The 61,333-nt window shown below is 53.8% G+C and overlaps 2 protein-coding genes across 2 annotated transcripts in view; one reads left to right on the top strand and one right to left on the bottom strand.

Annotated features, from left to right (window-relative positions):
* The window catches only part of PI16 (peptidase inhibitor 16), a 17,195-nt gene extending 14,820 nt beyond the window's left edge, over window positions 1-2,375 (top strand). Inside the window, exons 4-6 of the mRNA XM_038749165.1 lie at window positions 61-149; window positions 485-991; window positions 1,278-2,375. Coding sequence (XP_038605093.1) covers window positions 61-149; window positions 485-991; window positions 1,278-1,411 — 730 coding nt within the window. The 3' untranslated portion in view covers window positions 1,412-2,375. The remainder of the gene's footprint in view (window positions 1-60; window positions 150-484; window positions 992-1,277) is intronic.
* Window positions 2,376-41,715: 39,340 nt separating this feature from the next.
* MTCH1 (mitochondrial carrier 1) lies at window positions 41,716-60,541 on the bottom strand. The gene is made up of 12 exons (XM_038748755.1): window positions 60,401-60,541; window positions 56,683-56,767; window positions 49,875-49,981; window positions 49,185-49,262; window positions 48,404-48,461; window positions 48,105-48,156; window positions 47,285-47,344; window positions 45,833-45,926; window positions 45,103-45,150; window positions 44,606-44,673; window positions 43,932-44,007; window positions 41,716-43,334 (listed from the first exon to the last, which is right to left on the bottom strand). Exons 1-12 carry the CDS (start codon window positions 60,539-60,541, stop codon window positions 43,263-43,265), a joined length of 939 nt encoding a protein of 312 aa, XP_038604683.1. The 3' UTR covers window positions 41,716-43,262.
* Between the last annotated feature and the right edge of the window lie 792 nt (window positions 60,542-61,333).

The following is a 61,333-nucleotide window of genomic DNA, read 5'->3' on the forward strand; positions in this document are numbered from 1 at the left end:
GCCCGTGCCGTGCCCACCCCCGCCAACCTTCCCATACCCATTCTCTCCCCTCCATCCCAGGGGCAACGTGAAGGGCCGGAAGCCATACAAGGAGGGTCCGCAGTGTTCCCGGTGCCCGGACGGTTACCGGTGTCAGAACGGCCTCTGTGGTCAGTCGCTGGGGAGGGATGGCCCCAAAGACAGTGATCCAGGCTGGGCAGGGTGGTCGGGGATGGATGGGCCCTGGGCAGACTGGATTCCCGCTTCCTTTGTGGGACGGAGGCCGATCCCTCAGAGGCCGCCCCCTTCCCTGAGCCTGGCCAGTAGTTGGGGCGGGGGCCGACGTGTCCCACACCTGGGGTCCCCCGGGACCGGGAAGATGGGGTAACCCTAGCGATGAAGAGCCCCATGCCTGGCCCCCTGAGCACCTCCTGGGGGTCCCAGCCCCTCCATAGATGGAGGGGGGGGGGCTAACCACCCTCCTCTGCCCTCTGTTTCCCCTCAGAACCAGCTGTAGGCCCTGCAACAACCACAGTACTTTCCCCAGCCCAGGGGGCCCCGACCTCCCCAGCCTCCGGAGCCCCAGGACAGGACCACTCCCTCCAGCCAAGCTCCGACCCCGGCCCAGAGCTGCGGTCCGAAATGGAGGCCGAGGGCCGCAGCTCCCCTTCCGGGAGCCCGGAGTCACCCCTGTTCCAGAAAAGAGAGTCCACCACGCTGGTCCCTGAGACTGCCCCGGAGAAAGAGGCCACCCCACCGGAGCCCCAGGGAAGGGCCCGGGAGGGAGACCAAGGGGAAGCCAAGGAGGGAGTCCGAGGGTTCCCGCCCTCCCCGAGCTCCTCGGCCGCAACGTCCCAGGCCAACCCTGAGGAGGAAGGGAGCCCTCACCCACCAGCCTCAGCCTCAGCATCACCAAGGCCCGCAAACCCTCTCTCCCGGGCCCCTCCCCTCCCCGCCAGGGCCACCAGGTCTAACGCCACAGGAGGGCACACCCTGGCTCTACGGTCCTCAGGTAAGTCGACCAACCCAGCCCTCGCCTCTCATTTTCTCCTCAGCCCCCCAACATAGAGCCCTGTCCAGCACCCTCCGACTGGCCCAGGCTGGAACCCGCGTGGCCCCCAGCAGCCCTCAATCCCGCCAGCGGGCCCGGGCCGCTCCCCTTCTCAGCTGCCCCGGCTCCCACCCACGTGCAGCCCCTTATCCTGCTTGGACATCTAGGCTTCGCTCCCCTCCGCTGCCTAATAAGGGATCCTGCCCTCACTCGGAACCGACACTGTCGTTTCTCCCTTCTTTTCTAGGGGCCGCCCACCTCCAGCCCAACATCCAAGTGGAGGGGAAAAGCAGCTCTGATCCAATCAGCTCTTATTCCAGCTGCCCGACAGCCTCCCTTGGGGGGCTTCTGGCGACCCTGGTCGTAGCCCTTCTCTTCTAAAGGGACAGGCCCGGGGCGGAGGCGCGCGAGAGGCAGGGTCCCCGTACTGACCCCTGGGGTGCAAATGCCAAACCTCCTCTTCACGGCCTCGTCGCCCACCAGGCAGTTGGGCGGGTGTCAGCCCCTCTCGGGCCTCTTGACCTCTGACCCAAGACCTCAGGACCAGTCCCGGCCCAGACAGCTCTCCAGAAGCGTTCTCTGAGCCGGGGCCTTGGCCCCCAACCTTCCTTGGAGACCCCCCGGCTACAGAAACCCAGATCATTGATGAGCTTCCAGCCCCATCCGGCCTCTGAATCGGGGCGGGGAAGGGAAGCGGGATGCTCCCAGAGTCCCACAGCTGTCTGAGGTGGGAGTTCCCACACACCCACTCCCCACTCTGCTGAGCTCATCCACCCACGGGACTGACAGAGGGCAGGGGAGGGGCGGGCGGAAGATTTTCCCTTCACCTCCACCCCCTGCCCCCTTCTCATCAGACTCCCTTCAGTCTGAAACTTGACCAGCCACACAGTCCACTTCTTAACACAGGTGTCGAATTGCCATGCTGAAATCTAGCCAGAAGAGCCACATTCCGGAGCAACAAGGACCTGGCCCGGCCAGTATTAGGGTTTGGCCCCCAAACAATATAACGGGCTTTCCGACGCTGTGTCTCCTACCCTAGCCCCAAGCCCTCCCCCACCCACTCGTGGGGTCTCTGACCCTGAGCCCATAGCCCCTTTCTGTGCCCTGGGAAGGAGCCTGCTCGATTCTGGGGTCCCCGATGACCCGCCCCCCCAAACCGATCCCCCTCGGTGGGGCTTTAGCTCGCTTCTGGGAGCCCTGGATTGTCCTGAGAAATCCCTCCAGAGGAAGCTGAATGGTCAGGGATTGGGGCAGGCTAGGGAGAGGGATCGGGAGCTGGGAAAGGCAGCTGGGCGGAGAGGAGCGCCCACTCCGCATACGACTAGAATAAAGTCTGGATCGAAGAGCCGGAGTCTCAGCCTCAGTGACTGGCTGCGGGGCGGGGGCAGGTTATGAAGAAAGGTCTAAGGGTGCGGTTGTATCAGCCTCAACACCCTCCTAGGACCTCCTTTCCCCAGTTATCCCCATTAGCCTCCACCCAGAGCCCCCATCCCCCTTCAGTGCCACCCCCCCCAAAATTGCTTTGAACCCCTCCTCTTTCCAGATTCCAGCTTTCTCCATCTCCCATGAACCCCTCACCACTTTCCCCTCCTGGCAACCACCCACAGGGCTCACCGGACTCCCGAGTTGGGACTAAGAATCCGGATGTGGAAGGTGCCCCCCAATTCCTCCTCCTGAGTCCCAGCCCTTGGCTGCAGAATGGAGCTGGAGGAACCCGTAGCCTTCTGCCCTCAGTACCGTCCTCTAAATCATGGTCCCCTGGGGCCCTCAAGCTCCCTTGAGCCTCATGAGCCTCCACTTCCTCTGCCCCAGAGAAGGACTGAAAGGGATAACTGAGGCCTAGGGATGCGAGAGAATTCACATCAGGTGGCAGCTCTACCTGGAGCCATGCCACCTTCCCCGCCCAGCTAGGAGGTGGCCAACTTTCTTTCCCAGCTGGGCACTTTCCTGAAGGAGCGTGTTGTGGCAGAGCGGAGAAGGATCTGGATTCAGAAGGCGTGGGTCAAAGGGGATATGCCTTTCAAAGCCATGAGGTCTGCCTGGCCATGGGCTCACCTTAAAAATATCACCCCCAGGCCCTGGATGCCTGGGACATCTCCAGAAAGAGAACCCTGGCTCTCAGGTGAGTGAGGGGTGGCAGGAATGGGGGTCAGGGGCACCTCGTTTTCCACCACAGATATAATAACATTAATAATAATAATAATAATATTAAGTGCTCACTGTGTGTCAAGCACCTAATAAGCACTGGGGTAGATACTAGACAATCACACAGGGCTCACAGTCTAAGTAGGTTTTAAATGAGCATCTTTACAGATGAGGAAACCGAGGCACAGAGGAGTGAAGTGACTTGGTCGAGGTAACCCAGCAGGGCAAGTGGTGGAGCCAGAATTAGCACTCAGGTCCTCTTAATCCCAGACCTGGTATTTAGGCAGGTCTGCCGTGGGTCTCAGTTTTCCCTTCCGTAAAGGAACTTCCAGAGAAGGAATGGGTATTCTCTCAGGAGAAAACCAGGGCTGGACACAGCAGGGGAAACCCAAGAGAGGAGAGTCGTGGGACGGAGAGGACTTCGGACCTTAGCTCCCCAAATGTCCCTGGGCACGGGGCGGAGAGGGAGACGAAAGAGAGTGAGGAATCAGAGAGCCCCGTTGTCGCCGCCCCAGCCAAGTCCCTCTGTCCCCCTCGAGGACCCAGGTTTCCAGGGAAGGAGTCAGTGGCCACTCTGGCTGCCCAGACCAGCAGCAGAGGCCACCCTGGGTGGGGTGGGGGGGGGGGACCAACTGAGGCCTCCCAAGCTGTCCCCCACTCTGGTGGCCTGAGGAGGATGGAAGGAGCAGGATGGGAGGACTGCTCTCCCCACCTCCGCCCCGGTTGCCAAGGCAGTCGCTGCCCCAGAACATAACCCCTTTTGTTAGTGGCCAGAGCAGGCTCCAGGCCTCCTCCTCCTCCTCCTTTCTCTCTGTCTCCCGCCTCTCCCCTCTTGGCTCCCCACGGGCCCACTCTACCTCCTCCCCTTCCCGCCTCGTTCTCCACTCCCCCTCCAACCCAGATCCAAGCAGCCAATCCTCAGGGTTCCAATTCTTGTCGTCCAAAGAGCAGCTCTTGGGGATGCACCACCCGTTGCTAAGGAAACCGGGCTCACCATGGCGACGGCCAATGGACAGCTTCGGGCTGTCACCAATCCCCGGGCCTGTTGCTCCTCTTTGGGCGGGCGCGGGGGCTGGGGGGAGCCGAACCCCAGAGAATTGGAGGATCCAGGCCTGAATGGGCCACATCCCTCCTCCTCCTCCACCCCCAACCCCATGCAGATCCTCTCGGCCAGGACAGGGCAGAGCAGGCATGACTCTCTCTTGTGTCACCTCAGTTGCACCCGTGGCCACCATCGGCGGCCCTCGATGGGGCTGGGGAGCAGGCAGTCCTGCCCTAAGGGGCAGGACCGGCATGTTCCCTGTTTTCGAGGAGCTTCCAGTCAGAGGATGGGGAGGAAGAAATCAGGACGGAGGGAGAAGGAAAAGGAGGAAGAGAAGGCAGGGATAGGCAAGAGAAGAGGAAGAAAAAGAGGAAGAGGGAAGGTGAGAAACCAGCTGAGGAGGGTCGCAGACCCAAAGCCCCTGACCTCACTGTGGCTCTCTCATTCACCCTTGGGCCTGGTCCGAAGCAGCGTGGCTCAGTGGAAAGAGCCCGGGCTTTGGAGTCAGAATTTATGGGTTCAAATCCCAGCTCTGCCAATTGTCAGCTATGTGACTTTGGGCAAGTCACGCCACTTCTCTGGGCCTCAATTACCTCATCTGTAAAATGAGGATTAAGACTGTGAGCCCCCCATGGGACAACCTGATCAGCTTGTAACCTCCCCAGTGCTTAGAACAGTGCTTTGCACATAGTCAGCGCTTAATAAATGCCATCATTATTATTATTAAAGAATCCCACCCTGGGACCTCTAGGGCTGGAAGGGCTGCTGATGCTCAGCAGCTCCTGACTGGCCCCACTGTGAGGAGGAGAATCTGACCCGTTGGTGTTGAGCTCTGACACAATTACGCCGTCTCCCTCATCAGCCCCATCAACGCCAACTCCCGCAAGACTGGGCCTAGGTGGGCCCAAGTCCCTCCGTCTCCCGGCAGGCAGTACTTCTCTTGCTCCTCAGTTTCTTCTCTACCTGCTTCAGTCCTATACCAATCCTCTTACCTTTTCCATTTGGGAGTCCCAATGATGGGAATGCTCCCTGAACCTGGAAATTGTGTACGGAGCAAACCTCCGGCCAGAGCAAAGACCCATACTGACCCCTTTAGAGGCTCAACCTCGCCCGGCCTGTGAAGATACAGGCTTCCCCCACTCTGTGGGCAAACCGGGGTCTTCCTTGAGCAGACGGGCCCAAGGATTTGCAAGCCCCTCCTCCCTTCTGTAATAATGATAATAATGATAGTATTTTCTAAAGCGCTTACTATGCGCCAGGCACTGTACTAAGCACTGGGGTGGATACCAGCAAATCGGGTCGGACGCGGTCCTTGTCCCACGTGGGGCTTCCAGTCTTAATCCCCATTTTACAGATGAGATAACTGAGGCAAAGAGAAGTTAAGTGACTTGTTCCAAGTCCCACACCAGTCAAGTAGTAGACTGGGGCTAGAACCCAACCCTTCTGACTCTCATGTCTGTGCTCTACCCATTAGGCCAAGCTGCTTCTCTGCTTCATTCTTTCCTGCCTCCTCCCTACTTTTCTCCCACCCATCCAAGCAAAGCAACCATGGCAACCTTTGTCAGCTGTTCTCCCTCTTGCCTTCCTTCTCTCCCTTTTTCTTCCTGCCTTCTCTTCCCCTTTTCCTTCCCTTCTCCCGTTCTCCTCCCTGTTCATTTTTTTATGGCATTTGTTAAGCGCTTACTATGCGTCAAACACTGTTCTAGGCTCTGGGATAGATACAAGTTAATTAGGTTGGACACAGTCCCCGCCCCACACATTCTAAGTAGGAGAGAGCAGGAGAATTGAGGCACAGGGAAATTAAGTGATTTGCCCAAGGTCACACAGCAAGCATTTGGCAGACTCAGAATTAGAACCCAGGTCCTCTGACTCATGGGCCCATGTTCTTTCCACTAGGCCATGCTGCTTCTCTCCTCCCCTTCCTCTAGACTGTGAGCTCCTCGCAGGCAGGGAGCCGGTCTACCAATTCTGTTACATCGTACTCTCCCAAGTGCTCAGTACAGTGCTCTGTACTCGGTAAGTGCTCAGTAAATATGACTGATCGATTGATGGGTCTGAGACACACCTTTGGAGCCATTTCCCACCTTCGGGAAGGATTACAGTCTGGGCTGGGTTTATCCAGACAAGGAAAGAGGTTGGCAGGGAGTCCAACGGAGATGCCCATCACGCCCTGAGGGATTGTTTGCTCACGGGTTGGTGAGGGGGTGGGTGGGCAGGGAACTCTGCATTTTCCCCCAGGCACTGGAAATGGCAGTGTTAACCATCTTCCCCAGGCCTTGGCTGCCTTGCAATGTGACTTCCAACAATTTCATCATTGTTTGGCACTGCAAAATCTCCCTGTTCCCCTCGGAAGCATGAAGCCCTCCACGTTCTCAGTCAGTCTATTCCTCAGCCTCCTACACGGGACATTTAAGGTCAAAACCTACTTCTTTCCCAAGCAACCTGAATCCAAGACAACGTCAACATCACTTTGCACGCCTGGACAGTAATGCTGGAAGCGCCTAGTGGCTTTCCCATTCCACATTGTTAGAATGAGTGCCCGGAGGGGCTTGTTTGGATTTCTGGCCCTTCGGGATGACCTAAATGTTTCTCTTTTTCTGAGTGTCTCTTTCACCAACTCCCACTCCTTAGAAAAGATGGTTTCGATAAGCCTCACTTTTTTTTTAATGGCAATTATTAAGCGCTTACTATGGGCAAAGCCCTGGGGAGGTTACAAGATGATCAGGTTGTCCCATGGGGGGCTCACAGTCTTAATCCCCATTTTACAGATCAGGGAACTGAGGCCCAAAGAAGTGAAGTGAGTTATAATAATAATAATAATAATGGCATTTATTAAGCGCTTACTATGTGCAAAGCACTGTTCTAAGCGCTGGGGAGGTTACAAGGTGATCAGGTTGTCCCACGTAGGGCTCAGTCTTAATCCCCATTTTACAGATGCGGGATCTGAGGCCCAGAGAAGTTAAGTGACTTGCCCAAAGTCACACAGCTGACAAGTGGCGGAGCCGGGATTTGAACCCATGACCTCAGACTCCAAAGCCCGGGCTCTTTCCACTGAGCCATGCTGCTTCTCACTTCTGAATAAGATCTCTCAGCCCATTATGAGGACCTCTCAAGATGACACCCAAACTTCTGCTTTGGTTCTCTTGACCCCTGCTCTGAATGGTTTATTTCATAGGGATTATTGAGCTCCTGCCAATAGAAGTAATTATCAAGTGCCCACTTAGTGTGATGCACTGTACAGAACGTTTGGGAAGTACAGATTAACAAAGCGACACATTCCCTGCCCAAAATTAGCTTCCTCTCTAGCCGGGGGAGACAAACGCAAAAATATTTACAACTAGAGAGGTTGAAAAATAAACCAGAGATATATATAGTGGAGAGCTAGGGAGTGGGTAAATAAATCCTAGAGTTAGATGAAGGGATGGTTCGGCTCAGGGTGCTAAATCCGAGGAAACTTGTTGGAGGAGGTGGGAATTTGTGGGGGATTTGAAAGTGGGGGGAGAAGTGGTATGTCTGATATGGAGAGGGAGGATGGGACAATCAATCAATCAATCGTATTTATTGAGCGCTTACTGTGTGCAGAGCACTGTACTAAGCGCGTGGGAAGCACAAGTTGGCAACATATAGGGACAGTCCCTACCCAACAGTGGGCTCACAGTCTAAAAGGGGGAGACAGAGAACAAAACCAAACACACTAACAAAATAAAATAAGTAGAACAGATATGTACAAGTAAAATAAATAAATAGAGTAATAAATATGTACAAACATATATACATATATACAGGTGCTGTGGGGAAGGGAAGGAGGTAAGGGGACAGTGTGAGTGAGGGGATAGAGGAAGGAGAATCAAGAATGAGTTACAGCTAGAATAAACTACCTACTTCAAGGAATTGCTGGGTACTAAGCACTTGGGAAATACAAAACAAAGAAGTGACACCTTCCCGGCCCACCAGCAGTTTCCATTCTAATTAATTATCAATTAATTATGGTATTTGTTAAGCACTTACTATGTGCCAAGCACTGTTATAAGCGTTGCGTTAGATACAAGCTTATCATTTTGGACACAATCCCTGTCCTGTTTGGGTCTCACAGTCTGGTAGGACGGAGATAGGCTTAAAAATAGAATAAACACTTGTGTGGCCCCTGAATTCAAGGCTTTGGGTAGGGATCGTCTCCATATGTTGCCAACTTGTACTTCCCAAGTGCTCTGCACACAGTAAGCACTCAATAAATACGATTGATTGAATGAATGAATGAAGTTCTGGAGAAGTACAACAGATGATTCGAAAAGAAGACAATGAGAGATTTCGGAACCAGAGGGAAGAGGTACCTGCTGCAGGTGGATGGGATTGAGTTTGAAACTGCGCTTAGAGTTGTTGAATGACTGAATTCCCGAGCCCGCTACAGACCCTCTTCTCAACCTGCGTCTCGATATCCTAGGCTGTGTCCCCTAATCCTTAAGAGGGCCATGACATTTGGGGAAGGAACTTTGCAACAAACATCAGGCCCTGGCACAGAAGTGGACGGAAGCATCGGGCTCCCTCCAGAAGCTCTAGAATTTCCTAGTATAGTCTATCACCTGTGGGGGCTATAGACTTTCCCCCTTGGAGAATGTACTAAACGCTTAACGCAGTGCAGCGTGGCTCAGTGGCAAGAGCACGGGCTTTGGAGTCAGAGGTCATGGGTTCGAATCCCGACTCCGCCACATGTCTGCCGTGTGACCTTGGGCAAGTCACTTAAATTCTCAGAGCCTCAGTTCCCCTATCGGTAAAATGGGGATGAAGACTGTAAGCCCCACGTGGGACACCTTGATCACCTTGTATCCCTCCCAGCGCTTAGAACAGTGCTTTGCACATAGTAAGCGCTTAACAAATACCATCATCATCATAGTAAATGCTCAATAAATAGCATAGATTGGCTGATGGGATGGGTGTGTGACTGGCTGTGTGTAGTGTCTATGGTCTCTCCAGGAAGGGGGAGGAGAAACCCCATTAAGACCCCCAATCTGGTCCCAAATACCCAGGAAGTCCTCCGCTAGCCCCTGGGGAAGGCCTCGCAGACCAATTGGGAATTCTGAGAGGATCCAGGATCCATCACGGAGCTGATCATCCCTTCTGGGGGCTTAGAGCCTCTCCCCTCGAATTCCGGACTGAGGGGCCAGTCCTGGATCTTCCTCTCCAAGAGTGGAGACAAGGGGAGTGAAAGACTGAAGGGGGGGTCGAATATTTGAGGAGACTACAGGGGGCCATCAGAAGCCAATGCCTCAAGCCACGGAGAGGAAGGAGACCATCAGGCTGACCATGATGGGAAGGTATAAGTGTAAAAGAGTGCCTGTATTTCAAAGACAGTGCTTAGATACAGGTGGGAGGCTAAACCAGGCTCTAGTGGAGAGGCAGCGTGGCTCAATGGAAAGAGCCCGGGCTTTGGAGTCAGAGGTCAGGGGTTCAAATCCCGGCTCCACCCATTGTCAGCTGGGTGACTCTGGGCAAGTCACTTCACTTCTCTGTGCCTCAGTTACCTCATCTGGAAAATGAGGATTAAGACTGTGAACCCCTCGTGGGACAACCTGATCACCCTGTAGCCTCCCCAGTGCTTAGAACGGTGATTTGCACATAGTAAGCGCTTAATAAATGCCATTATTATTATTATTAGTGTTCCAAGAAGTCTTAACACCCTTTTGAGCGTCCGTTAATAATCGGCATTCATCATCAATCGTATTTATTGAGCGCTTACTGTGTGCAGAGCACTGTACTAAGCGCTTGGGAAGTACAAGTAGGCAACATATAGAGACCGTCCCTACCCAACAGTGGGCTCACAGTCTAGAAGGATTCTAACAAATCGGATCCCAGTCAGCTTCCTTCTGCAGGAATCAATCAGTGGAGGCTGCTGATTAGCACAATGTAAGTCGAAGACAAAAAAAAAAATAAATCAACCCTTTCAACTGGGCGGAGGAATATCAGACGGGGTAACCTAGGAACAGCTGAGGTAATCTAATCAAATAATAATAATTATTATTATGGTACTTGTTAAGCACTTACAATGTGCCTAGCACTGTTCTAAGCTCTGGGGAATATTCAAGTTGGTTGTTAGCGCCCTTATTATGCACCAGTTTGGCCTTTGCTCTTTTCTTTTTTAATGGTACTTAAGCGCTTACGATGTGCCTAGCACTGTTCTAAGCGCTGGGGAAGATTCAAGTTGGTTGTTAGCGCCCTTATTATGCACCAGTTTGGCCTTTGCTCTTTTCTTTTTTAATGGTACTTGTTAAGCGCTTATTATATGTCAGGCACTATACTAAGTGTTGGGAGGCACAAAAGAAATCAGGTTGGATGCAGTCCCTCTCCCACATGGGGCTCACAGCAGCAGACTGTGAGCCCGTTGTTGGGTAGGGACCGTCTCTATATGTTGCCGACTTGCACTTCCCAAGCTCTCAGTACAGTGCTCTGCACACAGTAAGCGCTCAATAAATACGATTGAATGAATGAATGGTGTCATAGATAGAGTAGGGGCCTGGGAGAAAGAAGGACATGGGTTCTAATCCCAGCTCCAAAACTTGCCTCCTGTGTGCCCTTATGCAAGTCAATTAACTTCTCTGTGCCTCAGCTACCTCATCTGTAAAATGGGGATTGAGACTGTGAGCGCACCTGAGACAGGGACTGTGTCCAAACCGATTTGCTTGTCTCCATCTCAGTGCCTGGAACATAGGAAGTGCTTAACAAATACCACAATTATTATTTATTATTATTAAAGTCAGAGGGAGGAGAATTTAATCCCCATTTTACAGATTACGTAATTGAGGCACAGAGAAGTCAGGTGTCAAGGTCACACAGCAGAAAAATAATAATAATAATAATAATAACAATGGCATTTATTAAGCACTTACTATGTGCAAAGCACTGTTCTAAGCACTGGGGAGGTTACAAGGTGATCAGGTTGTCCCACGGGGGACTCACAGTTTTAATCTCCATTTTAGAGATGAGGGAACTGAGGCCCAGAGAAGTGAAGTGACTTGCCCAAAGCCACACAGCTGACAATTGGCAGAGCCGGGATTTGAACCCATGACTTCTGACTCCAAAGCCCAGGCTCCTTCCACTGAGCCACGCTGCTTCTCTTCATTCATTCATTCAATCATATTTATTGAGCACTTACTGTGTGCAGAGCACTGTACTAAGCGCTTGGGAAGTACAAGTTGGCAACATATAGAGACAGTCCCTACCCAACAGAGGGCTCACAGTCTAGAAGGGGGAGACAGACAACAAAACAAGTTAACAAAATAAACCAGGATTGGAACCCAGGCCCTCTAGTTCTGAGGCCCGTGCTCTTTTCAATCAATCAATCAATCGTATTTATTGAGCGCTTACTGTGTGCAGAGCACTGTACTAAGCGCACTAGGACACACTGCTTCTTTGCTCTCCCTCTTGGTGTTGGGTTTTGCTCTGCTTGCTCCAGTATCCTGCTACCCCCTGCCTCCCGCCTGCTGCCAGGGGTCCATCTGAGGGAAACCTGCTTCTCCTATTTAAGGACAAAGCCCTCCAGTGGGCATCCATTCATTCAATCGTATTTATTGAGTGCTTACTGTGTGCAGAGCACTGTACTAAGCGCTTGGGAAGTACAAGTCAGCAACATCTAGAGACGGTCCTTACCTAATAACGGGCTCACAGTCTAAAAGGGGGAGACAGACGACAAAACAAAACGCGTGGACAGGTGTCAAGTCGTCAGAACAAATAGAAGTAAAGCTAGATGCACATCATTAACAAAATAAATAGAATAGTAAATATGCACAAGTAAAATAAAAAGAGTAATAAATCTGCACAAACATCTATACAGGTGCTGTGGGGAGGGGAAGGAGGTAGGGCAGGGGGGATGGGGAGGAGGAGAGGAAAAAGGGGGCTCAGTCTGGACCCCTTAATCAATCAATCAATCAATCAACCGTATTTATTGAGCACTTACTGTGTGCAGAGCACTGTACTAAGCGCTTGGGAAGTACAAGTTGGCAACATATAGAGACAGTCCCTACCCAATAGTGGGCTCACAGTCTAGAAGGAGGAGACAGAGAGCAAAACCAAACATATTAACGAAATAAAATAAATAGAATAGATATGTACAAGCAAAATAAATAAATAGAGTAATAAATATGTACAAACATATATACATATATAAGCCCACTGATGGGTAGGGATCGTCTCTATATATTGCCAACTTGGACTTCCCAAGCGCTTAGTACAGTGCTCTGCACACCGTAAGTGCTCAATAAATACGACTGAATGAATGAATCCTGTCCATGATCAACAGCCTCCTGAGTCTGAGTGCTGGGGATCGAATGCTGCTGGGGCCATGGGTCAAACAATCAATCAATCCTTAATATTTATTGAGTGCTTAGTGTGTGCAGAACATGAAACTAAATGCTTGGGAGAGTGTGCTACAATAGAAGCAGTGTGGCTCAGTGGAAAGAGCCCGGGCTTTGGAGTCAGAGGTCACAGGTTCAAATTCCGCTCCGCCAATTGTCAGCTGTGTGACTTTGGGCAAGTCACTTAACTTCTCTGGGCCTCAGTTCCTTCATCTGTAAAAAGGGGATGAAGACTGTGAGCCCCCCGTGGGACAATCTGATCACCTTGTATCCCCCCAGTGCTTAGAACAGTGCTTTGCACATAGTAAGCGCTTAAGAAATACCATCATTATTATTATTATTATTAATAGAATTGGTAGACGCCACCCCTGCCCACAAGGAGCCCACTGTCTGGAAGGAGAGGTGGAGATTAAAATAAATTGCCGACGGGAGAAATGGGAGAGAGCATAAGGATATCGATCTAAATGTTGTCGGAGTGAAGGTGGCATCATCATCATCATCAATCGTATTTATTGAGCGCTTACTGTGTGCAGAGCACTGTACTGAGCGCTTGGGAAGTACAAGTTGGCAACATATAGAGACAGTCCCTACCCAACAGTGGGCTCACAGTCTAAAAGTGGGCTCACAGTCTAAAAATATCAATATCAATAAAAACGGCATGAATATCAAAGGCATAGGAGAAGTAGAAAGGAGGGTGAGTAGAGAAAATGAAGGTCTAGATGGGGAGGCGAAGGCCTCTTGGGGGAGATGTGATTTTGGTAGGGCTCTGAAGGTCGGGGGAGTGGTGGTCTGTCAAATAAATGCTCAATAAATACGATTGAATGAATGAATGAATACGAGCCCATCAGGTTGGATACGGTCTGTATCCCACATGGGGCTCACGGGCTTATCCCCATTTTACAGATGAGATGACCGGGATGCAGTGAAATGATAGGCCCATAATCACAGTAGACGAGTGGCGGAATTGGAATTAGAACCCAGGTCCTTCTGACTCTCAGGCCCTGGGATCTATCTATTATTATCATCATCATCATCATCATCAATCGTATTTATTGAGCGCTTACTGTGTGCAGAGCACTGTACTAAGCGCTTGGGAAGTACAAATTATCATCCTTTCTATCCCTAAGCTACAGTGTTTTTCTATTTTGTATCTACCCCAATCTTTAGAACAGTGCTTGACACACAGTCAGGGCTTGCCCCAGACTGAGCCCCCTCCTTCCTCTCCCCCTCGTCCCTCTCTCCATCCCCCCATCTTACCTCCTTCCCTTCCCCACAACACCTGTATATATGTATATATGTTTGTATGTATTTATTACTCTATTTATTTTACTTGTACATATTCATTTTATTTATTTTATTTTGTTACTATGTTTTGTTTTGTTCTCTGTCTCCCCCTTCTAGACTGTGAGCCCGCTGTTGGGTAGGGACCGTCTCTAGATGTTGCCAACTTGGACTTCCCAAGCGCTTAGTACAGTGCTCCGCACACAGTAAGCGCTCAATAAATACAATTGATTGAATGAATGAATGAAATAAGAAGGGGCATAGCTGATTGCCTTAAAGCCGACGGTAAGGAGTTTCTGCTTGAGGTTGAGATGAATGGACAGCCACTGGAGGTTTTTGAGGAGGGAGGAGACGTGGACGAATTTTTTTTTAGAGAAAAAGCATTGTTCTCTGTCTCCCCCTTCTAGACTGTGAGCCCACTGTTGGGTAGGGACCGTCTCTAGATGTTGCCAACTTGGACTTCCCAAGTGCTTAATACAGTGCTCTGCACACAGTAAGCGCTCAATAAAATACGATTGAATGAATGAAAAATAACCCAGGCAGCAGAGTGAAGTATGGACTGGAGTGGGAAGAGACAGGAGGCAGATCGTTAGGGATGCCTCCAAAACGATCCTCTCCACCTCTGCCTCTTCGGGCTCTGACGCAAATGAGTAGCGGAAAGTGACGCACCAGCCCAGTGGAAGATTGTGGGTCCCGGCCTGCAGTCAATCAATCAATCAATCATATTTATTGAGCGCTTACTGTGTGCAGAGCACTGTACTAAGCGCTTCAGAAGTACAAGTTGGCAACATATAGAGACAGTCCCTACCCAACAGTGGGCTCACAGTCTAAAAGACTGCAATCTCGTTGCTAATCTCTAATCCTCTGATTAGAGGCATTCTGAAGGCCCAGACTTGCCATTGTTAGAGAGCAAGGTGGCTTTTTGAACAGTCCATAATCCTCCCTCAACTGCGCTCCATCTGTTTCCCCATTACAGAGCGGGGACGCTGCTGGGTTCTCACCAGAAAGCCATTCGTGCACGGGACACTCTTAAAACCATGCCCTGGGAAATAAAAGTGAAACTCCGGCACGCGCTCTGCAAAGAGTAAGCACTCGAGAAATGCGACCGGCTGGTTGACAGACTCCCAAATGTGTTACTGGTGTCGCACAAGATAATAATAATAATAATAATAATAATAATGGCATTTGTTAAGCACTTGCTCTGTACAAAGCATTGTTCTAAGCAATTGGGGGATACAAGGCGATCAGGTTGTCCCACGTGGGGCTCACAGTCTTAATCCCCATTTTACGGATGAGGGAACTGAGGCTCAGAGAAGTTAAGTGACTTGCCCAGTGTCACACAGCAGACATGTGGCGAAGCCAGGATTCGAACCCATGACCTCTGACTCCAAAGCCCGGGCTCTTTCCACTGCACCACGTGGTGCTTGCTTTTTCTGGCAACAAACCCACCGGCCGGCCCCTTCAGGGTGGACGGTCGGTCACCGCTACCTTCTTCACAGTGATTCATCTCACACAAGCGCCACATTTTCAGGGGTAGCGTGGACAAGGAAAATCAATAGTTTTCTGCCCTGGTAGCCTCCAGGGCCCCTTGTCCAGGGAACTTTCCCAGTCAATCAATCAATCAGTCGTATTTATTGAGCGCTTACTGTGTGCAGAGCACTGTACTAAGCGCTTGGGAAGTACAAGCTGGCAACATATAGAGACAGTCCCTACCCAACAGTGGGCTCACAGTCTAGAAGGGGGAGACAGAGAACAAAACCAAACATACTAACAAAATAAAATAAATAGAATAGATATGTACAAGTAAAATAAATAAATTAATAGAGTAATAAATATGTACAAACATATATACATATATACAGGTGCTGTGGGGAAGGGAAGGAGGTAAGATGGCGGGGATGGAGAGGTGGACGAGGGGGAGAGGAAGGAAGGGGCTCAGTCTGGGAAGGCCTCCTGGAGGAGGTGAGCTCTCAGTAGGGCCTTGAAGGGAGGAAGAGAGCTAGCTTGGCGGATGGGCAGAGGGATTGGGGGCATTCCGGGCCCGGGGGATGACGTGGGCCGGGGGTCGATGGTGGGACAGGCGAGAACGAGGTACGGTGAGGAGATTAGCGGCGGAGGAGCGGAGGGTGCGGGCTGGGCTGGAAAAGGTCTCCCCCTCCTAGACCATGAGCCCGTTGTTGGGTAGGGACCGTCTCTAGATGTTGCCGACTTGTACTTCCCAAGTGCTTAGTCCAGTGCTCTGCACACACTAAGCGCTCAATAAATACGATTGAATGAATGAATTTTTATTGTAACCCCCGCTCTGGGCAGCTGAGTGTGGACAGAAGATGAGAATCCTGAAGTTCAGAAGTGGTTCCTTGCTTTGATTTGAGAAGCAGCGTGTCCTTGGCCTAGTGGAAAGAGCACAGGCCTGGGGGTCAGGAGCCCCGAGTTCTAATCTTAGCTCTGCCATTTGCCTGCTGTGTGACCTTTGGCAAGACGTTTAACTTCTCTGGGCCTCAGTTTCGTCATCTGTAAAGTGGGAATGAATGGCCTGTTCTCCTTATGCTTTAGACTGTGAGCCCTACGTCGGACAAGGACTGTGTCCAACGAAATTGTGTTGTATCTACCCCAGCACTTAGGACAATGTTTGGCACAAAATAAGCGCTTAACAGATATCATTATTATTATCATCCTCCTCCTCAAATAATTCCAAAGAGCAAACCAGGCAGCAGGGTTGGAGGAGGGACAAGAAGTGGTCCAGGGCCCCATCTGGATCCTTGATCAATCAATCAATCAATCAATCGTATTTATTGAGCGCTTACTGTGTGCAAAGCACTGTACTAAGCGCTTGGGAAGTACAAGTTGGCAACATATAGAGACGGTCCCTACCCAACAGTGGGCTTACAGCCTCTTGATCAGCCAAGAGGCTCGGAGTTTAGCCGGAGCGCAGAGAAGGCAGGTTCCCAGCTAAGGAGAGTTTGTGGAGTCCCTGTGGCTGGTGGTTAGAGGGGTCGGTCCCCCTGTGGGAGCAAACAGGAGTGATGAGAAGCAGCGTGGCTCAGTGGAAAGAGCCCGGGCTTTGGAGTCAGAGGTCATGGGTTCAAATCCTGGCTCTGCCAATTGTCAGCTGGGTGACTCTGGGCAAGTCACTTAACTTCTCTGGGCCTCATCTGTAAAAAGGGGGCTAAGACTGTGAGCCCCCCGTGGGACAACCGGATCACTTTGTAACCTCCCCAGTGCTTAGAACAGTGCTTTGCACATAGTAAGTGCTCAATAAATGCCATTCATTCAATCATTCATTCAATCGTATTTATTGAGCGCTTACTGCGTGCAGAGCACTGTACTAAGTGCTTGGGAAGTACAAGTTGGCAACATGGCGTATGCCATTATTATCCAGCGCTTAGAACAGTGCTTTGCACATAGTTAGTGCTTAATAAATTCATTCATTCATTCAATCATATTTATTGAGCACTTACTGTGTGCAGAGCACCGGACTAAGTGCTTGGGAAGTCCAAGTTGGCAACATATAGAGACGGTCTCTACCCATCAACGCGCTCACAGTCTAGACAATGTCATCATCATCATCAATCATATTTATTGAATGCTTACTGTGTGCAGAGCACTGTACTAAGCGCTTGGGAAGTACAAGTTGGCAACATATATAGACCCAACAGTGGGCTCACAGTCTAAAAGACTGTCATCATCATCACCTGTCAAGATGAATCCAATCCAGAGCAAGAACACAAGTCTCAAGGACATGGAGACAGACAGATAATAATAATAATAACAATAATAACGGCATTGGTTAAGCGCTTACTATGTGCAAAGCACTGTTCTAAGGGCTGGGAAGTTTACAAGGTGATCAGGTTGTCCCGCGTGGGGCTCACAGTCATCATCCCCATTTTACAGATGAGGTCACTGAGACTGTCTCTCATAGATGTAGAGCTGTTTATACGTATTTATTACTCTTTTTATTGATTTATTTTACTTGTATATATCTATTCGATTTATTTTACTCTGTTAATATGTTTGGTTTTGTTCTCTGTCTCCCCCTTCTAGACTGTGAGCCCACTGTTGGGTAGGGACTGTCTCTAGATGTTGCCAACTTGTACTTCCCAAGTGCTTAGTCCAGTGCTCTGCACACAGTAAGCGCTCAATAAATACGATTGATTGATTGATTGACTCCGAGAAGTGAAGTGATGGCCCAAGTTGACTTGGGGTACAGAGGAAGAGACACGTTTCCAGCCCCCCAAACCCAGAAGTCGCCCCCCTGACCAGTTCCTGGGCCCTGGGGGGAGGGCGGGGGTCCCCCCGCCACCGAAGCTGAGCTGCCACTCCTCGAGGAAGGCAATAGACTGTATAGTTATCACCTGAAATGGGCAGAATCCCTCCCACCAAACTATACAACCTACTACCTCACCCCCACGGAGCAGGGAGGCAGGCGGGACCCTGGGCGGACCCTCGGCCAGACCACCCCCCTCCCCAGCCCTGATCCCCCAACCCTCATCTTTCCTCTCGGTTCCCGCCTCTGGAGTCCTCCGGGACATCTTGCCGGAAAGGGCGAACTGACTGTCGCCTCAGGAAAGACAGTAGATTGTATAGTTAGCACACAGGGAGGCCGTGACCCCACAACTATTCAATCTACTACCTCAGCCTCAAGGACAGGACGGCGGTGGGCGCCGGGGCGGCCTGTGAGGGGTCAGCGGTCCGCCGCAGAGCCTGGAGAAAAGGAAGAGAACGAGCAGCGGTCAGCTGACGGGGATTGGGAAGCACACCCTGGGCCCAACTCTTCCCAAATCCCCGTCTGTCCGCCTCCCCTCCTCCGGCCTGTGTCCCCGCTGCGTTGGATTGGAGCGTACCGGCCCTAGCGTCCAGCACTGTGGACAATTGGCTAAACCAATTCCACCGCGATTATTACCACAAATAATCTTGAGGACAGGGTGGTCTCGCCGAAGTCGTTCTGGCCTCGGCAGCCCCCCACGACCGGCCCTGATCCGGTGTCTCTCCGGCCGCCTCGGACCCAGGAATAAGCAACTGATGAGGGGATGATAATACTAATAATAATGATGGCATGGATTAAGCGCTTACTATGTGCAAAGCACTGTTCTAAGCGCTGGGGGGGAGACAAGGTAATCAGGTTGTCCCACGTGGGGCTCACAGTCTTCATCCCCATTTTATAGATGATGATGCTGAGGGCATTTGTTAAGCACTTACTATGTGCAAAGCACTGTTCTAAGCGCTGGGGGGGGATACAAGGTAATCAGGTTGTCCCACGTGGGGCTCACAGTCTTCATCCCCATTTTACAGTGATGGCATTTGTTAAGCACTTACTATGTGCAAAGCACTGTTCTAAGTGCTGGGGGAGATGCATGGTAATCAGATTGTCCCTCATGGGGCTCACAGTCTTCATCCCCATTTTACAGATGAGGTAACTGAGGGCCAGGGAAGGGAAGTGACTTGCCCAAAGTCACCCAGCTGACAAGTGGCGGAGCCAGGATTAGAACCCATGACCTCCGACTCCAAAGTCCGTGCTCTTTCCACTGAGCCACGCTGCTTTTTGGATGGTTTGTTACAGGGGCCCCACCAGCACCCTGTTCTTTTAGAACAGGGGCCGTTGCACCTGGGCAGACCCCCACCTTATAAGACCCACATTGTCATACTCACCCTGAGCCCGATGCCGCCCACAAGGGCTCAGACCGGTTCTTCCGCCGCCCCGCCACGGCGTGCCAGACCCGTGCCCCAATCCCACCACGCCACCACATCCCAAGCGCTTAGTACAGTGCTCTGCACACAGTAAGCGCTCAATAGATACGATTAAATGAATGATGATGATTCCCCCGGCCCTACCTCCTTCCCCTCCCCACAGCACCTGTATATATGTTTGTACATATTTATTACTCTATTTTACTTGTACATATATATTCTGTTTATTTTATTTTGTTAATATGTTTTGTTTTGTTATCTGCCTCCCCTTTCTAGACTGTGAGCCCGCTGTCGGGTAGGGACCATCTCTAGATGTTGCCAACTTGGACTTCCCAAGTGCTTAGCACAGTGCTCTGCACAGAGTAAGTGCTCAATAAATACGATTGAATGAATGAATCCCCCCGCCTTACCTCCTTCCCCTCCCCACAGCACCTGTATATATGTATATATGCTTGTACATATTTATTACTCTTTATTTATTTTACTTGTACATATTTATTCTATTTCATTTTGTTAATATGTTTTGTTGTCTGTCTCCCCCTTCTAGACTGTGAGCCCGCTGTTAGGTAGGGACCGTCTCTATATGTTGCCGACTTGTACTTCCTAAGCGCTTAGTGCAGTGCTCTGCACACAGTAAGCGCTCAATAAATACGATTGAATGAATGAATGAATCCCCCCGCCTTACCTCCTTCCCCTCCCCACAGCACCTGTATATGTGTATATATGTTTGTACATATTTATTACTCTTTATTTATTTTACTTGTACATATTTATTCTATTTATTTCATTTTGTTGATATGCTTTGTTGTCTGTCTCCCCCTTCTAGACTGTGAGCCCGCTGTTAGGTAGGGACCGTCTCTATATGTTGCCGACTTGTACTTCCTAAGCGCTTAGTGCAGTGCTCTGCACACAGTAAGCGCTCAATAAATACGATTGAATGAATGAATCCCAGCTCAGACGTGCAGGGAAAGCACACAGCCCGGAGAACCGAGCGGCCACGTCTTCACCAGAGAACCGGGGAGGTGGGTCGGGTTTTCCTCCCATCTTCGGGGAGGAAGTACACGGCCCAACCCTTAGCGCAATCCCTGCTCCAGCCCCTGACACGGGCCCTGAGCTGACTGGAGATGTGGAGGCCCCGGCCGAGAGTCTCAGATCCAGGAGGTTTGGGTTTTGTGGGGGACAGGGAGCCCCAAAAGCCCGGCCCTGAGCCCTTCTCGGCCCACCTACCTGAAACCTGTTCTCGAAGGCAGAGCCCACTGTTGGGTAGGGACCGTCTCTATATGTTGCCATCTTGTACTGCCCAAGCGTTTAGTCCAGTGCTCTGCACACAGTAAGCGCTCAATAAATGCGATTGATTGATTGATTGATTGAAGGCAGAGCCAAGTCAGAGCCTAACCCTGCTCAAACTCAAATGGCCGACCGTCAGCCATTTTGTTCCCTGAGCCTCCTGAAAGGGAGAGCCGTCAGGAAGGTGCCGCTCCGCTCTGCTTGGGCCTGTAACCCCGGCAAATGTTTCCACATTCCCTGCAGGTGCCATTTTTGAGAGACTGGGATGCCTTTCAGTTCCCCGGCCCCTCTGGATGCCCAAGGCTGTCCCGGCAGGGCCCCACCCTCCTTCCTCTTCCAGGGAGCTGCTTTCCTTTCCATGCTGCAGGACAGCCCCTCCGAGTCACTCCCGCGTCCCCGTCTGTGTGACAGGCACCGGCCCCTGGAAGGACACCAACCTGGGAAAGGGCCAGCCATTGTCTCCCACTGGAGCCGGGGGCCTCGGGCCTCTCTCCTCCGATTTCATCACAGAAAAGCAGGTCAGCGGGAGCCTCCCTCAGCTCTGGGTCCATCCGCCTCCCCCCTCACCTCTCAAACACCTGTCGTTCTCATGAGTCTCATGCTTAGTACAGTGCTCTGCACATGGTAAGTGCTCAATAAATACGATTGATGATGATGATGATGAGTCCTGGGGGCCCCAAGAGCAGGACTCCCCAGGGACTATCTCTTTCCTCACTGGACTTCACCCTTCCCTGCTCTTCATCTTCAACCTGATTTGATGGCCCCACCGGGGGATGAGCTTCTCTCGTGACCTCTCCCAACCTCTTCTGCCCTAGAAGCGAGAGGGATACCAAGATCCTCCCCCTGAATCTTTGACGGCTTCTGGCCGGCAACAATTTAGTAGCCACCTCAGTCAGCCAGGAGTGCCGGCCCCCTGGATTCCTCCGTCCTCCCAAACTCTCCCTCAAGAATCCTGACTTCTGGCATTGTAGCAGCCGGTTCTGCCCTTAGGGTAGGCTTCTGGGGCAGGCCTTTCGGGCCCAGTGAAATCTGAAATCCCCAGCTCCTATTCCGGTGCTGCTGCATAGGCCCCGGCTCTGAGCTGGGAGCGGGCAGGAGAGGAGCTTCATTCCTCGAGGACCCCGGGAATTCAAGTCCCCACTGCTACCTCCCCTGATCTGCCACGGTCCAGACCGAGGCCAAACCCACCTTATTCGGCCGGGGCCCCCAGTCGTTCTCTGCAGGTTTTCCCTGTGGCCCTTGTGTCCCCCTCTCCGTCCCCCTAGGATAGGCGAACTCTTGTCCGGCTTGATGAGATAAGGCGAGCTAGCTGAGGTGCTCTGGGTGCCACCTTTCCCCCTGCCCCTTAAAACCTGTGGCCATTTCAAAGCATCCTTGTTGCCTCACTTCTCAACCCCACCATCTCCCAGCGGCGAAGAGTTGGACACGAGCGGGATGTGAATCATTGGGAGCCCAGCCTGCCAGAGTCCACGGGGCAGGGGAGGGCCCTCAGTGAGCGGCTGGGAGCCGGGGGGAAGCGGTGGGTCTCCAGGGGAGCACAGAGAGGAAACACTCCACCCCCGCAGAGCTCTTTCTCCTGCCCAGCTGCTGGCTCCCAGACTCTCAGCTGGGCCAGGCCCCTCCGTCTGCTTTTTGGAAAACTCACCCGGCACCCTCGGCTTCACGCCTCTGATGGGCAGGGGGAAGTCTGGCTCGGGAGACCACAAACAAGGCACCCACAGACCCCAGGGAATCCATAATCCCAACTTGTCCCGGCCTGCCAGACGGAAGAAGAGAGCCTGCCTGACTTGGAAACCTCTTCGGCCCGGGCCGCCGGACACCCGGGCGGTGGTCCCACAGAGGATGGGCACGGGAATATCTCTTCACGGTCGACAGCGGTTCACCCCACAGTGGGGAGAGACACCTCTGCCTCAGCCCTAGCTCTGTGGAGGCGGTTGGGAACCGCCCTACCAGGGCAGCAGCCCGAAGCCAAGAAAGCGAAAGAGCGGGCACGCCCGTCCACCTCCGGTCCGGACGACGGCTTTCAGAGCCGTCTTGCCCTCCAGGGCGATCGGGGCATCGCCCGCGTGCGCACACACACACAGGGCGACTCGGCAGACCGGAGGAGGAGGACGCGGCGTCCCGGACCCCGATCCAACACAGACCCCGCTGGGGGAAAAAGCGTCAGAGGAAAGACCCAGATGCCGTCGGGCCGTTAGACTCAGAATGAACCCACCCAGTTGTTGGCGGCTCTAGGGGGTCGACGGGGCGGGTTGGGGAGCCGAGGCGGGGGTCGGAGGGGAGGGGGGGCCGGGCACAAACCTTTCTGGAACCCGCGGAGGCCAGCGCCCAGTACTGCCTGAGCTCAGAGTCTCCACCGCTCCCACAATAGCTCCGTTCCTGGCACCGCGGCCTTCTCCACGCCATTCAGCCTTTGCCAAAACTACCCACTCTCTGGCTCTGGCTTTGGTAGTCTTCCAAACCCGCTCTCCTACACGCAGCCGGCAGGCCTCGGCGACCCGCAGCCTTCCGGCTTCCTCGCGACGGGAGACTCCCTCCCGGCGGAGCTAGAATCCCGCCCATCCATCCGTCCTCCCTTCCTTCCTTCCATCTTTCTTTCCTTTCTTCCCTCCCCTCCCCTCCAGTCAGAGGCACAAAATGGCCAGCGGCGGACATTTTGTTTCCTCCAGAGCAGAGGTTGGAAAGGGACCAAAGGGAGCGGGAAGGGGAGAGCCAGCCACGGGGTGAGCCCGGGGCCGCCACCGGGCTGGGAATCCGGACCCGATGGCCCGACGCCTCCGACTCCTCCCTCTCCTGGTCTCAGGGGGGGGATGCCCAGCTGCCCGCCCGCCCGCCCGCCTCACCGTCCGCCTGGCAAGAGCAGGTCCTGGGCGGAAAAGCTTTTTCCTCGCTCTCTGGCTCTGGAAACAGCTGGAGCCAGCCATCTTAAAGGGATAGTGCCACTTTCTCAGGATGCCGGCGCCATCCTCTCCCCTCGCCCCCCATCCACCGCCCCCTACCCCTTGGCTGCAGCTCGGCCCAAGAGAAGGGCAGGTTGACTCCGCAGTGAGGGAGCGCAAAACAGCTGGGAAGACCCCCCAAAACAACTCCCCGGGCGGGAGAAGGTGAATAGCCATCCTGGGAGGTGGGGAGGCAGCTGAGCAGGCAGGGCCAACCTGATTCCAAACCATGCTGGGAAGGAGCGGAAAGGCCCCCCCCCCGTCCTGCTCATGCCCTTTCTTTTCTGGGCCGCGGCGTTTCCTCCACCTCAAGGTACCAGGCCCCAAACCCTGGAAACAGCTGAGAAACAGCGGGGGCCTTTCTCGGTGGTGACTTCCCTGGGCCCACCAGCCTGGGCTCAGTGAGGGGCTTCCGACACGCGGCTGGACCCCAGGGTCAAGCAGAGACAACCAGGACCCTGGCGTTGGAAGGGACTTAGACTGTGAGCCCACTGTTGGGTAGGGACTGTCTCTATATGTTGCCAATTTGCACTTCCCAAGCGCTTAGTACAGTGCTCTGCACATAGTAAGCGCTCAATAAATACGATTGATGATGATGACTGCGGGGTCAAGCAGGAAAAGGGGGAAAAGGAGGAAGGGGTGGGTGAATAGGTAGAAGAGGAGGAGGAAGGATAGAAGCAGGAGCACTCTGTCTTGGAGGAGATGCCTAGTGGGTGGCAGTGTGGTAAGGAGGAACTGAGCCAGGCCAGGAAACACCTCCAGCATCACCATCCCCTGGGCCCACAGACCAGTGAGCTCTGAACTCTGGTGCCCGTGGGACCCTCACGGGTGGGCGACTGCCAGGGACCGTGGTCCCCTGCCAGGATGGGTGAGTCAGTGACGTCCTGCGGCTCACTGGAGCCCCGGGACGGGGGCCAGGTCACTCGGAGAAGCCTTCTCAGCCCTGCAGCGGCAGCTCTGGCTGCTGTCTCTCCCCACAGGGCTGCCTGGGGCAGCTGTCGGCTGGACTGGGCCTGCTCGGCAGGGCAGAGAGCGAAGAGAGAGACAAGGCCCATCAGGACTCTTCAGAGGCTTTGGGCTGAGGCGGGGGGCAGGGGATCTGGGGGCCTAGAGGATTGCTGTTGTCCCTCTCAGCCGAACACAGCTTAACGCTCAACCTGACACCCACACCTGGACGTAGATGTGGCATATGTAGATGGAGACACAGAGACATACAGAGGGACACATATGGGTGCACACAAGTCACATAGGCTCATACTATGTGATGCACACATGCACACAGAGCAGACACACCCAGGGAAATGCCCCATACGGAGATCTACCTCTAATGGACCCACTCACGTACACGTATGAAAAGACCCAGACACGGGCCCGCTTACAAAAACACACCAACACACAAACTCACAGGCCTACATGAGATACGTGGGCATGCACATTCATTCATTCATTCAATCGCATTTATTGAGCGCTTACTGTGTGCAGAGCACTGGACTAAGCGCTTGGGAAGTCCAAGTCGGCAACATCTAGAGACGGTCCCTCCCCAACAACGGGCTCACGGTCTAGAAGGGGGAGACAGACAACAAAACAAAACACGGAGACAGGTGGCACACGCCTCCCGAGCAGTGTTTGGTTTTCCCCGTTGTGCATGCCAGAGACTCTGTGGGATTCACTGACCCTGGCCTAGGAGGGTGCTCAGTTCTGGAGGATAAGGCGGGGGGGTCCCGGGCCCCCACCCCTGGAAGACCGAGGCTGTGGCCTGGAGGGAGAACCAGGCCTGGGCTCCCCACAGCCTGCTCTGCCCTCCGTGCCCTGCCCCTGTGAGGTTCTGGGTCGGGGGAGCCCAATCCTGAGGCCCAGGAATGAGGAGTGGGAGGGGAGTGGGCAGAAGGAGGCACAGAGGGAAGGGGGAGAGGGGAACGCCAGAGCTCCGATCACCACCGCTGCCGCCGCTGAGGACGAGAAAGGCAGGGGAGATCCGCTGAGGTGGGCATTGCCAGCTGCTCATTTGCTTGAATTTCTACTTTCATATTACCCTCCCGAGGCCCCATTGGGATGGGCCCGGCTCTCAGAGTGCACTCCAGGTGAATCCTCTCCATGCCTCTCCCTCCCTCACCCTCTCTTCTCCTCACTCTACCCTCGTCCCCGTGGGTCCCCTGCCCACCCTTATGCATGCCTGAGCCTCGGTCCTGGGCGCGGGGTCCCCTTGGCCTTCCAAAACAGAGTCCTCTGGGCTCACGGTTCTCTGACGGCCAAGTCTGGAACAGGCGGGGATGGGGAGACAGAGGGACAAATGGAGACTGTGGGGGAGGGCGTCGGGAACCGCCCAGGACTGGAGATTCTGTCGATTCCCCTCAGCAGAGATAGGCACCTAGGGCAGGGACCCATCAGGCAAAAACTCCTCACCCTGGGCTTCAAGGCTGTCCATCCCCTCGCCCCCTCCTACCTCACCTCCCTTCTCTCCTTCTCCAGCCCAGCCAGGCCCTCCGCTCCTCTGTCGCTAATCTCCTCACCGGGCCTCGTTCTCGCCTGTCCCGCCGTCGACCCCCGTCCTCCCCCTGGCCTGGAATGCCCCCAATCCCTCTGCCCATCCACCAAGCTAGCTCTCTTCCTCCCTTCAAGGCCCTACTGAGAGCTCACCTCCTCCAGGAGGCCTTCCCACACTCGGCCCCCTCCTTTCTCTCCCCCTCCTCCCCCTCCTCATCCCCTCCGCCTTACCTCCTTCCCCTCCCCACAGCACCTGTATATATGTATATATGTTTGTACATATTTATTCTATTTATTTTATTTCGTTAATATGTTTTGTTCTCTGTCTCCCCCTTCTAGACTGTGAGCCCACTGTTGGGTAGGGACCGTCTCTATATGTTGCCAACTTGTACTTCCCAAGCGCTTAGTCCAGTGCTCTGCACACAGTAAGCGCTCAATAAATACGATTGAATGAATGAATGAGTGAATCAACCCCTTCAATCTAGCAGAGTCAGCCGCCCTTGGCCCAACCTCCAGCAGAAATGGGCACCGGGGCCCGGCCGCTGCCCCTGGGCAGGGACCCATCAGCTCCTTCAAGCTGCCCTTGGTCACCTGGCCTTCTGTCGGGGAGGCCAGGGCAGGAGCCTTGACAGTTTAGGGGCAGGGTTTTTGGGGCGCCTTCGGCAACAACATGTTCACTGAGGAAACCCAGGCCGCAGCCAGCTTTTGACCCAGTTCCAACCCCTGCCTCCTCCACTTCATCTCACCCTGTTCTGGTACAACACAGACAGTTGGAGCTGTTGGGGCCTTTCCCAAGCCAACCCTCCAAATTAATAATAATAATGGCATTTATTAAGTGCTTACTATGCGCAAAGCACTGTTCTAAGTGCTGGGAAGTTTACAAGGCGATCAGGTTGTCCCACATGGGGCTCACAGTCTTAATCCCCATTTTCCAGATGAGGTCACTGAGGCCCAGAGAAGTGAAGTGACTTGCCCAAGGTCACACAGCTGACAAGTGGCAGAGCTGGGATTTAAGCCGATGACCTCTGATTCCAAAGCCTGGGCTCTTTGCACTGAGCCACGCTGCTTCCCATAAATTCAAAGCAGGAACCTCAGCCCTCATGGCCCTCGTCCTCCCCAGTTTGGGGGTTGGCAAGGATGAAATGGGGGGGAGGAGGACGCGGCACAGGGATGAGCCCCACAGCCCCAGTGGAGTCCAGGCCCGGCCCCCCACTCATCAGGTCAATCAATCAATCAATCAATCGTATTTATTGAGCGCTTACTGTGTGCAGAGCACTGTACTAAGCACTTGGGAAGTACAAGTTGGCAACATATAGAGACGGTCCCTACCCAACGGTGGGCTCACAGTCCAGCCCCCAGTCTCCAGGCAGGTGACTAAACTAGGCAGACCCACTAGGAGATCTGTTCTTTCCTAAAAGAGCTGCAGGGTCTGAAACATCCCCCCTCTCTCTCAGGCTTAATCTAGGGAAGATTTTTCTAATTTTTTCTAATTTAACTGCAGTTCAGGCCCATTTTCTCTTGGCCACGGGGCGAAACGGGATGGAATCCTCCCCACAGAAACCCTTGAAGCCATATACTAAATGTCCAGTCAGGCTTCTCTTCTCCAGCTCAACACCGACAGTTCCCTTCATTTTTCCTTTCAGGACCTAATCTCCATCGCTTTAATTATTTGGATCCTCTTTGGATCCTTTGGATTTTTAGACTGTGAGCCCACTGTTGGGTAGGGACTGTCTCTATGTGTTGCCAATTTGTACTTCCCAAGCGCTTAGTACAGTGCTCTGCACATAGTATGCGCTCAATAAATACGATTGATTGATTGATTGATTGATCCTGGCTGCTTTCTCATTCAATTGTATTTATTGAGCGCTTACTGTGTGCAGAGCACTGTACTAAGCGCTTCCCCACCCAGGTAGAGGAAAGAGACCAGTACAGACTCCATACAGCCAATAACGGGACAGGTTACTGGTAAGTGCTTAGCACAGTGCTTTGCACACAGGGCATGTTTCTGTTTGTTGTTCTATTGTGCTCTCCCAAGCACTTAGTACAGTGCTCTGCACATAAAGAAGCCGCGTGGCTCAGTGGAAAGAGCACGGGCTTGGGAGTCAGAGGTCATGGGTTCGAATCCCGACTCCACCATTTGTCAGCTGTGCGACTTTGGGCAAGTCACTTCACTTCTCTGTGCCTCAGTTCCCTCATCTGGAAAATGGGGATTAAGACTGTGAGCCCCACGTGGGACAAAGTGATCACCTTGTATCCCCCCAGCACTTAGAACAGTGCTTTGCATATAGTAAGCGTTTAACAAATACCATTATTATTACTATTGTAGTAAGAGCTCAATAAATACGGCTGAGTGAATGAACGAACAGTAAGTGTTCAATAAATATGACTGAGTGAATGAACAGTAAGTGTTCAATACTTACAATTGAATGAATGAAAGATCTGAAGAGAAACAGGCTCCTCTCCAATAATCCCTCCTGCAGCCCCACTGGCCCCTCACCCTTCATGCTCTGCACACAGTAAGCGCTCAATAAATACGATTGATGATGATGATGATGCACCAGAAGCTCCTGAGGAGGCAGGGTCCTGGGGAGGGGGCAGAGGCGGGAAGAGGGAAGGGGTTGGGCTCAGGGATTGCTGGGAGGTGGGTGGCAACGGGCTGGGGTCCAGGGGACCCTGGCTTCTTCAAGATAATAATAATAATAATAATAATAATAATAATAATAATAATAATGGTATTTATTAAGTGCTTACTATGTGCAAAGCACTGTTCTAAGAGCTGGGGAGGTTACAAGGTGATCAGGCTGTCCCACAGTGGGGCTCACAGTCTTCATCCCCATTTTACAGATGAGGTAACTGGCACAGAGAAGTGAAGTGACTTGCCCAAAGTCACCCAGCTGACAATTGGCAGAGCCGAGATTTGAACCCATGAACTCTGACTCCAAAGCCTGGGCTCTTTCCACTAAGCCCTGCTGCTTCTCAAGATCAAGGCTGCAAGGTGGGAAGACTTCAGGGATTGAAGCTGTCTGCTCCTCTAAGGTGTCTCTGGGGGACCCTGCCCCAGGGGGGGTCACAGAGAGCCATTGGTGCAGCAGGAGGGAATCAGGTGAATCTACAGGAGCTTCTCGCTAGGGAGGAATGTCTGTTCCAGGCCAGTGGAGAAATCCCTGTGGAGGATTTGGTGGGATGGATAGGCCTTCCAGCCAGTTCCCCCCGGGTGGAGGTGGGAAGTCTTTAAGGAAAGGGAGGGTGCGGAGACTCCAGAGAGGTTGGAGTGTGGGGCTTGTCCCCCTCCCTGACCTTGCCTCCAGGTGTATTCATTCATTCATTCACTCAATCGCTTTTATTGAGCCCTTACTGTGTGCAGACCACTGTACTTGGAGAGTACAATACAGAATAAAGTGTGACGATCCCTATCCGTTGTCCCAAAGAGAGCAGTGGGCTGGAGGCTAGGGGTGGGAGCTAGGAGGGAGGGGAGGGGGCTGGGGGGGTCAGGCGGGACCCTTCAGCGATGAATCCCCCTTTCCCTTCTACTGTTCTGGGACTCTGGATGGGGGCCGGGTGGGGGGCATGATGTGTATCTGCAGCATGCAGCCAGGGAAGAGAGAGGCCGGGGCTGGAAGAGCAGGAGGGGTTGGGGCCAGGAGAATCCAGAGGCAGCTGGCTGAGGTTGGATTTCACAAGCTTTAGTTCCTCAGGGGTCAGAGGTCACAAGAGCCGGGCTGATTCCGTAACCTACAGCCACGCCGGCTGCAGGGGCAAACCCGGCCTTAAGAAGCTGGAGGGAGCCTGGAGAGGTCACGTCCGTCATTCTCCTGCCTTCCCCCTTCCCAACCCGGAAACCATCCCAGACACCTTCCTTTCAGACTCCCGTGAAGGAGACTCCACGGTGTCCTTCTTTTTCCCCAGGCTTCCCGGCGGGAAGTTCCTCAGGTGTCACTTGAATTCCTCCCGCTGCAGTTTGGGCCGTGCCCCTGGCTGTGAGCAGGTTGAAACTGCAATGGCGGCTTGGCTCTGGGGCAGAGAGGCCCGGAGATGGCGGATGGGAGAGGAGTGAGGGCGGAGTCCCGTTGAGGGAAGGACAGAGAGCTCAGTGGGGTTCCCCCAGATGACAGTCTAGGGGCCTGGTTCCCGAGGGCAGATTAAAAAATATTTTTCAAAAAATCAGGACCGGGCCCCCAAATTCCCCACCTGGGGTGACTCCGGGCTGCCTGGATGGAGGTGGGTAGGTCAAGAAGCCGGGGGGTCTGGTGCAAAGTCCTAAGCGACCCTCGGCCGTGTGACTGAGAGAGCGGGGCCGCAGCCCCCACCCCAGAAGAGAGGTTGAGGAGGCGCTGCCATTCCGTCAAGCCCAGTTACACCCCGGCCTCGGCCCAAACCCAAATTTCCAAAATGGCTTCGCCACGCTCTTCAGCCTTTGTGCGTCCGGCCCAACCGCTCAGACGCTCCAGGAGCTGGGCGCCGCCCACCGCCTGCCCCTCACCCTGGAATACAAAGTACGCCACGCGTCCCTCCATGGCGCGTGGGCCGGCTAGGCCGCCCGGCCTCGGGCAGCCAAATGGTTAACCCCACAGGAACCCGGCCGTCCCTCCACAACTCCCGCCACCCTGGGCCCTCCGAGGAGCTGGCCGGCCTGCTCCATTCCCCCCCATCCCACCCCGCCCCGCCCTGGCAGAACCGAAGCTGGAGCCGGGGGGCGGGGCGGGTCTCGCCACCCTGCGTGTTCCCCGCGCCACCATGTTGGATTGCCCAGCGGAGATGATTCAACGTTTTTCCCTCCGCGTAGGGTGGCGGCCGAGGGTGGGGGAAAGAATCCCAAATCAAATCCCAAGGGTCCTTCCCCCTTCTTCCCGACCCCTGGGCCGCTCCTCGGCCCCACTGACCTGGGAGGCCGGGGCAGAAAAGGAGAGGTAAAAGTGGACCCCGAGGCTTCCGAGAATGGAGCGGGAGAGTCGGTACCAGAAACAATGAGCGGCTAGCAAAGCTGTTTGGTAAATAAGCACAATCCCCACCTGCACGCCACCCCGCCAGTCCTCCCACCCCCTGCCGCCCCCACGTCGCCAAGTGCCCGCAGCCCCCCACCCCCGGGCATCCGCGTGCCGTTCCCGGCCCCGGCCTGGACCCGCACGCCGCCCGCGCCTTGGGCCGCCCTCCGCTTTACCTCCGGTCCCCCGGCCGGCCGGCCGGAATGCCGCGCTGCCTTTTTCGGAAAGGCCAGTTCGGGGGAAATCGTCTTTTTTTCCCTCTTGCCAGCAGCTCAGCGCCAAGGAATGGGCGGGGCCTCGGTGCCAGGCCTCTTGGGAGCCAAGCGACGGGGGCCGAGGGGGCACAAAGAGAGCCCGCCGGCCGCCGCCACTGCCCAGTGCCGGCACCCACCCCAGCCCACTCCGGGGTCAGCCTCCGGACTTGGAGTCTGAAGTGGCATTGACCTCAAAACTCACACCCGCCCTCCCAAACCACCGCCCCCACACCGACTCTTTTCCTCCCCCGGAAAAAACCCATCGGCTTCCCTTCCCCCAGAAACAGCCCTGAACCCAAACCTGGGACTGTCGTCCCACGGGGGGGCTTCTGGCCAGGCAGCCTGGGTCCCGGTGCCACCCTTTCCCACCCCTGCTGGGCCTGACTCCTCTCCCTGGGCCGCTCTGGGCAACTCCCACCGGCCCACCGCCTCAACCCCTCCTCAGGGCCTAAGCTCTGTAGCTCTGATGACCCCGGGGTGTGCAGGGTCGGAGAGAAGACTCGGAAGGCTCGGGGGCAAGCGGGACCCCCGAACCAGTCACCCGGAACTGCCCCGGCCCGTCCCCCGAGAAAATGGCTTACGGGAAAGCGGGGGTGGAGGGAGTGACGACGGTGGTAGGCCCCAGCAGCTAGGCTTCAGCCCGCACCCGCCCTCCCTCTCTGCCCACAAGGACAGGGCCAGCAAGTTGGCACGGCTTCCCGCCCAGCCTGAAACAAAGCCAGCGCCCAGCGCCGAGCCACCCCCGGCTGCCCAGAGACGCCCCGGCGGGAGGCTGGGTGGGTGGGGAGGGCATTGGCGGGGACCAGAGCATCTCCTGAATATTAATCCACAAGTAGAAGGAGAAAGAGAAAGCCAAGGGAGGCTCCCACCCCGCTCCGCCGGGGTCCCCGCCCGGCTGCCCAAGCCCCTACAGCCCCTTTAAGAGCCGAGCCACCGGCACTGGAACTGCAAACAGGATGCAGGAAGTGCCCGTGCCCCGCCGCCCAGCCAGCACGCCCGGCTGGCATCTGCTGTACCTGCTCCCGATGCTCACATCCCCCCTGGAGCCGTGACAAGCAAGGAAGCCGCGGGGGCCGGGCCAGGGGGAGGCGGCGGGGCACGGGGAGGAGGGGGGGGGCTCCTGGAGCGGCGGGGCTGCGGCCTGGTGCAGTAAGTTGGCACAGATCCCAAGTAGGACTCAGCTCCCCGCCTCCTCTCTTCCCCTTCCCTCCTCTCCCCTCCCCTCCTGTCGGCCCCGGGAAGTCGCTGGAGAGCCAGTTCTGAACTTCCCTCTCCCCTGATCCCAAGGCAGGCCGGGCTGAGGAAGGAAGGGTGTCCCCCCTGGCCGCCCAATCCCACCCTACCCCCGGCATCACCCCCCAACACGCGTGCCCGCCTCATTCCCCGCTGACCCGGGCAGTGGTGAAGCTTCCTGCATCCACTCCCTCCAGCATCTGTTGTAGCACAAACCAGGGGGTGCCCAGGGCCTAGGGGGGATGACTGAGAAGGGGCCACCGGGCTTGGGTGATAGGGGGTCCAATAAGAGGCACTGAGGGAGCAGGAAGCAACGAGGGGAGGGGGACTGGGGAACCCTCCCCATACTCTCCGTCCCACCCACAGAGCCAGAACTGGGTCGGGCCCTTGTTGGGGGTAAGGGTGAGGGGCAGGGGGCATGGGGATGCTGTTGAACAGGGGAACCAGCCTTGGCACTCGCTGTGGCCTCCCCCGGGGCTCTGAGAGGTACCGGGGAGACGCCTCAGGGCCCTGACGTGACCGACTTACTATTTTGTCAAGTTCATTAGTCACGGCAAGTCGGCTCGTGAAGGACGGCTGCCGGTTCCCTCAAGAACAAAACAAATCGCAGAATATTCTCTTTCACGCACCGCTCTGGATCAGATCCCCTCAGGAGCACCCGGGCGCCAGTGGGCCTGGGGCTCCCGTTCTCCACCACAATCCCTCTCCCCTCCTCTCTCGCTCTTTCCCGCTCTCCGGCCCCGTCACGGCCTCTGCCGCTTGTAAAACTTTCAGGCGTGTGACATGTGGCCCGGCCTCCCTTGGCAGCCGTTCAAGAATCGCTCTGAGCTCTCCCTCTGATGGAGTGGGTGGCGAGGGAGGAACAGAGAGAGAGAGAGAGAGTTTGGGGGAGATTCAAGAACTGATATCGCCATCTAAGTGGGGATCCCTTCTCCCCGCCACCCTTACCTCCACGCCTGTCTCTTGACCCAGCTACCCAGTGCTGGCCTCTTTCTTGGGAAAGGACACCACAGGCCTCGGCATGTGGGGAGAGGGAATGGGCCGGAGGAAGGAACAATCGTGGAAAGGATCAGCCCTGACCATAGTTCCCTCAAGAGACAGAACCGGGCTGAAGGCTGAGTAAAGCAACCCTAACCTCCTTGCAAATCTAGGCGGAGAAGCCATTCAGTAGCCAAGGGTCCTAATGGACCAGCTGCCTCAGAAGAGCCTCAGGATGAGGCCTGGCTTGGGACACAGTCGAGGTAGAAATAGGACAAATGTCCAGCCAGGCAACTCAATAGGCCCTGGAGCTAAATTCCCTTTGTCTGCCCTAAACTCTTTTCTGGGTCCCTTCTCTTTTCACTTGACACCCCGGCCCTTGGAGGACTCATTTGCTTCCATCGTGTCAATGGCGATGATTGAATGACTGAATGGATGACAAACACGCACGCCCCACCACCACTCCTCACCCAACCTGCTTACCTCCCCGCCAAAGACCTCCCTCCCCTTCTAATTGCCGACTTGTACTTCCCAAGCGCTTAGTACAGTGCTCTGCACACAGTAAGCACTCAATAAATACAGTTGATTGATTGATTGATTCTAATTCTATACCTGTTTTCCTTCCTTCTTAGGCCGGGTGCCCCCGTTTAAGCAGTGGCCGCGTCCCACCTTGAATCTTCCCCATGATGCAGTACAGCGCGTGATACGTAATAAGCACTTAACAGATGCCACTATCATTATTATTATTATTTTTAAATTCAGCAGGCCTCAGCTCTCCACATTTTCAAAGCCATATTTTCTCCAGAAGGCCTTTCCTGATTAATTTCTCATCTCCCTTGCTTACGTCCCCCATACTGCTTATTCAGCAGTGAAGCAGTGTGGCCTCAGGGAAAAGGCACAGGTCTAGGAATCAGAGAATTTGGGTTTTAATCCTAATTACCACTTGACCTTAGGCAAGTCACTTCACTTCTATGTGCCTCAGTTTCCTAAACTGTAAAACGGGGATTCAATCATTATTCTCCCTCCTACTTAGACTGTGAGCCCCATGAGGACAAGGACCGTATCCAACCTGATTAATTGTATAATAATAATAATTATAATGGTATTAATAATAATAATAATGATGGCATTTATTAAGCACTTACTATGTGCAAAGCACTGTTCTAAACGCTGGGGAAGTTACAAGGTGATCAGGTTGTCCCACAGGGGGCTCACAGTCTTAATCCCCATTTTTCAGATGAGGGAACTGAGACCCAGAGAAGTTAAGTGACTTGCCCAAAGTCACACAGCTGACAATTGGCGGGGCCGGGATTTGAACCCCTGACCTCTGACTCCAAAGCCCGGGCTCTTTCCACTGGGCCTTGCTAAGTGCTCACTATGTGCCAGGCACTGTACTAAGCGCGGGGGTAGATACAAGATAATTGGGTTGGTCCCAGTCTTTATCCCACATAGGGCTCACAGTCTTAATCCCCATTTTACAGATGAGGAAACTGGGGTACAGAGAAGTGAAGTGACTTGCCCAAGGTCACACAGCAGACACGTGGCAGAGCTGGGATTAGAACCCAGGTCCTTCTGACTCTCCTTTCCTATCCTGGCACTTTCTAGAACAGTGCTTGACACATTGTACCAGAGAAGCAGCGTGGCTCAGCAGAAAGAGCCCGGGCTTTGGAGTCAGAGGTCAGGGGTTCAAATCCCTGCTCCGCCAACTGTCAGCTGTGTGACTTTGGGCAAGTCACCACTTCTCTGGGCTCTGTTACCTCATCTGTAAAATGGGGATTAAAATCGTGTGAGCCCCCCGTGGGACAACCTGATCACCTTGTAAACTCCCCAGTGCTTAGAACAGTGCTTGGCACATAGTAAGAGCTTAACAGATACCAACATCATTATTATTATAATTATAATTATTATTATTATTATTATAGCAAGTGCTTAGCCATGATAATATCCCACCTCCCTGCCTCCTTTCTCTCCCCACTCCAGTCCATACTTCCCTCGGCTGCCCGGATCATTTTTCTACAGAAACATTCGGGCCACGTTTCCCCAGTCCTCAGGAATCTCTAGCGGTCGCCCATCCACCGCGGCATCAAAGAGAAACTCCTCGCCATTGGCTTTAAAGCGGCCACCTTGCCCCCCTCCCACCTCACTACTCTGGAGAAGCAGCGTGGCTCAGTGGAAAGAGCCCGGGCTTTGGAGTCAGAGGTCATGGGTTCGAATCCCGGCTCCGCCAATTGTCAGCTGGGTGACTTTGGGCAAGTCACTTCACTTCTCTGGGCCTCAGTTACCTCATCTGGAACATGGGGGTGAAGACTGTGAGCCCCCCGTGGGACAACCTGATCACCTTGTAACCTCCCCAGCGCTTAGAACAGTGCTTTGCATCATCATCATCATCATCAATCGTATTTATTGAGTGCTTACTATGTGCTGAGCACTGTACTAAGCGCTTGGGAAGTACAAATTGGCAACATATAGAGACAGTCCCTACCCAACAGTGGGCTCACAGTCTAAAAGGGGTGCATATAGTAAGTGCTTAATAAATGCCATTATTATTATTATTACTCTGCTACTACAATCAGCCGCACACTTGGCTCCTCTATTGCCAACCTTCTCACTGTACCTTGATCTCCTCCATCTCGCTGCCCACCTCTCACCCACATCCTGCCTCTGGCCTGGAATGCCCTTCCGCCTCATCCCCAACAGACAATTCCTCTCCGACCCCTTCAGAGCCTTATTCATCATCATCATCAATCGTATTTATTGAGCGCTTACTATGTGCAGAGCACTGTACTAAGCGCTTGGGAAGTACAAATTGGCAACATATGGAGACAGTCCCTACCCAACAGTGGGCTCACAGTCTAAAAGCCCTATTGCAAGCACATCCCCTCCAAGAGGCCTTCGTTTCCTTTTCTTCCACTCCCTTCTTCTGTGCTGCCCTGAATTGCTTCCTATATTCACTCCCCATCAGCCCCGCGGCACTTCTGCCCGTAGCCGTAATTTATTTTATATTCATGTCTCTCTCCCCCTCGAGACTGTAAACTCGTTGTGGGCAGGGAATGTCGGTTATATTGTACCCTCCTAAGCTCTTGAGAAGCAGCATGGCCTAGTGGATAAGAGCACGGGTCTGGGTCTGAAGGTCGTGGGTTCTGATAATAATAATGAGGGCATTTATTAAGCGCTTACTATGTGCAAAGCACTGTTCTAAGCGCTGGGGAGGTTACAAGGTGATCAGGTTGTCCCCCGGGGGGGCTCACAGTCCCCATTTTCCATTTATCACTCTACTTATTTATTTTACTTGTACATATTTATTCTATTTATTTTATTTTGTTAATATGTTTTGTTCTCTGTCTCCCCCTTCTAGACTGTGAGCCCACTGTTGGGTAGGGACCATCTCTATATGTTGCCAACTTGGAATTCCCAAGCGCTTAGTACAGTGCTCTGCACACAGTAAGCGCTCAATAAATACGACTGAATGAACGAATGAATGAAAGTTAAGTGACTTGCCCGAAGTCACACAGCTGACAATTGGCGGAGCTGGGATTTGAACCCATGACCCCTGACTCCAAAGCCTGGGCTCTTTCCACTGAGCCACTGGTGCCAGCTCCACCACTTGCCTGCTGTGTGACCTTGGGCAGGTCACTTCACTTTGCCTCAGTTACCTCATCTGTAAAATGGGGAATGAGACTGTGAGCACCAGTGCTTAGAACAGTGCTTTGCACATAGTAAGCGCTTAACAAATGCCACCATTATTATTATTATTATTTGGGACAGGGACTGTGTCCAACCCGACTTGCTTGTATCTATGCCAGTGCTTGGTACATTGCCTGGCACATAGTAAGCGCTTAATACCATAATTATTATTACTATGGTGCTCTGCACACAGTAAGTGCTCAATAAATACAATCGACCAACTGGGTGTCGATTTTGGTCCCCAGGATTCACACCTCTCCTATCAACCCCTTTCTCCTTCCAGCATCCCTTAAAAGCCCTGAAGTCCTAACAATCAGTTTTGTATTTCCTGAAGACTTATTGTGTGGACACCACTTTACTAAGCATTTGGGAGAATATGTATTCATTCATTCAATCGTATTTATTGAGCACTTACTGTGTGCAGAGCACTGGACTAAGCACTTGGGAAGTCCAAGTTGGCAACATCTAGAGACGGTCCCTACCTGACAGCGGGCTCGCAGTCTAGAAGGGGGAGACAGACGACAAAACAAAACATGTCAACAGGTGTCAAAACCAGCTGTGTGACTTGGGGGCAAGTCACTTCACTTCTCTGTGCCTCAGTTTCCTCATCTGGAAAATGGGGATTAAGACTGAGCCCCATGTGGGGCAACCTGATTACCCTGTATCTCCCCCAGCGCTTAGAACAGTGCTTGGCACATAGTAAGCACTTAACAATAGTAAAAGGGGAATTTTTGGACGGTAGCGGGGAGGGGACTAATCGAGCCTGTCGGAGGCCAGGCTGACTCTAAACTTAGACTCTAGACTTGTCTTCTGGGTGACCTTGGGCAATCTGGGCCTCAGTTTCCCCATCTGTAAAATGGGGGCTAAGAGCGTGGGCCGGGGACCATGTCCAACCTCACAAACTTGTATCTACCCCAACACTTAGCACAGAGTAAGCGCTTAACAAATACCATAATTATTATTATGTTGCCAAATTGTACTTTCCAAGCCCTTAGTACAGTGCTCTGCACACAGTAAGCACTCAATAAATACGATTGAATGAATGAACAAACAAAAACCACCATTATTAAAATTGCAATTCAGCAACAGAGACAATCCCTGCCCACAATACAACAGGGTTGAGAAACACATTCCCTGCCCACAACTAAGTACAGCCTAGAAGGAGTTGGCACGGCTAGGAGGCCTGGAACTGTGATTAGTGTGCGGCTTACCTCATCTGTAAAATGGGGATGAAGACTGTGAGCCCCCCGTGGGACAACCTGATCACCTTGTAACCTCCCCAGCGCTTAGAACAGTGCTTTGCACATAGTAAGCGCTTAATAAATGCCATCATTATTATCATTATCATTATGAAGAGGAAATTCCAGTCTGGAGGAAGGATAATAATAATGGCTTTTATTAAGTGCTTACTATGGGCAAAGCACTGTTCTAAACGCTGGGGAGATTACAAGGTGATCAGGTTGGCCTACGGGGGGGCTCACAGTCTTCATCCCCATTTTACGGATGGGGTCAGAGGCCCAGAGACATGAAGTGACTTGCCCATAGCCACCCAGCTGACAATTGGCGGGGCTGGGATTTGAACCCATGACCTCTGACTCCAAAACCCGGGCTCTTTCCAAGGACGTGGGCAAGAGGTCGACAGCGAGAGAGACGAGATTGAGACCCGGTGAGTAGGTTGGTGGTAGAAAAGCGAAGAGTTGCAGTGGGAGAGGAGTCAGGATGGGGAATTTGGGTAGAGCAGTCAGTTTATTTTTGTATCGTATTTTCCCAAGCTCTTAGTACAGTGCTTCGCACATGGTAAGCGCTCAATAAATGACTGAAGGAAAGGCGTGCATTTCTCCTGTGGGGCAGCACTGACTGAATGGAGGAAGGCAGGTAATAATAATAATGATGGCATTTGTTAAGCGCTTACTATGTGCAGAGCATCATCATCAATCGTATTTATTGAGCACTTACTATGTGCAGAGCACTGTACTAAGTGCTTGGGAAGTACAAGTTGGCAACATATAGAGACAGTCCCTACCCAACAGTGGGCTCACAGTCTAAAAGAGCGCTGTTCTAAGCGCTGGGGGGGATACAAGGTGATCAAGCTGTCCCACATGGGCCTCACAGTCTTAATCCCCATTTTACAGACGAGGGAACTGAGGCTCAGAGAAGTTAAGTGACTTGCCCAAGATCACACAGCAGACATGTGGCGGAGCCGGAATTCAAACCCATGACCTCTGACTCCAAAGCCCGCGCTCTTTCCAATGAGCCACGCTGATGCCCAGAGGCCCTGCCTCGGAAGTGGTGTGGCTCAGTGAAAAGAGCCTGGGCTTTGGAGTCAGAGGTCATGGGTTCAAATCCCAGCTCCGCCAACTGTCAGCTGTGTGACTTTGGGCAAGTACAACTTCTCTGCGCCTCAGTTTCCTCAACTGTAAAATGGGGATTAAGACTGTGAGCCCCCAGTGGGACAACCTGATCACCTTGTAACCTCCACAGCGCCTAGAACAGTGCTTTGTATATAGTAAGTGCTTAATAAATGCCATTATTATTATTAGTTGCTGGGCACCGGTGGCAACGGCCTTCAGAGGGTATTCGTCCCCTTCATCAGGCTGAGCTCTGATGGTCACTGCCTGGACGCCTGCATCCACTTTATGGCACTTTAAAGGGCTCCAGCCACCTCAGAGAGCGCAGAGGGAGACAACGGGTCAAGCTGTCCCATCAGCAGGCGCTCAATACATGTCACTGCCGTTGCTTCCACTTCCTTTCTGGCCGGGCTCTTTGGAGTGGGGGGCCGGGGGTTCGGCTGAGGTGAGCTCTCCAGGTCCCTCCCAGCTCGAAGACGACTCAGGTGGCTTGAGTTTGGGGATAATAAAAATAATGGTATTTGTTAAGCACTTGCTTCGTGCCATGCACCGGGGTAGATACGAGGCAATCAGGTTGGACACGGTCCTTGTCCCACTTGGGGCTCCCAGTCTCAATGCCCATTTCCCAGATGAGGTGGCAGGCGCAGAGAAGTTAAGGGATTTGCCCAAGGTCACACGGCAGATGCGTGGCAGAGCTGGGATTAGAACCCAGCTGTTTATCTAGACTGTGAGCCCGCTGTTAGGTAGGGACCGTCTCTATACGTTGCAAACTTGTACTTCCCAAGTGCTTAGTACAGTGCTCTGCACACAGTAAGCGCTCAGTAAATACGATTGAAAAAACAACAACAAAAAGCCATGGTTTTTGACTCCCAAGCCCTCGATCTTGCCACCCAGCTCCTACTTCCAGGCCCAAGAACCAAGACCAGAGTGGGAATGGGCAGGAGGGGAGAGCACGCCGGCCTCAGTTGCTCACAGGCTCGAACAGGGCATTGACTGGGAAGGAACCAGCCAGGATGCCCCTGCAGCCTCAATCAATCAATCGTATTTATTGAGCGCTTACTGTATGCAGAGCACTGCATTAAGCGCTCGGGAAGGACAAGTTGGCAACATATAGAGACAGTCCCTACCCAACAGTGGGCTCACAGTCTAAAAGGGGGAGACAGAGAACAAAACCAAACATAATAACAACACCTCGCCCAGCAACCCTGCCCAGGAGAGGAGTGGAAAGGCTGGGGGGCATCTTTCACCTAGGCATCCTTTAACTCCCCCCAACTTCTGAGCAGGACCCCGGGTGGGGCTTAGGAGTTATAGAAATGTCCTCTCACCCGGCAAGAATCCCCTCCCCACCCACCAGGACTGGTTTCTGTTTGAGATGGGCAGGTGGGGCTGTGGCAATAATAATAATGGCATTTATCAAGTGCTTACTATGTGTAAAGCACTTTAATAATAATAATGATAATGGTATTTGTTAAGCGCTATGTGCAAAGCACTTTTAATAATAATAATGGTATTTGTTAAGCGCTTACTATCAATCAATCGTATTTACTGAGCGCTTACTGTGTGCAGAGCACTGTACTAAGCGCTTGGGAAGTCCAAGTTGGCAACATATAGAGACGGTCCCTACCCAACAGTGGGCTCACAGTCTAGAAGGGGGAGACAGGCAACAAAACCAAACATATTAACAAAATAAAATAAATAGTATAGATATGTACAAATAGAGTAATAAACTGTTCTAAGCGCTGGGGAGGTCACAAGGTGATCAGTTTGTCCCACGTGGGGCTCACAGTCTTAATCCCCATTTTACAGAAGAGGTAACTGGGGCACAGACTTGCCCGAAGTCACACAACTTACAACTTTTCTAAGCGCTGGGGAGGTTACAAGGTGATCAGGTGGTAGCTCGGGGGGGCTCACAGTCTTAATCTCCATTTTACAGATGAGGGAACTGAGGCACAGAAGTGAAGTGACTTGAGTCAGTCAGAGGGGAGGAGCCACCCCCCATCCCTCCTCCCAACCCCAGTGGCCCCATCCATCTGGGCCCCTGCTTCTCCACACACACCAGTGAGACCTCTGATGCCACGGGGACTGGACAATGGCGAGTAGAGGGGGCTTTTTCCCACCCAGGCCGAGCCAGGGGCCTCTCCCCAGCTAGTCCCCGGACTGGCTCACCGGTCCTCTGGCTGTCCCCCACCCCCAAAAGGGGTGCCGAAGAACAGATCCTTGACAGAAGGGGGGCAAGGAGGATGGGGGAACAGCTGTTCAAAGCAGCCCCCCGCTGTCTAGAGATCCCAGGCCTCAGGCTGCCAGGGACGAGAAGCCAACCTAGCCCTGAGATGAGCAAGATGGACACCGAGCAGAGGCGGCTCCAGGGTTTATTTACAGGTGGAATTACAGTCTTTGGAGCCCGGATGGCTTTTTCAGACGAGCCACTGGGGATGAGGAGGGGCTGCCCGGACTGGAACCCGCTTCAGCTTGTTCCCGATGCTGCCCAACTGAGCGGGGAAGGAGTTCCACAGTTCGGGGCAGAGCTGAGGGCAAGAACCGACCGGGCGGGGAACACCAAGGAAACAAAGAGATGTGAGTGATAAGCGGGACCCAAGCCGGGTCACCACCGCAGCAGCCCCGAAGCCAGCCCGGGCCTAGGGCCAGGTGACTAATGGGAAGCCCATCACCATCAGGACTTTCACCCCCACTGAGCAATGGAGATGTCCCATGTGGGACAGCTGACTGGGACACCGGGACTGCTGGGCTGCCCCCTCTAGCCATCGCCCACCGGACCCCCGCAAATCTTTTCCCTGCCTGGGCTCAAGTTGAGTCTGCAGAGCTCAGAAGGACTCGGGGAGGGGCAGGCCAGGTTTCACTGAAAGACCAACCCCCTTGGCTCTTCCCCAGCCACCTGGCAGGACTTCAGCCCACGTACCAGGGTAGGGGGAGGGAGAGAGGAAGGGGAAGGGGGCACGTGTGTAGATGGGGAAGGAGAGGGAAGAGGAAGAGACTGCATTTCCCCATTTCCCTGCCTTTTAGCCCTCCACGAGGGGCTTGAGTGGCTGCAGACAGGGACCGTTTGCCCATCCCTCTGAAGCAAAGCCTCCCACAGTGAGTGAGGGGCTGGAGCTCGGCCCCATTACGTCTCTCAGCCCACCCGCTTCCCGCCACAGACCCCGGAACGGGCAACGGGGCCACGGGCGCCCGGCCCCGTTACGCTCTGGGTCACCCGGGCCAGCAGAGGGGCTCGCCGGCACAGACCCCGTAGCCCAACCCACTTAGCTCCACCAGTCTCCCAGCCCTCGCCCTTCACCATCTCCTCCCTGACTCCCGGTGCTGTCGTCCTGGCCACGGTCTCCGGCCCGGTCGCGGAGGTCCTCCCGGGCTCGGGCAGCAAGGGGAGGTTGGGGAGGGGGATTAGGTCTGGTCCTCGGGCCGGCTGGAGAAGAGAAAGGTCAGGCACCCCCCGTCTCCCTGGTTCTTCCGAGCCCCTGCGGGCTGGCCCGCTCCAGCTGGCGGAGGTAATAGGTCCGTTATTATTACTACACCGAAACCACTTCCACTTAGTCCAGGGAGAGGCTCGCTGCTGCGGAGACCCGGCGGAAAAGTAGACTCGATCCCCGAAAGAGCTGGCCCTGGAGGAGAGAAAAGAAAGGTGGAAAGGGCACAGGGGAGCGGAGGGCAGGGCGCCTTCACGGGGCTCCTCTGCTCTCCGGCTCCAGGTGAAATAATCCCAGTGGGGTCCCAAAGTTGCCGCCGACGGGCCCGGTTCCCCAGCATTGCCTGGCGGGAGCAGACGTGCTGTGGAGCTCGGCAACCCGGGGGCAGGGGCGGCCCCTGACGCACTCGGTCAAGCTCCCGGGGTCTCACTCGGCTTGAGGGGGGTAACCTCGGTCACTGTCGTTTGGGGAGGGAGAGGTGGGAGAGGAAAAAAAAGGACGTCGTGGGGAAGACATATCCTACACCCCAGGCCAACCATATTAGTCGGAGGTGAGGGGCAGAGAGGAGTGGAGAGGGCTGGAGAGGTGCCGCAGGCTGGCAGTTCCTTCAGTTCCCAAAGCCTTTTTATGGAACAGCTTACTCTCTACCGAATCCGGGGGTCTAAAGAGGGTTGACCAGCTAGCTGGGCGGACCGCGGCCCCCAACTCCTAAACACGCCTGAGCCACAGATGGGACTCGAGAATCCGGGTTCTGGGCCCAGAGCCGGGCACCCGTCCTCCCCGCTCGCTTACCTGCATACTCAGGTGTCTCCAGCACTGCATCCAGGAGTGAAATACAGGAGAGTAAGGAGGAAGGCCGGCCAGCAACCTGCAGGGGAACCCCACAGCCTCTTAGTCAGCTCCCCTGTCCCCCGCTCCCCTCCCCGAGTTCCCAGAGAATACCCGGAGGATGGGTCAAAGGTCCAGGGAGGCCTGGGTGATAGCTCCTGGGGCGGGGGGGGGGGAGAGAAGCAGGGTGTGGAGGGCTGCCAGGGCTCCAAACGGAGGTGGGCCTTTTGGGAGCGGCTGCAGGAGTGTCCCAAACAGAGGTGGCAGCCAGCTGGCCAGAGGGCCAGAGGCCTAGGGTGAAGACTCAGTAAGAACCACCACCCTGATAAGTTGAAAGCCTTTTCCACGGCACTGTCAAATCCACTCTCTCATCTTATCCGCACGGCATCTCGGAGAGGTAGGGACAAGTGGGCACCATCACCCCCATTTTACAGATCAGGAAACCGAGGCCCAGGGAAGTCAAAGTGACTTGCCCAGGGTCACCAGGCAGACCAGGGGCAGAGCCGGGACTAGATGCCAGGTCTCCTGACTCCAGGTTCACTCGGATCCTGCTGAGGGGAAGGAGCGAGAGGGTCCGCGGGGTCAGAGGGAGGGCGGGGGAGAGGCAGAGAAGTGCCAGGTGGGGAGCAAGTCCTCACCCACAGTTGTTCACGGCCATGAGGTCGCCCACCAGCAGGAAAGGGTAGGTCAGCACACTCATTGCAATCTGAAGAGCAGAAGCCCGACATTGATCCAGCCAGCCAGCCGGCTCCCCCAGGGCCGGCCCCCTCCCCCAGGCGGCACAACCCGACCCAAGCCCGATTTGGACCCCTTCAGGGGACCCCCCGGCTGGGCTGCGTCTGCTGGACCCTTGGGATTTGAGAGAGGCGACCAGCCACCGGACAATTCCTTGGCCCCATCTCCCCATGAAGCAGTGATGAAACAAGGGCCCGGCCTCGCCCGGTGGCGAACCGACCCAACGCCCCCCGGCCTGCGGGGGACTGTGCCAAGAAGCTGCACAGGGTAGGCATCTGGGGACCCCTCCCCACCCACCCCGACATCCCTGGAGCCTGGAGGCCCCGGTCCCTGACACTGGAATCACTGGCCAACCGCCCCCAGCCCTCACCCTGACCCCCAGGGGCCCAGGGCCACCTACCCCCATCACAAACTTGGTGTAGCTGCGGATGATGGACACGTGGCTGAACTGGAAGAAGACGGAGTCAGGCCGGCACTGCACCTTCCTCTAGGCTCGGGGTCCGAACGGGAAACCGGCCACCCTCTCAGCCGTACTCTCGGGGCTGGGCTCTGGTCCCCTCCAGCCCGGACTACCACAGTCCCCCTCCTCCGACCTAGGCTCCCTTCCACTAGCCTTGAGTCCCTCCGTGCCCCAACCATAATACCCCTCCTCAGGGCCCTACAGCGACTCCCCACTGCCCACGGAGTAGGACTAAGACCTTTCCCCTGCCCCAAAGTCCTGGGCTTGGGCAGGGGGGGAGGTCTGAGTCTCTGCTATGCCCCGGTCCAGCCCTTCCATGGTGCCCAGGCAGAAAGAGGGTCGGCTGCCCAACTGGGAAGATCAAATTCTTTTCTCCCCTCACCCAAGCCAACTGGCCTTCCAACCACACCACAGGCATCCAGCGCCCCATGGGGAAAAGACGGTGAGCAACTCTGTCACCCCAGGAAGGGGAGGGACGGATTGGGGGGCGGGAGGGGAACCCGGGAGTTTTCCAACCTCGTCCCTTATTTTCTCAATGCTTTGGGAATAGGAATACAGGGGCGAGTCCGCGGCTGAGCCCTGGCCATGGCGGGGGAGCATCTTGTACAACCTGCTCTGGACCTCCAGGCACCCCTCCCCGTCACCCCTGGGCCCGTTGGCCGCCACTCACGCTGTCATCCACCATGTAGGCGTTGATGAAGTGGGCCACCAGGTTGCAGCACCACAAGAAGACGAGGTCTCCCAGGAGGTGGGGGACCAGACCGCTGGAAAAAAAAGTCGGCAAAAGTGACGTCCTGTCCCCACTTCTGGGCCACGGCACAGCGCAGGTATCCCGGGAGGGCCCCGGCTGGAGGGTCGCAGGGATCCTGGGGGCCTGTGGGGCGATGCCGGCACCCCTGGGAGAGTTTGGGGCAGGCCGGGGGGCTGCAGAAAACCTGCTCTGACACAGGGTCACCAAGCAGCTTCTTTCCCACTTAGACCTGGGGACGGCCGTGGGGTGGCTCGACAGGTTTGGGGTTTGGAGAAAACCCGGGCCCACACCTGGGCTCCCCAGGAGCGGAAAAGGGCAAGGACGGCAGGGGATCAGACTTAGCGGCCATGACAGCAATCCACCGAGGCAGGAGACCTGCATTCTGTCAGTCACCAGAGACTCCCAGCTCCCTCGCCCGCTTGCCACGAATTGGCTGGGAGGGAGAGAGGGGCTGGTCTCCTCTGCTTTACTCCCTGGGCTCTGAGGGGTCCTGGCTGGACAGAGGGGGTGGGCGAGGAGGCAGGAGAAAGAAACGGGAGGAGCATGGGGGTGCGGGGGAACCCCAGAAGCCAGCTTCTCCTGTCCCACCCAAGTTTCCAGAACGCATTTCCCACTTGGACTACCCACCCCAAAGCTGACAGAGAAACCTTTTTGTGGCTGGTCTCCCCTGCCAGGGGAGCACATAAAGAGGGACAACAGTCTGGAGAGTTCGCTTTGTGGAGATGGCCACCCTGGAGGTGGCCCTACTGAGAGCCCTACTGAGGCCCTACTGAGAGCTCACCTCCTCCAGGAGGCCTTCCCAGATGGAGCCCCTTCCTTCCTCTCCCCCTTGTCCCCCTCTCCATTCCCCCGTCTTACCTCCTTCCCTTCCCCACAGCACCTGTATATGTTTGTACATATTTATTACTCTATTTACTTATTTATTTTACTTGTACATATCTATTCTATTTATTTCATTTTGTTAATATGTTTGGTTTTGTTCTCTGTCTCCCCCTTCTAGACTGTGAGCCCACTGTTGGGTAGGGACTGTCTCTATATGTTGCCAACTTGGACTTCCCAAGCACTTAGTACAGTGCTCTGCACACAGTAAGCACTCAATAAATACGATTGATTGATTGATTGAGTGAGGATCCCAGGTTCAAGATCTGACTGACTTTTTGGGCCAAACTGAGCAGATCACTGTCAGAATCCACAGCGTTCTGCTTCTTGGGCTGGTTCTGAGCCCAATCACCCCGCCCGGGGCACTTTATGCCAGAACAGGGTCAGGGGGCGTGGGCCATTTTGGGTTGGGCTCGGCTCAGGAGTCGACAGAGGGAAGGGGTCAGGGGGTGAGGGGATGGCAGCCGTGGAGGAAAGCAGAGACTCACGTACACGAAGAATCCCAGCAGCCCCTCCTCCCTGAAAATCTTCCCGATGGAGCCGAGCACACCGCTGTGGAGAAGAGCAAGGGGGTTAGGGGGGCAGGCCCTGCGTGGGTGTCCCAAAATCCAGCCCCGGGGGAAGAGGAAACTGCTGGAGAAGTGACTCTCCAGCTTTCGACTGAGGATCCTCTCTGGGCCAGTAATCAGGGCCCGTGGAGGCACCGGCAGGCCAGGGCGGCAGCCGTGCCAGGGATTGGGGGGAGGGGGTGGTCCTTGGTGGCTCCTGAAGGGGCGAAGCGGGGCCTGGGCGACATCAGCTGAGCCGCAGGGGTGCGGGGTGACCCACCAGCCTCACGGCAGCCAGGATATCACACAGGGGGGAAGTGATGGAGACCCAGGAGATGGAAGGGCACTTCAGGAGACTCAAACCCAGTCCTCCGGGGCCTCGCCCCACCACAGAGGAGGCCTGGGGTGCCGCGGCCAGGTCAGTGCCGGCTCTGAGCGGTCCCAGGGGCCGGGGTCTTTCCCAAACTGGATTATTATTATTATTAATCGTATTTATTGAGCGCTTACTATGTGCAGAGCACATATGTTGGATCTTCGGGGGGTGGAGAGGAGGCGCCCGTCCAACCTCCTAGCTCCGCACTGCCCAGGGTTGCCCGTCGCCTTCGGTAGCCCTCCCTCAGACCAACGCCCCCCTGGGCTGCACGAGCAGCGGCGGTGGCCCTGGACTAGCCCAAGGGGCCCCAACTACAGGCAGGAACCACTCTTGGGGTTCAGCCCCCTCCCCGGCCAGGTGGCCCCAAGACCACCTGGGGCACGTTACTTACCTGTACTTGCACTCCCGACCCACAAACTGGACCATGCAGCGCATCGAGATGACTGCCGGAAGGAAACGGAAGCCAACCAGACGAGTTAGAACCACATCCCCCCGCCGGGCCCCCGAAAACCGTCATCGGGAGGGTCGGGAGGAGGGGCCGGGGAAGGAGGAGGAAGAGGAGAAGACAGCACAGTGAGCAGCGGGGCAGGGAAAGGCCACAGGCCGGGCTTCCTATCCCCAGGCGGGAGGCCCGGAGCCAGGCGTCAGAGGCCCGGGGGCGGGCGGACGGGGTGGGCCGCTCCCGCTCACCGTGCAGAGGATGAGCGAGCACCCGGGACACACACTGCATCACCATCTCGTGGGAGGTCTGCAAGAGAGCAGGCGGTTAAGGCCCAGCAGCCGCTTCCAGCCCCACACCCCGCCCCACGAGCCACGGCCAGTACCCTCTTCGAGGAGCGGCAGCCTCTCTCTCTCTCTCTCTCCCTTGAATCAAGCAGGGGCTGCCCCAGGGCACATCCATCCCTGCCTTCCAGACTGTGAGCCCACTGTTGGGTAGGGACTATCTCTATATGTTGCCAACTTGTACTTCCCAAGCACTTAGTACAGTGCTCTGCACACAGTAAGTGCTCAATAAATACGATTGATTGATTGATTGGGGGGAAGGAGGAGGCATGCTCTCCCTTGCAAAGGGGCGACTCCCCAAGCTCTCGCTGCATCTCACCCCTAATACTGGGCCCACTCGCTTCGGAGAGGTTGACTCGCCCTCCCTTTCCCGGGACTTAACGCAGCCAGAGAAGCGTCCACCTCTACTTCCTGTCAGGGTCATGCAGCCCACAGGGGTCAAAAGAAGTAAGGGAGAAGGGACAGCGGCAGGGCTACCCCCAGGCATATTCTCTTCCATAGCCCAGCCTCCGTTGCCTGCTTGGGACTCCAGCCTGACCCCCCGGAGGCCTCACCCCCTCCAAAGGGCCCTATTATGCCCAACCAACCCTGTCACTCAAGGGGGAGACTGGCAAGTCTGGCCGGACCCTCTCACAGCCAAAGTCGCTCCCCCCCCGGCCCACCCTCCACCGGACCCAGTGGGCGTTACCTCTTTCACCACTTTTCTCAGGGACGTCTTCACATCATCCTTATTGGATACGTGCTCCACTTCCTCCTGGGGGAAGGCCTGAGACCCGGGAAGCGAAGGAGAGGGAAGGCCCGCCGGGTTAGCCGGCGGCTGCCGGGACGCCTCACGCGCCCCGGCCCCTCTGTCCGCCGTGCTCGCTGGCTGGGGCCGGAGCCCCGGGTGGCTCTTTCTCCTCGCCCCTGCAGATAGGGCTCTTTTCCTCTCGAGGAATGGGGACCCCAGGGGGCCGACTCGACTGGGGGTCGGTTCCCGCTGACGTCAGCTAGCCCCCCGGAACTGTGGTTTCTCATTCACCTCTCTGGCCTTCGGGGTTCCCGCCAAAAATCACACCGGGGCGGTCGGCCAGAAGAGAGGGATGAAAGGGCCCGGTTCCCCCGGCTCGGCCTGCCCCTAGGCGGGCTGGTCAGTCTGCCGGACAAGCAGCCGCCACCCGGGTCGGAAAGCCGAGGGAGCCCCTTCCAGTGATCCCAGAGGAATGGGAGCCCACAAGGCCGGGGCTCACTGGTGACTGCACTAAACAACCCCTTCTGCGGAGCCAAATCAGTTAAGGCAAAAGCAGCAAAGATGAAGGGGCGGGGAGACGGCAGGCAAGACAACAAGCCCAACCACACCGGCCGGCCTCCCGCCTCGCCCCACCGAACGGGTCCTCACCTTCTTCACTCCGCCCCGGGTCACTGTGGAGAGGACGCTGGATACCAGCTGGGGGCTGAGGCCTCGGAACAGGCCCCTCTTCCCGTCCACTTGCACGATATGCCTGGCTGGGGGAGGGAACCGGGTCGCAGTCTCGGCTCGGTCTGGTCCAGCCGGCCCCTTCCATCCCTTCATCCACGCAGCCCTGGGGGGAGGGGACCTCTCCTCTCCCCATCCTGGACCCGATCTTCCATTCCTCCAGATGGACGAGGTGTTAAGTCATCAACATAAGCACAGGTCTCCAAGACCTGGACGAGCTGACTCCTCCTCCCCATCCTCTCTGGCCCAAAACAAGGTCCCCCGGCACGCCTTTCCCTCTGAGTGCTGTTTCTGGGGACCCTTTCCGCGGGGACTGTGTTTGCGATAAGCAGACGCAGACCTTATTTAATTTAGGTGGGAATGGGAAACAAGGGGTGGTGAGGGGATAGGAGGAGGAATGAACGATTGCCATCACTTCCCAAGTGCTGTAAAAATGATGTAAACCCGAAGCAGAGTGGATCAGGCCCTGGATTTCTGAACTGCTCGTTTAACAACATCTGGATAAGTGCATTAACATCTCTTTAAGTTTAAGCAGTCTGAACAGAAATGCTTTTTTTTTTTTTACATTTTCTTGTACTTCCCAAGCGCTTAGTACAGTGCTCTGCACACAGTAAGCACTCAATAAATACGATTGATTGACGCTCATGGTCTCGGAAACAAAGGACAGGCAAAACTTCCCTGTAGTGGAAGCCAGACTGAAAGCTCCTTCAGGGGAGGGATCAGGTCTATAGAGCTGTACTCTCCCAAGTGCACAAAGAAAGACTCCACTCCATAAATACTACTGATTGAGGAAGCCCCGTGGGAGGAGAAAACTCCTTCTTTGCCAGGAACAACCTCCACGCCTCTGGTGAACGATATAGAAGACCCCACTGGAAAGAACCCACGGCTGGGAGTCAGAAGGACCTTTTCCTCCACCTGTCTGCTGTGTGACTTTGGGCAGGTCCCTTAATTTCTCCGGACCTCAGTTACCTCATCTGTAAAATGGGGATTAAGACTGTGAGCCCCACAGGGAACAGGGATTGTATCTGACCTGACTAGCCTGTATCTATCCCGGTGCTCAGTACAGTACCTGGCACATAGTAAGCACTTAACGAATACCATTTAAAAAAAAAAAAAAACGGTAGGAAGCCCTAGATTGTAAACCAGGGATGATGGACTTGAATCCTAATTTGGCATCCCCTGGTTGGGAATCCTGGCTGGCAACATCAGTTGCCCTCTGTGGACCTGTTTCTCCCTAGGCAAAATGGCAAGAATCCCTCTTGGATTCAACCTCCTGGGATGATTTGGGCCCAGGAGGTAACCCTGTGGCTGGGAAAGAGCTAAGAGGGCAGATCAATCAATCAATCGTATTTATTGAGCGCTTACTGTGTGCAGAGCACTGTACTAAGCCCTTGGGAAGTACAAGTTGGCAACATATAGAGACAGTCCCTACCCAACAGCGGGCTCACAGTCTAAAAGGGTAAATCCAAAGGGTGATTGGAGTATGCCAAGCCACCCAGGGAGACAGAGGAAGACACTCTCCTTGCACCCCGAGCCTTACTCCTTTTCTTTTTTAAATGGGATTTGTTAAGCACCTACTATGTGCCAGGCACTGGAGTAGATACAAGAAAACCAGGTTGGACAAAGTCCGTGCCCCACACGGGGCTCACGGTCGTAATCCCCATTTGACAGCTTAGAGAACAAAAGCACAGAGAAGTGAAGTGACTTGCCCAAAGTCATACAGCAGACAAGTGGAAGAGCTGAGCTTAGCACTGTACTAAGCCCTTGGGAGAGCACAACAATACACAGACACATTCCCTGCCCTCAACGAGCTTCCAGTCTAGAGGAGGGAAGACAGACATCAGTACAAATAAATAAAATTACAAATATGTACCTAAGTGCTGTGGGGCGGGGGGGGGAAGACGGAAAAAGGAGTAAGTCAGGGCGAAGCATAAGGGAATGGGAGATCTTTTAGACTGTGAGCCCACTGTTGGGTAGGGACTGTCTCTATACGTTGCCAATTTGTACTTCCCAAGCGCTTAGTACAGTGCTCTGCACATAGTAAGCGCTCAATAAATACGATTGATGATGATGAGGAGGAGGAGGAAAGGTAGGGCTTAGTTTGGGAAGGCCTCTTGGAGGAGATGGGCCTTCAGTAAGGCTTTGAAGCGGGAGAGAGTCGTTATCTGTCGGATTTGAGGAGGGAGGACATTCCGAGTGAGGGGACGGTGATGAGACCCGTAAAATGGAGGCACGGTGAGAAGGTTCGCACTTGAGGAGCAAAGTGGGTGGGCTGGGTTGTAGAAGAAGAGAAGCGAAGTGAGGTAGGAGGGGGCAAGGTGGTGGACTGCTTTAAAGCCAGTGGTGAGGAGTTTTTGTTTGAGGCGGAGGCGGATGGACAACCACGGGAATTTTATAGACCACCCGTACTTCCCGGCACCCAGCACAGCTCTCCGTTCGGGCTGCCCCCAGGCTGGCTGGTCAGTCTGCCGGACAAGCAGCCGCCACCTGGGTCGGAAAGCCGAGGGATCCCAGAGGAATGGGAGCCCACAGGGCCGGGGCTCACTGGTGACTGGACTAAACAACCCCTTCTGCGGAGCCAAATCAAAGCCTCCCCCTTTTAGACTGTGAGCCCACTGTTGGGTAGGGACTGTCTCTATATGTTGCCAATTTGTGCTTCCCAAGCGCTTAGTGCAGTGCTCTGCACAGAGTAAGCGCTCAATAAATACGATTGATGATGATGATGATGAAATCAGTTAAGGCAGTCACAGTTCACAGTCAGCGACTCTGGGCTAGGCACTGGCCCTGTCTTCCGGGCGCTGATCTGCCCCGAAGGTAACCCGCAGCCCGACGAATTCATCTGCAGTGTGGCTCAGCGGGAAGAGCCCGGGCTTTGAAGTCAGAGGTCGCGGTTTCGAATCCCAGCTCTGCCAATTGTCAGCTGGGTGACTTTGGGCAAGTCACTTCACTCCTCTGGGCCTCAGTTACCTCGTCCGTAAAACGGGGGTGAAGGCTGCGAGCCCCCCGTGCGACAACCTGATCACCTTGTAACCTCCCCAGCGCCAGAACAGTGCTTTGCACATAGTAAGCGCTTAATAAATGCTATTATTATTATTATTATTATCTGCTGGGCCACTAGACCCAAGCAGCAGATATTTGGGGGGCTGCGGGTGGGGGGGAAGGCGAGCCAGCTCGCCTCCTAAGGACTTTTAGACTGTAAGCCCACTGTTGGGTAGGGACTGTCTCTATATGTTGCCAACTTGTACTTCCCAAGCGCTTAGTACAGTGCTCTGCACACAGTAAGCGCTCAATAAATACGATTGATTGATTGATTGACTTGTCTCCCCCTTCTAGACTGTGAGCCCGTTGTCGGGTAGGGACCGTCTTCTATGTGTCGCCAACTTGTACTTCCAAAGCGCTTAGTACAGTGCTCCGCACACAGTGAGCGCTCAATAAATATGACTGAATGGATGGATGAATGACTAATCGATCAAGAGAGGAGGACCCGAGTCAGATGATAGGAAAGCACGAGATGGGGAAGTACAACCAGCTTAGGGCAGAATACACAGGGGCGTGAAGAGTGCATCGCTCAGCCGAGAGGCCGGGCTCCCAACCCTCTCAAGTGGACAGGGAGGCCTTTAGGAAAGGGATGGTTAGAAAAGTCAGGGCTTCCAAAGAAGGCAGTGTGGCTCGGTGGAAAAAGCCCGGGCTTTGGAGTCAGAGGTCATGGGTTCAAATCCCGGCTCTGCCAATTGTCAGCTGTGTGACTTAACTTCTCTGGACCACCGTTACCTCATCTGTAAAATGGGGATTAAGACTGTGAGCCCCCCGTGGGACAACCTGATCACCCTGTAACCTCCCCAGTGCTTAGAACAGTGCTTTGCACATAGTAAGCGCTTAATAAATGCCATTATTATTATTATTATTATTATTTAGGGGACCTACTGGTCCCCCAAACCATCCCAGAGAAAGAGTAAGGAATGAGAGCTTAATCGGGGGGTGCCCTGGTCCTGCAGTTGAGATCCGCCCACACTCATTTGGCTGTGAGCCGTTCTCCACCAAGTGCTTCTTTTAATGGTATTTAATAATGGCGTTAATTAAGCCATTTTTAGACTGTGAGCCCACTGTTGGGTAGGGACTGTCTCTATATGTTGCCAACTTGTACTTCCCAAGCTCTTAGTACAGTGCTTTGCACACAGTAAGTGCTCAATAAATACGATTGATGATGATGATGATTAAGCGCTTACTATGTACAAAGCACTGTTCTAAGCACTGGGGAGGCTACAGGGTGATCAGGTTGCCCCACAGGGGGCTTACAGTCTTAATCCCCATTTTACAGATGAGGTCACTGAGGTCCAGAGAAGAATAATAATAATGATGGTATTTGTTAAGCGCTTACTATGTGCAAAGCGCTGTTCTAAGCGCTGGGGGGATACAAGGTGATCAGGTTGTCCCGGGGGGGCTCACAGTCTTCATCCCCATTTTACAGATGAGGGAACTGAGGCACAGAGAAGTGAAGTGACTTACTCAAAGTCACACGGCTGATAGGTAGCAGAGCCGGGATCTGAACCCATGACCTCTGACTCTAAAGCTCGGGCTCTTCCCACTGAGCCACGCTGCTTCTCACGCTGCTTTTGTTAAATGCTTACTAGGTGCCAGGCAATGTACTAAGCAGACGGGTAGATACAAGCCAATCAGGTCGGACACAGAGAAATGAAGTGACTTGCTCAAAGTCACACAGCTGACAGGTGGCAGAGCCGGGATTTGAACCCATGACCTCTGATTCTAAAGCAAGGGCTCTTCTCACTGAGCCACGCTGCTTCTCACGCTGCTTTTGTTAAATACTTACTAGGTGCCAGGCAGTGTACTAAGCAGAGGGGTAGATACAAGCCAATCAGGTCGGGCACAGAGAAGTGAAGTGACTTGCTCGAAGTCACACAGCTGACAGGTGGCAGAGCCGGGATTTGAACCCATGACCTCTGATTCTAAAGCAAGGGCTCTTCTCACTGAGCCACGCTGCTTCTCACGCTGCTTTTGTTAAATACTTACTAGGTGCCAGGCAGTGTACTAAGCAGAGGGGTAGATACAAGCCAATCAGGTCGGGCACAGAGAAGTGAAGTGACTTGCTCAAGGTCACACAGCCGACAAGTGGCAGAGCCGGGATTTGAACCCATGACCTCTGACTCTAAAGCACGGGCTCTTTCCACTGAGCCACGCTGCTTCTCACGCTGCTTTTGTTAAATGCTTACTAGGTGCCAGGCAATGTACTAAGCAGAGGGGCAGACACAAGCCAATCAGGTCGGACACAGAGAAGTGAAGTGACTTGCTCAAAGTCACACAGCTGACAGGTGGCAGAGCCGGGATTTGAACCCATGACCTCTGACTCTAAAGCACGGGCTCTTCCCACCGAGCCACGCTGCTTTTGTTAAATGCTTACTAGGTGCCTAAGCAGAGGGGTAGATACAAGCCAATCAGGTCGGACACAGCCCGTGTCCCACTCGGGGCTCCCAGTCTTAATCCCCATTTTACAGATGAGGACAGAGAAGTGAAGTGACTTGTCCAGGGTCACACAGCAGACGAGGGAGAGCCGTGATTGGAAACCAGATCCTTTGGAGCCCCAGGACGGTGCAGCTTCCGAGCGATCTTCTCTGACCGAACCAGGGACACAGTGGCGGCTGGGCCTCCAGGAAGATGGAAGCAAAACGGCTTTTTTCACCTGCTGCTCTGACCTTCCTCTCCACAGCCCCGGGCCACCCTCGGCTCGTCCAACCTCCTCGGAAATCCCCAGGCCGAACAGACGGACGCTCGCTTCTCCTAAACCAGGTCCGACGACCGGCGGCCCACTTCCTCTCCCCCCCGGCCGCCGCTGCTTCGGGTCAGACAGCTCCTGAGGACACGAGGGCGTTTATCTGGTAGCCTGAGGAAAAGCTGAAACTCGGCTGAGATGGGGAGCAAAATCCCTAATCCGTCCCTCCTCCGGCCGGGTCAATCATCATCATCATCATCAATCGTATTTATTGAGCGCTTACTGTGTGCAGAGCACTGTACTAAGCGCTTGGGAAGTACAAGTTGGGTCAATCCCTGGAAGCTCCTCCCATCGGGAATCTGCACGGCCTGAGAGGGAGGGGATGAGCAGTGTGGTCCAGTGGCAAGAGCCCGGGCATTCAGGGTTCGAACCCCGCTCCACCGCTGGTCACCTGGGTGACCTTGGGCAAGCCACTTCATCATCATCATCATCAATCGTATTTATTGAGCGCTTACTGTGTGCAGAGCACTGGACTAAGCGCTTGGGAAGTACAAATTGGCAACATCTAGAGACAGTCCCTACCCAACAGTGGGCTCACAGTCTGAAAGGGGGAGACAGAGAACAAAACCAAACATACTAACAAAATAAAATAAATAGAATAGATAGGTACAAGTAAAATGAAAAAACAGAGTAATAAATATGTACACACATATATACATATATACAGGTGCTGTGGGGAAGGGAAGGAGGTAAGATTGGGGGATGGAGAGGGGGACGAGGGGGAGAGGAAGGAAGGGGCTCAGTCTGGGAAGGCCTCCACTTCCCTTCTCTGGGCCTCAGTTACCTCCTCTGTAAAATGGGGATTGAGACCGTGAGCCCCACGTGGGGCAACCCGATCACCTTGTAAATTTCCCAGCGCTGAGTACCATGCTTTGCACATAGTAAGCGCTTAATAAATGCCATTATTATTATTATTATGATTATTATGAAAGAGAGGACACTCACCATAGGTGAAGAAGCCAGGCAGGTAGAGGACTTTTCTCCCCAGCAAGTTGGTCCCCACGGTGGGAGGCAGCGGTTCGTGCCCAACCTACAGAGAAATCCCAGCTCAGATGTCTCTTCCTGATTTTCCCAGGAACATAGGCCAGATTTCCAGCACCCACCTTCCTCCCAAACTCACTTTCCTCCCCCCGGATCCCCACCAGACGTTCTGCTCCTCTAGCCACGGCACCCTAACTGTAAGCTTCTTATGGGCAGGGAATGTGTCTGCTAGTTCCACTGCAGTGCAATCATTCAAGCGTATTTACTGAGCGCTTACTGTGTGCAGAGCACTGTACTAAGCGCTTGAGAGTACTCTCCCAAATGGTTAGTATCGTGTTCTGCACACAGCAATAATAATTATGGTATTTGTTAACCAGTTACTATGTGCCATGCACTGTTCTAAGCGCTGGGGTAGATACAAGGTAATCAGGTTGTTCCGCCTACGGCTCCGGCTCAGTCTTAATCCCCATTTTACAGATGAGGTAACGGAGGCAGAGAGGTTAAGTGGCCTGCCCAAGGTCACACAGCAGACAAGTGACGGGGCAGGGATTAGAACCCATGACCTCTGACTCCCAAGCATGTGCTCTTTCCACTAAACCACACTGCTTCTCCCGCAGTAAGCAGGCATAGCTGCTTCTCGCAAAGTAAGAGCTCAATAAATATGATTAACTAATTTATTTTACGCTCAACAAATACGATGAACTGATTTGTTATTTTATGCATTTGTGTTGTGCTTTAGGTTGCTTCAGTGTTTTCTGTCTTCCTCATTCCTGAAGTGTGTCTCCAGACCCCTTTGGAGTCAGAGGTCATGGGTTCCAATCCCGACTCCGCCACTTGTCAGCTGGGTGACTTTGGGCAAGTCACTAAGTTCTCTGTGCCTCAGTTCCCTCATCTGGAAAATGGGGATTAAGAGTGTGAGCCCCCCATGGGACAACCGGATCACCTTGTAACCTCCCCAGAGCTTAGAACAGTGCTTTGCACGTAGTAAGGGCTTAACAAATACCATTATTATTATTACCTTGTATTCATTCATTCATTCATTCATATTTATTGAGCGCTTACTATGTGCAGAACACTGAACTAAGTGCTTGGGAAGTACAAGAGATGGTCCCTACCCAGCAGCAGGCTCACAGTCTATAAATCTCCCCCAGGGCTTAGAACAGTGTTTGGCACATGGTAAGTGCATAACAATAATAACAATAATGGCATTTATTAAGCGCTTACTATGTGCCAAGCGTTGTTCTAAGCGCTGGGGAGGTTACAAGGTGATCAGATTGTCCCACGTGGGGCTCCCAGTCTTCATCCCCATTTGACAGATGAGGGAACTGAGGCCCAGAGAAGAGAAGTGACTTGCCCAAAGTCACCCAGCTGACAAGTGGCGGAGCAGGGATTAGAACCCATGACCTCTGACTCTAAAGCCCAGGCTCTTTCCATTGAGCCACGCTGCTTAACAAATACCATGAGGATGACCTGTCCTCCTTCTAGACTGTGAGCCCGTTGTTGGGACTGTCTATGTTGCCGACTTGTACTTCTCAAGCGCTTAGTCCAGTGCTCTGCACACGGTAAGCACTCAATAAATTCATTCATTCATTCAATCGTATTTATTGAGCGCTTACTGTGTGCAGAGCACTGGACTAAGCACTTGGGAAGTACAAGTTGGCAGCATATAGAGACGATCCCTCAATCAATCAATCAATCGTATTTATTGAGTGCTTACTGTGTGCAGAGCACTGTACTAAGCCCTTGGGAAGTACAAGTCGGCAACATCTAGAGACGGTCCCCACCCAACAGTGGGCTCACAGTCTGGAAGGGGGAGACAGAGAACAAAACCAAACATACTAACAAAATAAAATAAATAGGATAGATATGTACAATAAATAAATAGAGTAATAAATATGTTCAAACATATATACATATATACAGGTGCTGTGGGGAGAGGAAGGAGGTAAGGCGGGGGGGATGGGGAGGGGGAAGAGAGGGAGAGGAAGGAGGGGGCTCAGTCTGGGAAGGCCTCCTGGAGGAGGTGAGCTCTTAGTAGGGCCTTGAAGGGAGGAAGAGAGCTAGCTTGGCGGATGGGCAGAGGGAGGGCATTCCAGGCCCGGGGGAGGACGGGGGCCGGGGATCGATGGCGGGACAGGCGAGAACGAGGTACGGTGAGGAGATGTGTTGTATTCTCCCAAGTGCTTAGTAGAGTGTTCTCATTCATTCATTCACTCACTCAGTCGTATTTACTGAGCGCTTACTGTGTGCAGAGCAGTGTACTAAGCGCTTGGGAAGTACAAGTTGGCAACATATAGAGACAGTCCCTACCCAACAGTGGGCTCACAGTGTAAAAGGGGGAGACAGAGAACAAAACCAAACATACTAACAAAATAAAATAAATAGAATAGATAGGTACAAGTAAAATAAACAAATAAGTAGAGTAATAAACACGTACAAACATACATACATATATACAGGTGCTGTGGGGAAGGGAAGGAGCTAAGATGGGGGGGCTGGAGAGGGGGGCGAGGGGGAGAGGAAGGAAGGATTAAGACTGTGAGCCCCGCGTGGGACAACCTGCTCACCTTGTAACCTCCCCACCGCTTAGAACAGTGCTTGGCACGTAGTAAGCGCTTAATAAATACCATCATTATTATTATTATACAGAGACAGTCCCTACCCAACAGTGGACTCACAGTCTAGAAGGGGGAGACAGACCACAAAACCAAACATACTAGCAAAATAAAATGAGTGCCTGGCTACCTCGTATGAATCATCATCATCAATCGTATTTATTGAGCGCTTACTGTGTGCAGAGCACTGTACTAAGCGCTTGGGAAGTACAAATTGGCAACATATACAGACAGTCCCTATGCAACAGTGGGCGGATGCCTGGCTGCTTCATATGAATGAATGAATGCCTGGCTGCCTCATACGATTAAATGAATGAGTGAATGACTGTTTGTACATATTTATTACTCTATTTATTTTACTTGTACAAATCTATTCTATTTATTTTATTTTGTTAGTATGTTTGGTTTTGTTCTCTGTCTCCCCCTTCTAGACTGTGAGCCCGCTGTCGGGTAGGGACCGTCTCTAGATGTTGCCAACTTGGACTTCCCAAGCGCTTAGGACAGTGCTCTGCAATCAATCAATCAATCAATCGTATTTATTGAGCGCTTACTATGTGCAGAGCACTGTCCTAAGCGCTTGGGAAGTCGGTGCCCATCATCATCATCATCAATCGTATTTATTGAGCGCTTACTATGTGCAGAGCACTGTCCTAAGCGCTTGGGAAGTACAAATTTGCAATATATAGAGACAGTCCCTACCCAACAGTGGGCTCACAGTCTAAAAGGGGGAGACGGAGAACAGAACCAAACATACTAACAAAATAAAATAAACAGAATAGAGATGTACAAGTAAAATAGAGTAATAAATGTGTACAAACATATATACATATATACAGGTGCTGTGGGGAAGGGAAGGAGGGAAGATGGGGGGATGGAGGGGGGAGAGGAAGGAAGGGGCTCAGCCTGGGAAGGCCTCCTGGAGGAGGGGAGCTCTCAGCAGGGCCTTGCACACGGTGAGCGCTCAATAAATACGATTGGTGATGATGGATGAATGAATGAATGAGTGAATGAATGAATGGTTCCCTCCCGTGTCTCCCCCCCCCCCCCCATCCCCCCCATCCTCGCACCTGGATAAGCAGCTTGACATAGAGCAGCGGGTGGCTGAGCACGGTCATGCCGGCGCCCAGCACCACCACCACAGCCTCGGCCGCCCCTGCTGCCGTCGCCGCCCCCTCCCCGGGCCCTACGGGCCCTCCCGTGCCCGCCATGCCCGCCTCACCCGCCCTCAGCCCCCTCACGCCCGCCCTCCCTTCCGCCATTGCCAAGCCCAGGGCGCCACTTCCGGCCGCTGGGAACCACTTCCGGCCGCAGGGAACCACTTCCGCCCCCCCTGCACGCATGCGCACCCCGCCCCGGGCACACACGCACGCCCCCGTCACGTGACGGATTCAGGGCGGAGCCGGCAGGGACCGTACCATTCGGTAACCACGGACGGGGGGGGCGCGCGCGGAATGGTATGCGCCGCCCCCCCTCCCACCCCGCTGCATTCTGGGAGGGGAGTTGCTGCGGCCAAGCCATCCGGCTCGGGGCGGGCTGGCTAACCAGCAGCAGCAGCATCACAATAATGATAATAATAATAGCATTTATGGGATGCCATAAATAATAATAATATACTGCAATCCTAGCATTTATGTACTGTCATAAATAATGATATACCATAATAATGGCATTTCTGGAATGCCATAAATAATAATGATATACTATAATGATAGCATTTATGTGCTGTCATAAATAATAATGTACCATAATAATGGCATTTATGGAATGTCATACATAATAATGATATACTATAATCATAGCATTTCTGTGCTGTCGTAAATAATAATGTACCATAATAATGGCATTTCTGGAATGCCATAAATAATAATGATATACTATAATCATAGCATTTATGTGCTGTCATAAATAATAATATAGCATAATAATGGCATTTTTGGAATGCCATAAATAATAATGATATACTATAATCATAGCATTTATGTACTGTCATAAATAATAAT

This window comes from Tachyglossus aculeatus, chromosome 7 (assembly GCF_015852505.1).
Source record: "Tachyglossus aculeatus isolate mTacAcu1 chromosome 7, mTacAcu1.pri, whole genome shotgun sequence".
In the NCBI taxonomy this organism is placed as follows: Eukaryota; Metazoa; Chordata; class Mammalia; order Monotremata; family Tachyglossidae; genus Tachyglossus; species Tachyglossus aculeatus.

Coding starts and splice junctions, on each gene's coding strand:
- MTCH1 (XM_038748755.1), bottom strand. CDS start 60,541: ATGGCGGGCACGGGAGGGCCCGTAGGGCCCGGGGAGGGGGCGGCGACG. Junction 56,768..60,400: donor ATGTCAAGCTGCTTATCCAG/GTGCGAGGATGG, acceptor ATTTCTCTGTAG/GTTGGGCACGAACCGCTGCC. Junction 48,462..49,184: donor TGAGAAAAGTGGTGAAAGAG/GTAACGCCCACT, acceptor GCTCTCTTGCAG/ACCTCCCACGAGATGGTGAT.